Source organism: Crinia signifera, chromosome 7, assembly GCF_055691185.1.
Source record: "Crinia signifera chromosome 7, ASM5569118v1, whole genome shotgun sequence".
NCBI lineage: Eukaryota > Metazoa > Chordata > Amphibia > Anura > Myobatrachidae > Crinia > Crinia signifera.
In genome coordinates, this window is record NC_139223.1 from 3,539,269 (window position 1) to 3,589,928 (window position 50,660).

The 50,660-nt window shown below is 47.5% G+C and overlaps 1 protein-coding gene across 1 annotated transcript; it reads right to left on the reverse strand.

Annotated features, from left to right (window-relative positions):
* Window positions 1–3,476: 3,476 nt before the first annotated feature.
* LOC146020611 (serine protease 33-like) lies at window positions 3,477–41,145 on the reverse strand. Its single transcript, XM_083153863.1, has 7 exons — window positions 41,136–41,145; window positions 40,709–40,825; window positions 33,822–33,848; window positions 33,532–33,694; window positions 24,606–24,871; window positions 24,115–24,287; window positions 3,477–3,773 (listed from the first exon to the last, which is right to left on the reverse strand). Exons 1-7 carry the CDS (start codon window positions 41,143–41,145, stop codon window positions 3,501–3,503), a joined length of 1,029 nt encoding a protein of 342 aa, XP_083009989.1. The 3' UTR covers window positions 3,477–3,500.
* Between the last annotated feature and the right edge of the window lie 9,515 nt (window positions 41,146–50,660).

The window sequence follows — 50,660 nt, forward strand, 5'->3', positions numbered from 1 at the left end:
CCTCATGTCTCCAGCTGACTCTATACTATACTCTATACTATCTCCTCTTAAGAACTAGAGACTCCGAGCCCTCTCTCCTCCCTCATGTCTCCAGCTGATGCTCTACCATCTCCTCCCCTGACCTCTCTCTCTCCTCCCTCATGTTTCCATCTGACTCTCTACTATTTTCTCCCCGACCGCTCCTCTCTCTCCTCCCTCATGTCTTCAGTTGTATCTTTACTATCTCCTCCCCGATCTCTCCTTGTCTCCTCCCTGATGTCTCCAGCTGACTTTCTACTATCTCTGTCCCCTGACCTGTCCTCTCTTCCCTCATGTCTCCAGCTGATGCTCTACCATCTCCTCCCCTGACCTCTACCTCTCTCCTCATTCATGTCTCCAGCTGACTCTCTACTATCTTCTCCCCTAACCACTTCTCCCTCTCTCCTCCCTCATGTCTCTACTATATCCTCCTGGATGTCCCAGTGCTTTCTTAATCATATGTCTAATACTGAGCTGCTCATCTTCTACCTATCTGTTCCCTCTTCATCACACCTCACACTCAGCACTTCTCACAGTCCTGCCGCTTTCATCTCTGGGATATCTCCAGGATCTGACCCATTCTCACCCAGGATGATACATACTGTAGACCCTCATCCACTCTCTGGTCATCTCCATACTGGACATCATACAGTAGGTGGCCTCACTGACACTTGCCTCTCTCCACTCCAATCTATCCTCAATGCTGCTACCTGGTTCATCTCCATATGTACTACGTCCACCTCCCTTCTCCTACATTCCCTGCACTGGCTGTCCTTCCCCCTTCTGGATATAATTCATGCTTCTCACACTCACTACAAAGCTCTCACCTGTTCCTTTTCCTCCTACATATTTCACCTTATCTTTACTTACACTCCCGCCCATCCTTTGTGCTCCAGTAATACACACCAACCTGTCCTGCCAATGGGTTCCTCCCACTCCTGCTTCCAAGTCTCTGCAAGTGCTGCTCCCTACCTCTGGAATTCTCTCCCTCAGACTCTCTACCTCTCTGCAACAACTTCACACGGCCTCTTCTTTATCCTCACCCTCTGTACCATGAGTTCTATTGATGTCGCCCATAGCAACCAAACAGACTCTACTACTTATTTATTTAGCACCTTCCAGAAGATAATAGGATCTGATTGATTGCTATCCCATCTATAATAGAACTCATATTTTAGTAAATTGACTCCACTGTCTTTCACTTTGCTGTCCATTTGAGTGTAAGTTTCCAGAAGCAGGGCCCTCTACCCTCATTGTGCTTTGTTTACTTCCACCTTTATCTCCCTACCTCGGGGTGCTGCCGCCCTGCTGCTTATTGGTAGTATGACAGCTGATGCAGCAATGTACATACACCATGGGCCTTATTCTGATTCACTCTTTCTGGCAAATTCCTTCTCAGATGGACAAAACCATGTGCACTGCAGGTGGGGCAGATGTAACATGTGCAGAGAGAATTACATTTGGGTGAGTTATTTTGTTTCTGTGCAGGGTAAATACTGGCTGCTTTATTTTTACACTGCAATATAGATCTCACTTTGAAGTAAAACCCCACCCAAATCTAATTCTCTCTGCACAAGTAACATCTGCCCCACCTGCAGTGCACATGGTTTTGTCCATCTAAGAAGGATTTTGCCAGAAGGAGTGAACCAGAATAAGGCCCCATGTCTGTATCCGGAAATGTTCTGCTTTTTGTTTTCTTCCTAATGTATTTGTGGATTAGCTGCAAATATTAAGTATCACCCCAATGTTTGTAGGTGGGACCGCAGCAGGAATCTCCCATCCATGCTGCTGCCCTGCTCGCAGCCGCTCCCCCCATAGGTTTCTATGGGGGATGTGATGCCGCCCGATGTATCAACATCGGGCAGCATGGGGCCTTGGGACTAGCACAATTCTGAGATGGCGGCAGCCCATTGTAGCCTATGGGCAGTGCGATCGCCCGGCAGTCAGCAAGGGAAGGGAAGGGCTCCTTGTCCCCTGTCCCTGTGTCTGCAGGATTATACATTCTGCATTTTGCAATGTGATCCTGGCAGTAAATGGAGCCCTGATTGAGGTCACCTCAGATATGGTCACCAAGCATATAATGCATGTGGTCATGGGTCCTACCTGCTGTTACATCACGTGAGCCCCTTGGTGTGTCCTGCTGAGAGCGGTCTGGGCAATGGGCGGTGAATGCTCCGGGGACCTGGGAGGACTCTGGCTAGACATAGCTCCAGTATCTGGCAATGGTTCTATCACAGGTGCCTAGTGCTAGTGGCCTGTCAGTTACAAGGAACTCTGTGTCTCATGCCTCAGCGGTGTCTAACTATGCAGTGGCTTCTCCACCATGTGTCGGCACTTGGGCCATCTTAACAGCAGTGTGGGCCCCTGGGCAAAGCAATGCACTGCGGCCCTTACCCATGCTCCCCTCCTAGGGGTGGGGGGTGGTATCAGCAGCAGCTTTGATGTCCCACGGGTGGCAGGGGGTGCTCTATCTTCCATTCAACATGTAGGACCTGGAGCAGTAACTTCTGCTTATTACTCCTTTACTGCACAGGTGGTGGGAGGGAGAACACTAACGTGTGTAGGGGGCACTGAGCTGAATGAAGGGTTCCTTGTAAATGACTTCCAGGGAGGTAGGGGGTGTTTTATACACAGGGGATGGTTGGATAATGGAGTGGGCGTAATATTTGTCATTTTCCGGTGGAAGGGCAGCTTGTTTGACTGCAGATATCGCCATTATCTGGAAATAGATTTCTTAGCCTTCAATAGTATAAAAACCTAGAGTCCCAACTTTCAGGAGGTGCTGGGAACTTGGGTATCAGAGATCAGGAGCCAGAGCAATCCATTGACAAAAATATAAAACTGTACACCAGACGTTTGGAGCTGGAGCAGGGACTGGCTGCTGGAAGGCTGATACTGTATCTCTGGTTCTGGGCATGATAGAGACAAGCCGCTAGTGTTGTCAGAAAGGGGAGAGTCCCAGCTTTTGTTATATATTCTCAGAAAAACTCTAAGTCAGAGAGAACCTGAGAAATATGACTGGGAATTGCAATTAACAGGTCGGATGTGGACTGCTGCTTTGAAGTTGGATATCTCCAGTTCCCCAGGGCCAATTTTCTAAATTCTGGTATCCCTGGAAAAAGGGGATCCTCAGCTATCAACATAGAGCCCTTATACACATGGGGCCTCTGGGCAAGTGCCCATTAAGCCCATATGAAAAGATGTCCCTGGAGTATTGTGATGGGTGCTTAGAAACACAACAATTACCATTAGACGTTTATTTAATAAAAGTTCAATAACACAAAGTCTATTATGAGGACACGCAGTGCGGGCGGACATGTCTCTGAATAGCACGCAGTGCGGACTTGATCCTCCATTAAAGGCCGGTCACTGCCCTTCTCTGAGTCACCAGTTCTAAGGAATACAATACACACTATTGTTTAGCATAAAGGTGCGACTCCAATGGAGACTCCTCTGCAGCCTCTAATAGGGTCTTCAGGAGGCTAGAACTTGCTTATAAGAAGAGCCAGGAAGAAGAGGGGGAGGCTGAGTACCAGGGATGGACCTCCAGAGCTATTGGTGGTGTCTGGGGGAATGATGATGGCAGGCGTCTGCTGGAACTGTGGGATATATTGCTGGATCCAGTCTGAGTAGGCCGTGACTCTGGTGTACACCCCGGGGCGGTTTGGGATCGCACAGCCGAATCCCCAGCTGACCACTCCGGCTAAGAGCCAAGCTCCATCCCATTGGCAAGCGAGAGGACCTCCGGAGTCACCCTGTGGGAGATCAGACAACAGCAATATGATATAGGTGGCAGGATTGTGTCCTTATCAAGGGCAGGTGGCTTGGCTATAGAGCTTACGATTCATTATATACTGCGCAGCGTGACCATCAGCTATAAGAAGGGGGCCCAGACAGAGGATGCTGCATATGGGCCCCCTCCTCTCAGTACCCTCCTGGTATCAGCTGGACAGCGACCTTACCAATGCACTGCGCTACTGGGCCCTCTAGTGCTCAGACTCTGTAGTGCTGCGCAGCATGACCATCAGCAGTATGTAGGGGCCCAGACAGGGGGCTCTGCAAATGGGCCCCCTCCTCTCCGTACACCCCTGGTGTCAGCTGAACAGCGACCTTACCAACGCACTGCGCAGTCCGGGACCTCTAGTGCTCAGAGTCTGTAGTGCTGTTCATCGTAACCATCAGTGATGAGAAGGGGACCCAGACAGAGGACTCTGCACATGGGCCCCCTCCTCTCAGTACCCTCCTGGTGTCAGCTCGACAGCGACCTTACCAACGCACTGTACGTTCTGGGCCCTCTAGTGCTCAGACTCTGTAGTGCTGCGCAGCGTGAACATCAGCAGGAATTAGGGGCCCAGGCAGAGGATGCTGCATATGGGCCTCCTCCTCTCAGTACCCTCCTGGTGTCATTTGGACAGCGACCTTACCAACGCACTGCGCTACCGGGCCCTCTAGTGCTCAGACTCTGTAGTGCTGCGCAGCATGACCATCAGCGATAAGAAGGGGGCCCAGACAAAGGACGCTACATATGAGCCCCCTCCTCTCAGTACCCTCCTGGTGTTAGCTGGACAGTGATCTTACTAACGCATTGCGCTACCAGGCCCTCTAGTGCTCAGACTCTGTAGTGCTGTGCAGAATGACCATCACCGATAAGAAGGGGGCCCAGACAGAGGATGCTGCATATGGGCCTCCTCCTCTCAGTACACCCCTGGTGTCAGCTGGACAGCGACCTTACCAACGCACTGTACATACCGGGCCCTCTAGTGCTCAGACTCTGTAGTGCTGTGCAGCATGACCATCAGCGATAAGAAGGGGGCCCAGACAGAGGATGCTGCATATGGGCCTCCTCCTCTCAGTACACTCTTGGTGTCATTTGGACAGCTACCTTACCAACGCACTGCGCTACCGGGCCCTCTAGTGCTCAGACTCTGTAGTGCTGTGCAGCATGACCATCAGCGATAAGAAGGGGGCCCAGACAAAGTACGCTACATATGAGCCCCCTCCTCTCAGTACCCTCTTGGTGTTAGCTGGACAGTGACCTTACCAACGCACTGCGCTACTGGTCCCTCTCTAGTGATCAGACTCTTTAGTGCTGTGCAATGTGACCATCAGCAGTAAGTAGGGGCCCAGACAGAGGATGCTGCACATGGGGCCCTTCCTCTCAGTACCCTCCTGGTGTCAGCTGGACAGCGACCTTACCAACGCACTGTACGTACCGGGCCCTCTAGTACTCGGACTCTGTAGTGCTGCGCAGCATGACCATCAGTGATGAAAGGGGGCCCAGACAGAGGACGCTACACATGGGCCCCCTCCTCTCAGTACATCCCTGGTGTCAGCTGGACAGCGACCTTACCAACGCACTGCGCTACTGGGCCCTCTAGTGCTCAGACTCTGTAGTGCTGTGCAGCTTGAACATCAGCGATGAGAAGGGGCCTAGATAGAGGATGCTACACATGGGCCTCTCAGTACATCCCTGGTATCAGCTGGACAGTGACCTTACCAATGCACTGTACGTTCCCTGCCCTTTAGTGCTCTGACTCTGTAGTGCTGCGCAGCATGACCATCAGTGATGAGAAGGGGGCCCAGACAGAGGACTCTGCACATGGGCCCCCTCCTCTCAGTACATCCCTGGTGTCAGCTGGACAGCGACCTTACCAACGCACTGCATTACCGGGCCCTCTAGTGCTCTGACTCTGTAGTGCTGTGCAGCATGACCATCAGTGATGAGAAGGGGTCCAGACAGAGGATTCTGCACATGGGCCCCCTCCTCTCAGTACATCCCTGGTATCAGCTGGACAGCGACCTTACCAGCGCACTGCACTACAGGGCCCTCTAGTGCTCAGACTCTGTAGTGCTGTGCAGCGTGACCATCATTGATGAGAAGGGGGCCCAGACAGAGGACTCTGCACATGGGCCCCCTCCTCTCAGTACATCCCTGGTATCAGCTGGACAGCGACCTTACCAACACACTGCGCTACCGGGCCCTCTAGTGCTCAGACTCTGTAGTGCTGTGCAGCGTGACCATCAGTGATGAGAAGGGGCCCAGACAGAGGATTCTACACATGGGCCCCCTCCACTCAGTACACCTCTGGGGTCAGCTGGACAGCGACCTTACCAACGCACTGTGCTACTGGGCCCTCTAGTGCTCAGACTCTGTAGTGCTGTGCAGCGTGACCATCAGTGATGAGAAGGGGTCCAGACAGAGGACGCCGCACATGGCCCCCTCCTCTCAGTACATCCCTGGTATCAGCTGGACAGCGACCTTACCAACACACTGCGCTACCGGGCCCTCTAGTGCTCAGACTCTGTAGTGCTGTGCAGCGTGACCATCAGTGATGAGAAGGGGCCCAGACAGAGGACTCTGCACATGGGCCCTTCCTCTCAGTACATCCCTGGTATCAGCTGGACAGCGACCTTACCAACACACTGCGCTACCGGGCCCTCTAGTGCTCAGACTCTGTAGTGCTGTGCAGCGTGACCATCAGTGATGAGAAGGGGTCCAGACAGAGGACGCCGCACATGGGCCCCCTCCTCTCAGTACCCTCCTGGTGTCAGCTGGACAGCGACCTTACCAACGCACTGCGCCCTCCCGGGCCCTCTAGTGCTCCGACTCTGTAGTGCTGTGCAGCGTGACCATCAGTGATGAGAAGGGGTCCAGACAGAGGACGCCGCACATGGGCCTCCTCCTCTCAGTACCCTCCTGGTGTCAGCTGGACAGCGACCTTACCAACGCACTGCACTACCGGGCCCTCTAGTGCTCAGACTCTGTAGTGCTGTGCAGTGTGACCATCAGTGATGAGTAGGGGCCCAGACAAAGTATGCTGCACATGGGCCCCCTCCACTCAGTACCCTCCTGGTGTCAGCTGGACAGCGACCTTACCCATGCCCTGCGCTCTCCCGGACCCTGTAGTGCTCAGGCATTCCCCTGACTGTACCTGGGGAATGCCTGAGCTGACTGCTGAAATGAATGAACAACATTGGAGTGGTCACGTTCCATGACTTTTAAACCTGTAAATACTTGATAATTAGCATCATAACGCCTGTTCATTTGTAACTACTGTATATTACATTTAGGTATAATTTTTATTAGTATTGTGGGTAGAGTATCTTACACATAGCACTTTTCATATAATTAGATATTCCTGTGTGAATTATTACTTCGTTTTCTGCAATGATTCGTTAGCCAATAGATATTGTATTAATCAGTAATAAGTAACAGGCCGAGGATTACTGAAGGTAAAGTCCCTCACGTGACGCTCTGATTACTGTACATTATGGCGGTTATTCTGGTTCACTCCTTCTGGCAAATTCCTTCTTAGATAGACAAAACCGTGGGCATTATTCTGGTTCACTCTTTCTGACAAAAATCTTCTTAGATGGACAAAACCATGTGCACGGCAGGTGGGGCAGATGTAACATGTGCAGAGAGAATTAGATTTGGGTGGGGTTTTGCTTCAAAGTGAGATCTATATTGCAGTGTAAAAATAAAGGAGTCAGTATTTACCCTGCACAGAAACAAAATAACTCACCCAAATCTAGTTCTCTCTGCACATATTACATCTGCCCCCCTGCAGTGCACATGGTTTTGTCCATCAAAGAAGGCATTTGCCAGAAGGATTGAACCAGAATAACCCCCTATATCTCTCATAGAGGGTGACATTGAGGGGGAAATTGACCAATATGAAAAACCTAGTTTTTCGTATTGGTATTTCCCCTACGGCTGCATGCGACTGTTTTAGTCGTATGCAAAGTCGTGTTCCGGAGGGGAAATTACAAAGCAGTCAGATACGACTGCTTTGTAACCCTCCGATGGTGTAACCATTCGTATTAGCTGGCCATATATACGGCCGCTAATACGAATGTTTCTGGCAGTCTGCACGGATCAGTCAGATCCATCATATCAGTCAGATCCGTGCAGGCTGCAAGGTGTAGAAAAATAAATAAATTTAAAAAAAAAACCGGCGTGGGGTCCCCCCCACAGCTGTAACCAGCACCAGGCTGACGGAGCCGGGGCCGGTAATTAAAATTCAGGGAACCCGACAAATAGGGGTTCCCCGATTTTTAACAACCAGCCCCAGGCTCCAAGTCCGGGGCTGGTTCCCAAAATACGGGGGACAAAATGACTAGGGGTCCCCCGTATTTTAAGAACCAGCCCCAGGCACAACCAGCCAGCAGGGTAATGTCACAGCCGGGGGACACTTATAATATAAGGTCCCGCGGCCAAAACATTAACCCTACCGACCAGTCAGCCTGGCCAGGGGCCCTGGGGGAGTGGGGACCCCCCCAATGAAGGGGTCCCCCCCCTCCAGGACTTACCTGACCAGGCTGAAGCCTGGTGCTGTCCCCGATGCCCCTGGGCGGTGGGCATCGGGCTGATTATGGTGTAAAAAAAAAAGATTAAACTATTGTTTTTTACTGTGGCACTACAAGTGCCAGCAAGCCTCCCCAGCAAGCTGGAACTTGGAGAACCACAAGTCCCAGCCTGCTGGGCATTAAAGGGCCCGCTGGCACTTGTAGTTCCACAGTTAAAAAAATAGTACACTAAACACACTGACACACATTTAAAATAAAACTTTAATACATACAAAGCCCACACATACTAATACTTACCTATCTTCTTCCCGTAGGTAGCCCTGGTCCTGATGTCCTGTGTCGTCTTCGGGATCCATGTCGACGTCCTTCTTCATGTCGACGTCGCTGTCGGCGATGGCGTCCCCGTCCGGATCCGACGAAATCCATGTGGAAGCTGTGGAAGGAAACCATACTCACCTGTCCCAGCGCGACGTAGTCCAGGTAAGGGTCTTGGCAAAAAAACAAACCGACACCCCGAAACCAGCCCGGACAGCAGGGAGCCGCACGGTGTTTGTGTACATCGTGCAGCTCCGCCTCCCGAATGCCGCTATTGGCCGCCTTGCGGCCTAGCGGCTCCTGACTGGCCGCTAGGCCGCAAGGCGGCCAATAGCGGCATTCGGGAGGCGGAGCCGCACAATGTACACAGAGTACCGTGCGGCTCTCTGTCCGGTCTGGTTTCGGGGTGTCGGTTTGTTTTTTTGCCAACACCCTTACCTGGACTACGTCGCGCTGGGACAGGTGAGTATGGTTTCCTTCCACAGCTTCCACATGGATTTCGTCGGATCCGGACGGGGACGCCATCGCCGACAGCGACGTCGACATGAAGAAGGACGTCAACATGGATCCCGAAGACGACACAGGACATCAGGACCAGGGCTACCTACGGGAAGAAGATAGGTAAGTATTAGTATGTGTGGGCTTTGTATGTATTAAAGTTTTATTTTAAATGTGTGTCAGTGTGTTTAGTGTACTATTTTTTTAACTGTGGAACTACAAGTGCCAGCGGGCCCTTTAATGCCCAGCAGGCTGGGACTTGTGGTTCTCCAAGTCCCAGCTTGCTGGGAAGGCTTGCTGGCACTTGTAGTGCCACAGTAAAAAACAATAGTTTAATCTTTTATTTTACACCATAATCATCCCGATGCCCACCGCCCAGGGGCATCGGGGACAGCACCAGGCTTCAGCCTGGTCAGGTAAGTCCTGGAGGGGGGGGACCCCTTCATTGGGGGGGTCTCCACTCCCCCAGGGCCCCTGGCCAGGCTGACTGGTCGGTAGGGTTAATGTTTTGGCCGCGGAACCTTATATTATAAGTGTCCCCCGGCTGTGACATTACCCTGCTGGCTGGTTGTGCCTGGGGCTGGTTCTTAAAATACGGGGGACCCCTAGTCATTTTGTCCCCCGTATTTTGGGAACCAGCCCCGGACCTGGAGCCTGGGGCTGGTTGTTAAAAATCGGGGAACCCCTATTTGTCGGGTTCCCTGATTTTTAATTACCGGCCCCGGCTCCGTCAGCCTGGTGCTGGTTTCGGCTGTGGGGGGGACCCCACGCTGGTTTTTTTTTTATTTATTTAATTTTTCTATTTTTTTACACTGAAGCCTGCACGGATCTGACTGATCCGTGCAGGCTTAAAGCAAATACAATTAGAAAAAACAAGAAATGGAGTATCTGCGCTGTTTTTTATTTTTTATTTAATAACTTGCACCATGGATGAAGTCACTTCACATACACAATTTTTGTCTGTTTATGAATATTTATTTTCATTTATTTGTATAAAAAAAGATCATATAAAATACATTACAATTTTTATAGGCGGCCACCTACAGATATATATGAAGGTATTTATAGCGATTGCATAAATATTTGTTTATCATGCAATCGGTATATACACGTATATGTTTATATAAAAAAACTTGATTTTACATATAAAATTAATCACATTTAAATGAAGAGGAAAAAATAATAAAATAAAAATAAATTTTCAAAAAATTATATATAAAAAGTATATAACACTAAACTTTGTGACTTATAGCCCCAGGATGGCGAAAGCTGTGTAGCCAGTCCAGGTATCTAGAATTCTGGACACATAGTATAAATTTTGAAGAAAGACTGAACTGAGCGGATCACTTTCTGTATAGACCTTTTTTGTCCTTGGTTAAAGAAACAGTCTTTTTCCAATTACAGATGAATTTAAACGTAGAATAACTTGTATGCATACATTTGTAACTTTAGGTGATTTGGCAATATATGCCTTTTTGGAAAGAAAGTAGTAAAGTGCACAGTGGTGCGTCTCTCACCTGCACCGTTTGTGCGTGGATACTTGTCCCAGCAGCGGGATACCTCGCTGCATGTACCGCGTTCAGGTGTCTACACGGGCTGTGTAGATAGTTGTCCCAGCAGCGGGACGTCTCGCTGCATACACTGCGCTTCGATGTCAGCGCTAGTAGTGGAGTGTCCCTCCGGTGAACAGGGGTCGGGGAGGACGCCGCGTAGATGTTGTTAGCTGGCGTCTCACTCACCCGTAGTTGGAATCCAACAGCCGGCGCTGCTCTCACCTGCGCCGCTGTGTCACCTGTTTCTCACCGGAGTTCTCCTAGCAGCTTGATGGACGTGATGACGTAGGGCTTGGTCTGTATTTTTTCCCAATAAATTTAAGCTGGTAGTGTTCGATGCGGGAGATTTTTTCAGAATCCAAGCAAGGTGATATTCTTCTCAGTTGAAAGCTGTATGCTGGGTGAACCTCTAACGCGTTTCGCCCTATCAGAGGGCTTTTTCAAAGAGTGATATTAGTTTGCTCAGTGTGGCTTTTTATACCCAGCTACAAATTGATTTTCCAATTTCATTGGACAAGAGGATGACACAGGTGTGCCTGATCATTTTAACCTCTTATATGCTTTTTCTTCCGCAGTCCACAGGGCTTTTTTTGAGTCACATAAATCAAATATATAAATATATATAAATAATATACCAGACATATTACTACATATAATTAATTATAAAAAGCAAATGCTAATATAAACAATATTAATAATATTAATAATAATAATAATAACTCTCAATTTCTATTTCTTTTTCCTTTCTAAAAAAATCATCAATTAAATTGTCCCATGTTGGACTCGAACTTGGCACTCTATGATCTCTAAACTGACTCCCTATCTGTTGTGCCACTGGAGTAGGAACATTTTTTCTTTATTTTTATAGTCCTAAATGATTTATTTACTTTTCATTCTAACAGTATTTTCTCTCGTAATTTTATCCTCCATTTGCTTGTATATAGTTATCAATTTATATACCTATCTTTTTTATTTATTATCATCAAATTATTCATTAAATCAATATCAAGTCATATTCTCAAAAGCATCCTTGTTCCATCAAAATTATAAAAAATTTACAAAAATTACACATTTGCGCTAGATGGCATTTGCCTCTAATTCATTTAGTACTTGCTTTACCAAAGTATATCCTAACTTTATTATATCTGGCCAGAGATTTAAACAGGCTGTTTCTGGTCCGTACTTCACCCCGCTGAAGTGCCACTCTACAGCGGGGGTGAAGACGGATACTGGAGTCACAGTGCTCCCCCATCTTACAGACTGCAACCCCTAGTCGATGAACATGATCATGTAAATTAATTATCTCATTTCTATACTCTAATCAAATTGTTTTAGTCTTCAAAAGTAATCTAGATAAAGGATTCTAGATCTATATTAGCATTTAACCCCAAAGGGGTTAATGTTTGTAGTTGAAATATCCAAAATGCTTCTTTATTTGCCAGCTCTCTAAATCTGTCTCCTCCTCTTTCTGTGGTTTTAACATGGTGTACACCATATATTTGTAAACCTTCTATATTTCCTTTGTGGGCTTCTGTCATATGCCTAGAAACACTGTGGTGGGGAAAATTTTTCAAAATATTTAGTCGGTGTTCTCTGAATCTGTCCTTCAGTTTTCTTGTAGTGCGGCCCACATATTGTAAGCCGCACATACATTGCAACACATATATACAATATATTGTGTTGCAATTTAAAAATTCTTTGATCTCAAATTTTCTTTTATTACTGTATGATTCTACCACCACAGTCTTTCTTGGCATATGGCTACAAGTATTACATCTAGTTTGATTGCACCTATAACATCCTTTAATTCTTTCTTGTTGATCAAGCCATGTTCTATTTTGAAAATAGAACATGGCTTGATCAACAAGAAAGAATTAAAGGATGTTATAGGTGCAATCAAACTAGATGTAATACTTGTAGCCATATGCCAAGAAAGACTGTGGTGGTAGAATCATACAGTAATAAAAGAAAATTTGAGATCAAAGAATTTTTAAATTGCAACACAATATATTGTATATATGTGTTGCAATGTATGTGCGGCTTACAATATGTGGGCCGCACTACAAGAAAACTGAAGGACAGATTCAGAGAACACCGACTAAATATTTTGAAAAATTTTCCCCACCACAGTGTTTCTAGGCATATGACAGAAGCCCACAAAGGAAATATAGAAGGTTTACAAATATATGGTGTACACCATGTTAAAACCACAGAAAGAGGAGGAGACAGATTTAGAGAGCTGGCAAATAAAGAAGCATTTTGGATATTTCAACTACAAACATTAACCCCTTTGGGGTTAAATGCTAATATAGATCTAGAATCCTTTATCTAGATTACTTTTGAAGACTAAAACAATTTGATTAGAGTATAGAAATGAGATAATTAATTTACATGATCATGTTCATCGACTAGGGGTTGCAGTCTGTAAGATGGGGGAGCACTGTGACTCCAGTATCCGTCTTCACCCCGCTGTAGAGTGGCACTTCAGCGGGGTGAAGTACGGACCAGAAACAGCCTGTTTAAATCTCTGGCCAGATATAATAAAGTTAGGATATACTTTGGTAAAGCAAGTACTAAATGAATTAGAGGCAAATGCCATCTAGCGCAAATGTGTAATTTTTGTAAATTTTTTATAATTTTGATGGAACAAGGATGCTTTTGAGAATATGACTTGATATTGATTTAATGAATAATTTGATGATAATAAATAAAAAAGATAGGTATATAAATTGATAACTATATACAAGCAAATGGAGGATAAAATTACGAGAGAAAATACTGTTAGAATGAAAAGTAAATAAATCATTTAGGACTATAAAAATAAAGAAAAAATGTTCCTACTCCAGTGGCACAACAGATAGGGAGTCAGTTTAGAGATCATAGAGTGCCAAGTTCGAGTCCAACATGGGACAATTTAATTGATGATTTTTTTAGAAAGGAAAAAGAAATAGAAATTGAGAGTTATTATTATTATTATTAATATTATTAATATTGTTTATATTAGCATTTGCTTTTTATAATTAATTATATGTAGTAATATGTCTGGTATATTATTTATATATATTTATATATTTGATTTATGTGACTCAAAAAAAGCCCTGTGGACTGCGGAAGAAAAAGCATATAAGAGGTTAAAATGATCAGGCACACCTGTGTCATCCTCTTGTCCAATGAAATTGGAAAATCAATTTGTAGCTGGGTATAAAAAGCCACACTGAGCAAACTAATATCACTCTTTGAAAAAGCCCTCTGATAGGGCGAAACGCGTTAGAGGTTCACCCAGCATACAGCTTTCAACTGAGAAGAATATCACCTTGCTTGGATTCTGAAAAAATCTCCCGCATCGAACACTACCAGCTTAAATTTATTGGGAAAAAATACAGACCAAGCCCTACGTCATCACGTCCATCAAGCTGCTAGGAGAACTCCGGTGAGAAACAGGTGACACAGCGGCGCAGGTGAGAGCAGCGCCGGCTGTTGGATTCCAACTACGGGTGAGTGAGACGCCAGCTAACAATATCTACGCGGCGTCCTCCCCGACCCCTGTTCACCGGAGGGACACTCCACTACTAGCGCTGACATCGAAGCGCAGTGTATGCAGCGAGACGTCCCGCTGCTGGGACAACTATCTACACAGCCCGTGTAGACACCTGAACGCGGTACATGCAGCGAGGTATCCCGCTGCTGGGACAAGTATCCACGCACAAACGGTGCAGGTGAGAGACGCACCACTGTGCACTTTACTACTTTCTTTCCAAAAAGGCATATATTGCCAAATCACCTAAAGTTACAAATGTATGCATACAAGTTATTCTACGTTTAAATTCATCTGTAATTGGAAAAAGACTGTTTCTTTAACCAAGGACAAAAAAGGTCTATACAGAAAGTGATCCGCTCAGTTCAGTCTTTCTTCAAAATTTATACTATGTGTCCAGAATTCTAGATACCTGGACTGGCTACACAGCTTTCGCCATCCTGGGGCTATAAGTCACAAAGTTTAGTGTTATATACTTTTTATATATAATTTTTTGAAAATTTATTTTTATTTTATTATTTTTTCCTCTTCATTTAAATGTGATTAATTTTATATGTAAAATCAAGTTTTTTTATATAAACATATACGTGTATATACCGATTGCATGATAAACAAATATTTATGCAATCGCTATAAATACCTTCATATATATCTGTAGGTGGCCGCCTATAAAAATTGTAATGTATTTTATATGATCTTTTTTTATACAAATAAATGAAAATAAATATTCATAAACAGACAAAAATTGTGTATGTGAAGTGACTTCATCCATGGTGCAAGTTATTAAATAAAAAATAAAAAACAGCGCAGATACTCCATTTCTTGTTTTTTCTAATTGTCTTTATATATCTGTCTAGAACCTGTACCTTAAAAAGTCGGGTGATAAACAGATTGGGTGTATCCACACTGGTACACATGGGAGAACTGCAAGCTAAAATACAGAACTACTAGATTCCAAATTATTATAGGTCATATATTTATTATCTGTACAACTGTTACCAACTAGCGCCCAATATTCCACTAATTTAGTGGTTTCTCCTCTCTTAAAGCAAATACGACAGGAAAATGGTGTTCTATTTTTCTGTCGTATTTGCGTGCCTGTTTCACACCACTTAGCAGCCTTATTATCAGTACGGCTACTTAGTACATCAGGAACCACCATTCTTTTGAATGGTGATTTCTTTCGTATCCTATCGACGGTGTAGACATTCGTATTTGTAAATACAAATACGAATGTTCCATCTTTAGGACTACGAATTGTTGTATTTTTGGGATTGTAAATCCCGAAAATACAAATTCGTAAAAAAAAGGTGTATTTCTCCCTACGAATACACCTTTTTTCTACGAATCCATTTTGGTAAATGTCCCCCTTAATGGGATGATAGTTTTAGTCACTTTTTGAAATCATCCATTATCGCAATTTTTTTAAAATCGCATTTATTGCCATGAATTCGCATATTTAATGAGCAGCGTGTTCCGGGCAAAAAAGTGCGATAATGGGCGATTTTTAGTCGTGAAAATGTGCAAATTTGAGGAGATGTGTGAATTTGTGTTTAATAAATGAAAAAAAAATGTTGTGAGGTCTTCCCTCCTGAGCATAACCAGCCCCGGGCTCATTGAGCTGGACCTGGTTCCAAAAATATGGGGGACAAAAAGCATACGGGTCCCCCCTATTTCTGAAACCAGTCCAGGACTCTTGGATCGGTCCTGGTTCCAAAATTCTGGGGGACAAAAAGCATAACGGTCCCCCGTATTTCTGAGACCAGCCCTGGACTCTTGGACCGGTCCTGGTTCCAAAAATCTGGGGACAAAAATTCTGGGGGTCCCCTGTATTTTGAAACCAGCACCGGGCTCCAACAGCCACATGCCACAGCCGGGGGACACTTTTTATGTAAGGTCTCCCGGCCGAAACATGAGCACCGTGGCTGGTCAGCCTTGGACGGGGTACCTGAAGGAGTGGGGATGCCCCAATAACTGGGTCCCCCCCAGGCTTCACCCGTCCAGGGCTGAAGCCCGGGGCTGTCACCGGCGTCGATGGCCAGTGGATGCCAGCCTGATAGGGTTAAATCTGACATACGTAACATACTCCGGCTTGGAGGCTGGCCCTGCGGCGCTTCCATATGCTGTAGACCGCAATCTCCCTCTGGTCCTCCAGCTACCTCCCGACCATGCTGGTATCAGCTATATGGGACACTGGAGTAGCGGTTCTTAATTATTGCACAAAACTTTCTATTTGTGTGCACATTTGAAAGCAACGGAATAGCCTATATATTCTACATATGTGTTATAACCATAAGCGGACAAGGTTGGAACTTGTATCCAATTATCCTGCTTCCTAAGGGAGAAGAGCTTAATAACAGCGCAACCTATCATACACATAACCACAAAAGGTATTAAAAAAGATCAAAGCATCATATACAAAACTATTGAAGTGAAATATTCGATCTTAATAAAAAATATTGGGTACTGGGTCCCCACGATGTGAGGATAGGAATATCCTTTTTAACACATGTCCATGTCTGTTTATGTATGTATTTTGTCTTTTATTTCGCTACCAATTTTATCAAGTGAATTATTAAAAGTTTAATTTTATATGTGAATTTTTTCGGTGCACCACATAGAGACATTCTTTTTTCCTCTTGAAAATTCTTTACTGATTCCATCCAGTCCAGTCTACTCGGTTCCATCCAGTGCAGTATACTCGGTTCCATCCAGTCCAGTCTACTCGGTTCCATCCAGTGCAGTATACTCGGTTCCATCAAGTCCAGTCTACCTGGTTCCAGACAGTCCAGTCTACCTGGTTCCAGACAGTTCAGTATGCTCGGTTCCATCCAGTCCAGTCTACCTGGTTCTATCCAGTCCAGTCTACCTGGTTCCATCCAGTCCAGTCTACCTGGTTCTATCCAGTCCAGTCTACCTGGTTCCAGATAGTTCAGTATACTCGGTTCCATCCAGTCCAGTCTACCTGGTTCCATCCAGTCCAGTCTACCTGGTTCCAGACAGTTCAGTATACTCGGTTCCATCCAGTCCAGTCTACCTGGTTCCATCCAGTCCAGTCTACCTAGTTCCAGACAGTTCAGTATACTCGGTTCCATCCAGTCCAGTCTACCTGGTTCCATCCAGTCCAGTCTACCTGGTTCCATCCAGTCCAGTCTACCTGATTCCAGACAGTCCAGTATACTCGTGTGACTGGACGCCTGCCCTTATGCTCTGGCTACACCCTTCCGGTCCACAGATGGCGGTTCCTGGTCTCATGGGACCTGGCCAGTAGGGGATTCCCTGTTACCATCAGTAGCCTGCGAAAAGGTTTTACCAAGAATGGAAAAATTAAACCAGGCGCTGGTGTGAGTGGCTTCTATTGAGTGTATAATTACAACCACAATTTGAGATAGGGTAGGGAGGGGGGGGGAGAGAGCAGCTGCTTGGGGTAGAGATGTAGTGGTCTCTAGAGTTGGAACGACAAAAATATACAAAAAGCAGCGCCGAGTGGAAGGAGAATACACGTGCAAAGTGATGAATAAAAAAAGATACAATTTTATTAAAACATACAACAATGGTTATGTATAATTTAAAATCATACCATCAGTAGCCACCTGTTACTGGCTCCACCCACTACGCAGTGGGCGTGGATATCGTTGCCACCACCAGACTCCTACTACTTGGTGCCTGGAACCACGGTTACCTGGAACCACAGGCCCAAAGCTGGCACCTGAGTACTACCTGCTGGGGTGTATGTGTCAAAACGCTGCTGACACACCCCTGACTGGCGTCATTTGGTTCCCCGCTGGTCACAGACCAGGCCTCTGCTTCGGTAGCTGGCAGAGCAGAACTTGGAGATGTTGGATCCTTGTACCCAGAATAGCCGGAGAACGGGATTATTGCAGTAATTCTGTTGGTCGCAAGATGAAAACGGTCGTATTGAGGCAAGAATATGTTTTATCTGCTCAAATATAAGCCCTTAAAAGGACCCTGTCCTATCGCTAGGAAGTAGAGCATACAGATGTTACAGCAGTCAGATACAGGCAGAAGTACAACTTTACACAGGGCAGCAGCCCTCATTTTATGTTACTCCAATACACATCACCACAGGGGGTACGCCCACCCTGTGGTCTCCAACCAATCAGCTTAAGCGCCAGAGCCATGCAGGTGCTGGGCACATCAGCATTGTCCCTATGGACAGAGGGGGGTGATTACTCCTCTGAGCCACAGCCCACTTGGGGGGCCAGAAACCACCCAGGTCTGGCTAGGGCAGTGGTCAGGGAACTCGGTCCTCATTACCCCACACAGTGCATGGTTTGCTGGTAACCCCACAGGTGTACTAATTACTCACAGACACATTTTATAAGGTCCACAGGTGGAGTTAATTATTTCACTTGTGATTCTGTGTGGAGACCGGCAAAACATGCACTGCGTGGGGTAATGAGGACCGAGTTCCCTGACAACTGGGCTAGGGGGAAGGTTTCTCTCCAAAACATACTTCCAGGAGCCTGTCAGGGGACCAGCTGAACACCTCTAGCCCAGACGTGAGCTCCAGAGATGGGCGGCCCTGATCCCCTGCCTGGGTCTCCAGCCCACTGATGGAGAGCCCCATGGAGCTACTCAGCTTGTTAGAAAGCTGAGGTTCCCTGCTACCTTCCCTACAGATCACAGCTTGGAGGAGGCTATCTGGGAAAGTATTCCATTTTGGGAATAAAGACTGGGGGGGAACCCCGCAGTTACAGTAAGTGCCCTTTTTCTTTAAAATACATTTAAAGCACACATGTGTTACACTGTGCACTACACAGGCTCCAAAAGCCACACAACACATTTTAAATAAATTGTACACTTTATACATTGTCTTAAGCCTGTGCCCAGCACAGGCTTCATCCCCCTGCAGCACTGCAGTATGGCACATGTAGTCCCAGCTGAGTGACTGCACATATAATTTGCAATATGTGTTTTTATTTTGTTATTGTGTCCCAGTGCTGGTCTCCTTGAGCCCTGCAGCTCAGGATAGCCACCCTTGCTGCAGGGGCTCCTTACTAACACCTTTACATAGGAACTACAGACACAAAGCCTGCTACATTCTGTGCAGTGTCCTTCTGTTAGCAAAAGGAGTATTTAGCATCCCATTTCCTCGTCAAAATGACTGCTAAATTCCTTCCTCCAGAAATGTACAAAGTGCATTTTAAGTTTAGAATGCATTCCTCAATACACTATACAAAATATATGGTACAGTCCCAGCTCAGTGCTGAACATACATTTCATCAATACATATACGTTATGCTTTGTGCCCTTGTCCAAAATGGCTTAACCCCTTCAGTGCCGTGGCAGCCATTACACACGGGGTCTCCGGCCACAACTCATTTCCATACAGTCCAGTCTACCTGGTTCCAGACAGTCCATTATACTCGGCTCCAGCCAGTCCAGTCTACTCGGTTCCATTCAGTCCATTATACTCGGCTCCATCCAGTCCATTATACTCGGTTCCATTCAGTCCAGTATACTCGGTTCCATCCAGTCCATTATACTCGGTTCCAGCCAGTCCATTATACTCGGTTCCATCCAGTCCATTATACTCAGCTCCAGCCAGTCCAGTATACTCAGTTCCAGCCAGTCCAGTATACTCGGTTCCATCCAGTCCATTATACTCGGTTCCATTCAGTCCAGTATACTCGGTTCCATCCAGTCCATTATACTCGGTTCCATCCAGTCCAGTCTACTCGGTTCCGTCCAGTCTAGTATACTCGGTTCCATCCAGTCCAGTATACCTGGTTTCAGACAGTCCATTATACTCGGCTCCAGCCAGTCTAGTATACTCGGTTCCATCCAGTCCAGTATACCTGGTTCCATCCAGTCCATTATACTCGGTTCCGTCCAGTCTAGTATACTCGGTTCCAGCCAGTCCAGTATACTCAGTTCCAGCCAGTCCAGTATATTCGGTTCCATCCAGTCTAGTATAGTCGGTTCCATCCAGTCCATTATACTCGGTTCCGTCCAGTCTAGTATACTCGGTTCCATCCAGTCCAGTATACCTGGTTTCAGACAGTCCATTATACTCGGCTCCAGCCAGTCCATTATACTCGGTTTCGTCCAGTCTAGTATACTCGGTTCCAGCCAGTCCAGTATATTCGGTTCCATCCAGTCCATTATACTCGGTTCCATCCAGTCTAGTATACTCCGTTCCGTCCAGTCTAGTATAGTCGGTTCCATCCAGTCCATTATACTCGGTTTCGTCCAGTCTAGTATACTCAGTTCCAGCCAGTCCAGTATATTCGGTTCCATCCAGTCCATTATACTTGGTTCCGTCCAGTCCATTATACTTGGTTCCATCCAGTCCATTATACTCGGTTCCGTCCAGTCCATTATACTCGGTTCCGTCCAGTCTAGTATACTCAGTTCCAGCCAGTCCAGTATACTTGGTTCCAGCCAGTCCAGTATACTCGGTTCCATCCAGTCCATTATACTCGGCTCAAGCCAGTCCAGTCTACTCGGTTGCATCCAGTCCATTATACTCGGTTCCATTCAGTCCAGTATACTCGGTTCCATCCAGTACAGTATACTCGGTTCCATCCAGTCCAGTATACTCAGTTCCAGCCAGTCCATTATACTCAGTTCCAGCCAGTCCATTATACTCGGTTCCAGCCAGTCTAGTATACTCAGTTCCAGCCAGTCCAGTATACTTGGTTCCAGCCAGTCCAGTATACTCGGTTCCATCCAGTCCATTATACTCGGCTCAAGCCAGTCCAGTCTACTCGGTTGCATCCAGTCCATTATACTCGGTTCCATTCAGTCCAGTATACTCGGTTCCATCCAGTACAGTATACTCGGTTCCATCCAGTCCAGTATACTCAGTTCCAGCCAGTCCATTATACTCAGTTCCAGCCAGTCCATTATACTCGGTTCCAGCCAGTCTAGTATACTCCGTTCCAGCCAGTACAGTATACTTGGCTCCAGTCAGTGCAGTATTCTCGGTTCCATCCAATCTATTCTACAGGAAACATATTACTTTAAGCACCTCCTTGGCATCACTGCAGCCCAGCTCACAGCAGCCCAGCTCACAGCAGCCCAGCTCACAGCAGTACAGCTCACAGCAGCTTGTGCTGTGTTGAGAAGAAATACAACAACTGCTGCTGTCAGGTAACGGGGGCCCTGCTGGGCCCCTCCATGGTGTCCCTTGTGAAGGCCGCTGGTGGGTATAGACTCCGCGCCCCTTTTTGGGGCATTTTCCAATACTAAGCCGACTGTTTTCATATCTCCCTGACCTCTATACGTGACCTTCTATATTCCAGTCCATACGCAGAAGCTATGTCAGACCACTACGGGCACGTGTGGGAACAGGACACGCACACACCTGACACTCTGATATTACTGTACATCCATCTGTTTACACATTAACTTTCTTGTGTTGTTTTAACAAAAAATTGTTCATGACATCCGAATGGCCAAAGTACAATACAGCCAAACAGACTGTGTAACCAACAGGTGATTTACGGGGGGGGGTTCAGGGGGGATTCAGGTTGGTTGGCAAAAGCAAACTCCTTCTTTAATGGACAAAACCCTGCTGCGCCGCAGGTGGGACAGATGTAACACGTGCAGAGAGAGATACATTTGGGGGAGTTATATTGTTTCTGTGCAGATAAATACTGGCTGCTTTATTCTTACACTGTCATTTAGATCTCAGTTTGATCACAGCCCACCCAAATCTAACGCTCTCTGCACAGATTACATTACAGATTACCCCCCCCCCCCCCCCCATTGTCCACATAGTCAGGGCGGGATGTAATAAAGAAAAAATGTGAGAAAAACTATTGTTGTGGTGTCGTCATACACCATCCCCTAACATTCATGGACATGCCGGCTTTTTCCTGGACACACCCACTAAGCGGCCGTTAACCACCCCAGACATCGGCTTCCTGTCAATCACTTTGCCAATGGCTATTGAAGGAAAGAAGTTACAGGATTTCATCAATGGAAGGTGCCGCCCATAGGCCTGTTCCTCACATGCCTAGTGAGATATCCGGCAGTGCCCAGCAGGAGAGGGCCCACCCCTCACTGGCAGGATCTGTGGCATTATGCTGGAGACTACTGTGCATACATAGGTCTCCAGGAACATGGCACCCACTCCATGTGCATATGCAAATCCCAGTATTCTCTGATGGGGCTCCAGAGGGGTAAGTATAATATATGGGTGCATGGTTTGCATTGTGGACCCCCGAACATAGGGGCTTCTGTGAATAACACACCTTACACCCATTATAGAAACGCCTATGCTTCTCAGACCTCAGGCCTCAGACCTCAAACCTCAGACCTCAGACCTCAGACCTCAGACCTCAAACCTCAGACCTCAGGCCTAAGACCTCAGACCTCAGACCTCAGACCTCAAACCTCAGACCTCAGGCCTCAGGCCTCAGACCTCAGACCTCAGACCTCAAACCTCAGACCTCAGACATCAGGCCTCAGACATCAGGCCTCAGACCTCAGACCTCAAACCTCAGACCTCAGGCCTCAGGCCTCAGACCTCAGACCTCAGACCTCAGGCCTCAGACCTCAGAACTCAGACCTCAGAACTCAGACCTCAGGCCTCAGACCTCAGACCTCAAACCTCAGGCCTCAGACCTCAGACCTCAGAACTCAGACCTCAGGCCTCAGACCTCAGACCTCAGGCCTCAGACCTCAGGCCTCAAACCTCAGGCCTCAGACCTCAGACCTCAGGCCTCAGACCTCAGACCTCAAACCTCAGAACTCAGACCTCAGACCTCAGGCCTCAGACCTCAGGCCTCAGACCTCAGACCTCAAACCTCAGACCTCAGAACTCAGGCCTCAGACCTCAGACCTCAGGCCTCAGACCTCAGGCCTCAGACCTCAGAACTCAGACCTCAGGCCTCAGACCTCAGACCTCAGACCTCAAACCTCAGAACTCAGACCTCAGACCTCAGACCTCAGGCCTCAGACCTCAGTCCTCAGACCTCAGACCTCAGACCTCAGACCTCAGACCTCAGACCTCAGGCCTCAGACCTCAGAACTCAGGCCTCAGACCTCAGACCTCAGGCCTCAGACCTCAAACCTCAGACCTCAGGTCTCAGGCCTCAGTCTTCAGGCATCAGACCTCAGGCTTCAGACCTCAGACCTCAGACCTCAGTCGTGGAGGAAGAGCCTAAGCACATACGTGAGTTTACGAAGGGCCAAAAAAAAAGGTGTTGCCTGAAAGGCGGGTTGGGGGTTAGGAGGAGGGGGGTGGGCACCTTTCTGGGTACTGGATTTATGGAGGATGGTGAGAAGTCGGAGACAAAAAGAGGTAACCAGTGGTGTGCTGGGCTCAGGCATTGAGGGGCAGATAAACTTTTTAAAAGTACTTTCTGCCTCTTTGCCCCCGCTCTGCCTCAGAGAGACCCGTCACCACGCAGATGGTCGAGTATCAGGACCCGCTACCACATTTAATTGTTAATGTCAGAGCATGCTTGCTTCTATGAAATGGTTGGAGTTTAGCAAGACCTTTACCAAGTATATTGGACTGTACAACCCCCTATTGTGTCCCGTCATAGATGTGTATACGGTGGGTGCCCAGGTAAGCTGAGATATCTGTGGGTACCCGTAACAGTCATTCTAACACCACCTACCCATAAAGGACAAATACACCCAAAGCATCAATTGGCACTTAACAAATAGTCCACCCGGCATCCCACAGATAAAGTTGGGAGAGATAATGTGCCAACAAAACAGCTCCTAACTGACCCACCAGTGGTCGTGCCAAGAGCTGGTTGGCTGGTACATTGTCTTTGTCCACAAAAAACTGTCTCCAAGCCTTAGTACATAGATCCCAATGTTTAGTCATCCAGTCACTGTGAAAGACATTGCACCCACCTCCACCATTCTGTGTTGTTTGGGTAAGGACCTCTTGGTTACCTGGCATGCATCCTGTCTTCCATTTGGGTATCCAGCGCAGATCATGTCCCACTGTATGATGGTGTTGTTGGCGGGCAGCGTAGGGTTATTGGTGTGGTACATGGTGTCACAGCTTGCCCGGTCTATGATAGGAAGCTGGACCATCTGTAGGGTCTGTGGAGATGGCAGACTTACTGCAAGGACACAGAATCGAGGTTAGATCCCATCTTACCCATACTTGTCAGCATCCATGAGTCTGCTCCTTACAGGGGTATCGGACAGACGTATTGTATGAGAATATGTACTAAGCAGCAGCTTCTCTAAACCAACCATTATCTACTGTATGGGTGACCCCGCCGGATTTACAACCAGATGTTATTAACTTTTTAATTTCTACAGGAAAACCTGTTGCCAATTGATGGGTTTGAGAAGCTGCCGTTGAGTAACCATACCCCATAGCATATGACTAATAGTGAGATACACTCATACTAATGAAGAGATTTACATCTTACCTCCTTGCTGGATTGACCCCCAACCAGTCACATAGCAGCTGAGGCCTGACGGGAACTGGAGGTCCTGGGTGGGGATACAGATTGGCATCACATAATCCGTGTACTGCACAGGGTTTGTGAGCTTAACCAGCGCAATATCTCCACTGGAGCCTGGCTGGGTATATATAGGGTGGATATAGATGGCACTGACAGTGGACAGGATCCCTGTGGGCACAGAAAGCTGGAAAGCTCCTAGATTGACCAAGAAATCTGAGGTTGAGATGGGCCTGAGAAAAGGAGGAAGAAGATTGAAGCAGGTAGACAATTATGACACTATCTTGTCTTGGAATAATATCCAAAAATCTAATTATACAAGTACTGGGGACATTTACATAACCATATGCAGGGCAGTAAGGACCGGCCTAGGCACTCGCCTCTCCATCCCCAGTAACCTCTGTAATGGTGCTACACCCCCATTGTTCTACCATGGGCTACAATCCTCAATTATTTTGGCACTTCCTTAATTGCAAATTGCTTTACAAAATGTCCCAAGAGTCATTGTACAATTAGGCTCACTCGTTTTATTCTATATGTACATATTATGTTTCCATATGGGTGGTGACTTGGTAAGATGCAAAATGACAGAAAAGAGGATATTAGTATCTGCTAATCCTAAACTCGGTGACATTAAAAGAGACACAGAAATGTTTCTACAAGGAGTAGATGTGATTTACGAGGGTGGTTCAATAAGTGACCTACAAGACCTCTCACGTGTGTAATGTTCTCTACGTTGTGTAATCAGAATTCTGTCTCTAAATAGAATCAGAAGCTGAAATTCATCGGCAATAAATGAAGGTGTACGGTGATAATGTCATATCATGGAAACAATTTGGGATTGGTGCACATCCTTTGAAAGCGGCAGGACAGACGTTCAGGATGAGCAGCAATATGGCCAACAAAGCAAGTCCACCACAAATTATATTGAAGATCTGATTTAAAAAAAATATCGGAGCCACTGAAGAAGCATTTGGGTAGAAGGCGATTTTTAACTGATGCTGAAGATCAATAAACCACCATGTCCTGGTGTCAGGTGCTTTGCACTGGTTGCCTTGGTCCAAGTATGGACATATATGGACAGTATATGGACAAATAATCTATACCAAGGCTGTATTACTCATTAAAAGGATTTATATATGGTCTTCTTACCTTATTTATTGAACCATCCTCATATAAACCCATGGCAACAAGAAACAAGCTATGAGAATGACATCATAATTATATAGAAGCAAATTGTCTTGTATGCATGTTTACTCCCAGTTCCCAGGCATGCCCCTACACTCTAATGTCAAACTGGTATATTGATAAAGTTATGTGTAGGTTAAAGGTTAGAATTAGGTGTTGGTTAGGAGTTGTGTTTATTGTTAGAGCAAGGTGTGGGGTTACAGCTCGGTGTTGGGTTAGAGCTAGGTGTAGAGTTAGAGCTAGGGTTTGGGTTAGAGCTAGGTGTTGGGTTAGAGCTCGGGGTTGGGTTAGAGCTAGGTGTTGGATTAAAGCTAGGTGTTGGGTTAGAGCTAGGTGTAGAGTAAGAGCTAGGGGTTGGGTTACAGCTAGGTGTTGGGTTAGAGCTAGGTGTTGGGTTAGAGCTAGGTGTAGAGTTAGAGCTAGGGGTCGGGTTACAGCTAGGTGCTGGGTTAGAGCTAGGTGTTGAGTTACAGCTCGGTGTTGGGTTACAGCTCAGTGTTGGGTTAGAGCAAGGTGTGGGGTTACAGCTCGGTGTTGGGTTAGAACTAGGTGTTGAGTTAGAGCAGGATGTGGGGTTACATCTTGGTGTTGGGTTAGAGCAAGGTGTAGAGTTAGAGCTAGGTGTTGGGTTAGAGCAAGGTGTTGGGTTACAGCTAGGGGTTGGGTTAGAGCTAGGTGTTGGGTTAGAGCTAGGTGTTGGGTTACAGCTAGACGTGAAGTTACAGCTCAGTGTTGGGTTAGAGCTAGGTGTAGAGTAAGAGCTAGGTGTTGGGTTACAGCTAGGTGTTGGGTTTGAGCTCGGGGTTGGGTTAGAGCTAGGTGTTGGATTAGAGCTAGGTGTAAAGTAAGAGCTAGTGGTTGGGTTACAGCTAGGTGTTGGGTTAGAGCTAGGTGTTGGGTTAGAGCTAGGTGTAGAGTTAGAGCTAGGTGTTGGGTTAGAGCTAGGTGTTGGGTTAGAGCTCGGGGTTGGGTTAGAGCTAGGTGTTGGATTAGAGCTAGGTGTTGGATTAGAGCTAGGTGTAGAGTAAGAGCTAGGGGTTGGGTTACAGATAGGTGTTGGGATAGAGCTAGGTGTTGGGTTAGAGCTAGATGTAGAGTTAGAGCAAGGGGATGGGTTACAGCTAGGTGTTGGGTTAGAGCTAGGTGTTCGGTTACAGCTAAGTGTTGGGTTAGAGCTAGCGGTTGGGTTAGAGCTCGGGGTTGGGTTACAGCTAGGTGTTGGGTTAGAGCTAGGTGTTGGGTTAGAGCTAGGTGTAGAGTTAGAGCTAGGTGTTGGGTTACAGCTTGGTGTTGGGTTAGAGCTAGCGGTTGGGTTAGAGCTAGGTGTAGAGTTAGAGCTAGGGGTTGGGTTACAGCTAGGTGTTGGGTTACAGCTAGGTGTTGGGTTAGAGCTAGGTGTTGGTTTAGAGCTAGGTGTTGGGTTAGAGCAGGGTGTAGGGTTAGAGCAAGGTATGGGGTTACAGCTCGGTGTTGGGTTAGAGCTAGGTGTTGGGTTAGAGCTAGGTGTAGAGTAAGAGCTAGGGGTTGGGTTACAGCTAGGTGTTGGGTTACAGCTAGGTGTTGGGTTAGAGCTAGGTGTAGAGTTAGAGCTAGGGGTTGGGTTACAGCTAGGTGTTGGGTTAGAGCTAGGTGTTGGGTTACAGCTCAGTGTTGGGTTAGAGCTAGCGGTTGGGTTAGAGCTCGGGGTTGGGTTACAGCTAGGTGTTGGGTTAGAGCTAGGTGGTGGGTTAGAGCTAGGTGTTGGGTTAGATCTAGGTGTAGAGTTAGAGCTAGGTGTTGGGTTACAGCTTGGTGTTGGGTTAGAGCTAGCGGTTGGGTTAGAGCTAGGTGTAGAGTTAGAGCTAGGGGTTGGGTTACAGCTAGGTGTTTGGTTAGAGCTAGGTGTTGGGTTAAAGCTAGGTGTTGGGTTAGAGCAGGGTGTAGGGTTTGAGCAAAGTATGGGGTTACAGCTCGGTGTTGGGTTAGAGCTAGGGGTTGGGTTAGAGCAAGGTTTTGGGTTAGAGCTAGGTGTTGAGTAAAAGCTAGGTGTTGGGTTACAGCTCGGTGTTGGGTTACAGCTCGGTGTTGGGTTAGAGCAAGGTGTGGGGTTACAGCTCGGTGTTGGGTTAGAGCTAGGTGTTGAGTTAAAGCAAGATGTGGGGTTACATCTTGGTGTTGGGTTAGAGCAAGGTGGGGGGTTAGAGCTAGGTGTTGGGTTAGAGCTAGGGGTTAGCTTACAGCTCCATGTTGGGTTACAGTTTGGTGTTGGGTTAGAGCTAGGGGTTGGGTTAGAGCTAAGTGTAGAGTTAGAGCTAGGTGTTGGGTTAGAGCTAGGTGTTGGGTTACAGCTAGGGGTTGGGTTAGAGCTAGGTGTTGGGTTAGAGCTAGGTGTTGGGTTACAGCTAGGCGTGAAGTTACAGCTCAGTGTTGGGTTAGAGCTAGGTGTAGAGTAAGAGCTAGGTGTTGGGTTTGAGCTCGGGGGTGGGTTACAGCTAGGTGTTGGGTTAGAGCTAGGTGTTGGGTTACAGCTAGGTGTTGGGTTAGAGCTAGGTGTTGGGTTAGAGCTAGGTGTAGAGTTAGAGCTAGGTGTTGGGTTAGAGCTAGGTGTTGGGTTAGAGCTCGGGGTTGGGTTAGAGCTAGGTGTTGGATTAAAGCTAGGTGTTGGGTTAGAGCTAGGTGTAGAGTAAGAGCTAGGGGTTGGGTTACAGCTAGGTGTTGGGTTAGAGCTAGGTGTTAGGTTAGAGCTAGGTGTAGAGTTAAAGCCAGGGGTCGGGTTACAGCTAGGTGTTGGGTTAGAGCTAGGTGTTGGGTTACAGCTCAGTGTTGGGTTAGAGCTAGCGGTTGGGTTAGAGCTAAGTGTAGAGTTAGAGCTAGGTGTTGGGTTAGAGCTAGGTGTTGGGTTACAGCTAGGCGTGAAGTTACAGCTCAGTGTTGGGTTAGAGCTAGGTGTAGAGTAAGAGCTAGGTGTTGGGTTACAGCTAGGTGTTGGATTTGAGCTCAGGGGTGGGTAAGAGCTAGGTGTTGGGTTAGAGCTAGGTGTTGGGTTACAGCTGGGTGTTGGGTTACAGCTAGGTGTTGGGTTAGAGCTAGGTGTTGGGTTACAGCTAGGTGTTGGATTACAGCTAGGTGTTGGGTTAGAGCTAGGTGTAGAGTTAGAGCTAGGTGTTGGGTTACAGCTTGGTGTTGGGTTAGAGCTAGCGGTTGGGTTAGAGCTAGGTGTAGAGTTTGAGCTAGGGGTTGGGTTACAGCTAGGTGTTGGGTTAGAGCTAGGTGTTGGGTTAGAGCTAGGTGTTGGGTTAGAGCAGGGTGTAGGGTTAGAGCAAGGTATGGGGTTACAGCTCGGTGTTGGGTTAGAGCTAGGGGTTGGGTTAGAGCAAGGTTTTGGGTTAGAGCTAGGTGTTGGGTAACGGTTAGAGCTAGGTGTAGAGTAAGAGCTATGGGTTGGGTTACAGCTAGGTGTTGGGTTACAGCTAGGTGTTGGGTTAGAGCTAGGTGTAGAGTTAGAGCTAGGGGTTGGGTTACAGCTAGGTGTTGGGTTACAGCTAGGTGTTGGGTTACAGCTCAGTGTTGGGTTAGAGCTAGCGGTTGGGTTAGAGCTCAGGTTTGGGTTACAGCTAGGTGTTGGGTTAGAGCTAGGTGTTGGGTTAGAGCTAGGTGTAGAGTTAGAGCTAGGTGTTGGGTTACAGCTTGGTGTTGGGTTAGAGCTAGCGGTTGGGTTAGAGCTAGGTGTAGAGTTAGAGCTAGGGGTTGGGTTAGAGCTAGGTGTTGGGTTAGAGCTAGGTGTTGGGTTAGAGCTAGGGGTTGGGTTAGAGCAAGGTTTTGGGTTAGAGCTAGGTGTTGAGTTAGAGCTAGGTGTTGGGTTAAAGCAAGGTTTTGGGTTAGAGCTAGGTGTTGAGTAAAAGCTAGGTGTTGGGTTACAGCTCGGTGTTGGGTTACAGCTCGGTGTGGGGTTAGAGCAAGGTGTGGGGTTACAGCTCGGTGTTGGGTTAGAGCTAGGTGTTGAGTTACATCTTGGGGTTACATCTTGGTGTTGGGTTAGAGCAAGGTTTTGGGTTAGAGCTAGGGGTTAGCTTACAGCTCCATGTTGGGTTACAGTTTGGTGTTGGGTTAGAGCTAGGGGTTGGGTTAGAGCTAAGTGTAGAGTTAGAGCTAGGTGTTGGGTTAGAGCTAGGTGTTGGGTTACAGCTAGGGGTTGGGTTAGAGCTAGGTGTTGGGTTAGAGCTAGGTGTTGGGTTACAGCTAGGCGTGAAGTTACAGCTCAGTGTTGGGTTAGAGCTAGGTGTAGAGTAAGAGCTAGGTGTAGAGTAAGAGCTAGGTGTTGGGTTACAGCTAGGTGTTGGGTTAGAGCTAGGTGTTGGGTTAGAGCTAGGTGTAGAGTTAGAGCTAGGTGTTGGGTTAGAGCTAGGTGTTGGGTTAAAGCTAGGTGTTGGGTTAGAGCTAGGTGTAGAGTAAGAGCTAGGGGTTGGGTTACAGCTAGGTGTTGGGTTACAGCTAGGAGTTGGGTTAGAGCTAGGTGTAGAGTTAGAGCTAGGGGTCGGGTTACAGCTAGGTGTTGAGTTAGAGCTAGGTGTTGGGTTACAGCTCGGTGTTGGGTTAGAGCTAGCGGTTGGGTTAGAGCTCAGGGTTGGGTTACAGCTCGGTGTTGGGTTAGAGCTAGGTATTGGGTTACAGCTAGGTGTTGGGTTAGAGCTAGGTGTAGAGTTAGAGCTAGGTGTTGGGTTACAGCTTGGTGTTGGGTTAGAGCTAGCAGTTGGGTTAGAGCTAGGTGTAGAGTTAGTGCGAGGGGTTGGGTTACAGCTGGGTGTTGGGTTAGAGCTAGGTGTTGGGTTAGAGCTAGGTGTTGGGTTAGAACTAAGTGTTGGGTTAGAGCTAGGTGTAGGGTTAGAGCAAGGTATGGGGTTACAGCTCGGTGTTGGGTTAGAGCTAGGGGTTGGGTTAGAGCAAGGTTTTGGGTTAGAGCTAGGTGTTGAGTTAGAGCTAGGTGATGAGTTAGAGCTAGGCGTGGCATTAGAGCTACTGTAGGTGTTGGGTTAGTGCTACTGTAGGTGTTGGGTTAGAGCTAGGTGTAGAGTAAGAGCTAGGTGTTGAATTAGAGCTAGTTGTTGGGTTAGAGCTAGGTGTTGAGTTAGAGCTAGGCATTGCATTAGAGCTACTGTAGGTGTTGGGTTAGAGCTACTGTAGGTGTTGGGTTAGAGCTAGGTGTAGAGTAAGAGCTAGGCATGGGGTAAGAGCTAGGTGTTGGGTTAGAGCTCAGTGTTGGGTTACAGCTTGTTGTTGATTTAAAGATACAGTAGGTGTTGGGTTACAGCTTGTTGTTGAGATAGAGCTAGGTGTTGAGTTAGAGCTGGGTGCTGAGTTAGAGGTAGGTACTGAGTTTGAGCTAGTTGTTGAATTAGAGTTAGGTGTTGAGTTAGAGTTAGGTGTTGGGATACAGCTCATTGTTGTGTTAAATATACAGTAGCTGTTGGGTTAGAGTTAGGTGCTGAGTTAGAGCAAGGTGCTGAGTTAGAGGTAGGTGTTGAGTTAGAGTTAAGTGTTCAGTTAAAGTTAGGTGTTGAGTTAGAGTTAGAATGTGCTGAGTCTTAGGAACCATTAATAATGGTTCAGTTCTGTTTTGTGTTCTGTTCAGTTTGTGTTTGGCATTTGACTCTCTGGTGGCCTCTGCTGGTCAGTCTGTGCCGTTGCAGCTCAAATCTTCTGGAAACTTGATTTATTCACAAGGCTGATAGATAATGAGTTTGTTATTCCTGCTGGCAGGTTGGCTGGATATGTCAGAGGTGGGTTAATCTGAGCCCTTCTTAAGGCATTCTCCCCAGCATTGCAGAGCCTGTGATAGCTTCTAGTTTCCTGTTTGCAATTTCTTGTTCCTTTTGCTGAGAGCTGCAGTCTTTGGGCTTCCTGTTGGTCACCTGTCAGGTCATTGCTCCCTGCTGGTTGTCCTGGCTGCACTCCTGTCCTGGTCTGGATTTGTCTTGTCCTGTCTGGGTCTGTCCCTGTCCTGTTAGTCCTGGTCCTGTCAAGTGTCTTGTCCTGCTGCAATCTGGGTCCAGTCATCGTCCAGTCACTGTCCTGGTCCAGTCACAGTCCAGCCTTGGACAAGTCTTATCCGGTCCTGTCCTGGTCCCATCCTGACCCGGTCCTGTCCGGGTCTGGTTGTGGTCCAGTCATTGTCCAGCCATCATCTGGCTGCTGTCTGCATCCAGTCCTGTCTTGGTCTGGTCTTAGAACCATCTTGGTGCAGTCACTATCCACTCCTGGTCCTGTCTGGATCCGGTTCCGTCAGCAAATTTCCATCCAGACCTGCCAAGCCACCCCTGGCGTGCACGTTATCAGCCTGTGCTGCCGGAGGGTTCTGTCTAGTCGCGTAACTGCTCCTGTGGAGTCTGGTTCCTTATCTTTCTTTTCTGCGGGAAAGCTGCCCTTTATCCTAAGTTATTATTATTATTATTATTGTCCTGGTCCAGCTCACCATGATTCGGAGAGGCCCACGTTTGTGGGTTCACACCTGTTTTGGGGTTTCGCTTTAAGTGTACTATTTTATGTTGGTGTGTATTTTGTTTTGTGGCACCCCGTCATTAGTTGGCCTGGTGTCTGTGACTTGGTCACACTCCCCGTCCTTGGCCTGGTGCCGTTAGCCAGGGTGTCCTGTCCCGTTACGCCTGTATTTAGATCTCCTCTTGGTCCTGTCTCGGGCGGTCACTGTAGACTTGTCTTACCTTAAAACCTGGTTGCATCGGGGTTGGAGCGGGCTTAACTCGCTCCTTTCGAACGCGGAGATTACAGGAGAAGCCTAGCAATCCGCAGTCTACGGTCACCTGCCCGAGAAGGCCAATAGAGTCAGTGTAGGGTGCGCCGTGGCAGTCCTAAACAGTGGTCACGGCTGAGAGCACAGCCCACCACCATCGTCCACACGTGCCTGTCACGGAACTCCAACGGTGGGTTCACACCCAGATCCATAACACTGAGTTAGAGCAAGGTGCTGAGTTAGAGTTTGGTCTTGGGTTACAGCTCGTTGTTGAGTTAGAGATTGGTCTTGGGTTACAGCTCGTTGTTGAGTTAGAGCAAGGTGTTGGGTTAGATACAGGTGTTGGATTAAAACACTGTGTTGGGTTACAGTTTGGTTTATGATTAGAGCAAGTTTTAGGGATAGAGTTAGATGTAGTGTTAGAGATCTGTGTCGAGAGATATGATTAGAGGTAAGGTGGCCATACACCTGCAGATTTATCTTCAGATCTGGCTGGTTGGAACAAAAATCTGCTAATTTCTGAATGACAGTTTGGCAGTTTTCCAACATTTCCAAGCAAGATCTGAAGATAAATCTGTAGGTGTATGCCCACCTTAAGAGGTAGGGTTAGAGTTAGTTTAAGCAATATACTTAGTTTTAGGATTTGAGTTAGGGTAAGGTTTAGGTTTAGATTTGGGTTTAGGAATAGATAGGAAGAGAGATAAAGAAAGGGATACAGTTAGATGCAGAGTTAAATATAGGTTTAGGGATAGAGCTAGTTGTAGGGTTTAGGAGTAGAGTTAACCCTACTTCTGTGTCAAAGTTCTGCCCAGCATTCACCAACAGGAGGTCCAACCAGAACCCGAGCGCCCTTAACACCTGGCCAAAATCTAATTAGACCACCTTGCATTGGTTTCATCTTAACCGGTGCAGTGGTGTCAAAATGCATTATCGGACAGACAAACAACCAATGAATTCTATATATAAGACAAAGCTACTTACTGTACAAAGCAGTGCGCTGCGCTCACAATCCACTGGCTGTCCACCATGACTCCCCCACAGATATGGTATCCATTCTTCCTCAAGCTGATCTGCCAGGGCCACTCACCATAAACAGCATTCTGCCCACCAACAATGCGGTCTGATATCACTGGCTTTCCACAACCTGTACAGAACCAGTTCCTGGTCATCGTCTACACTGGACAGAGGGCAATATGCATGGGCCAGGAGAGAAGAGGGATGATGTATTTCATGTTGGGGTTGGAGATATGGATGGAGGGGAGAGGACTTACCTATAGAAGACACTATGTGCGGAAAACCTGCAAGAAACATAATATGATTAGAGAAGAGGAAAAGAAAGAGAGATAGATTATGTCCAGGGCCGTTTCTAGAAGCGGACAAGCCGTGCAGCAGCCCGGGGCGCAGCACAACTTGTCCGTTGCCCCCCCACGCCGCTGCCCCCCCCTTCCTCCGCCTCTCCCCGGCGTACGTACGCCGCGGCCACACCAGCAACAGATGATTTGAAAGGGGAGGAGAGGAGCGCATAGCGCGTCTCTGCCTTCCCCTGTCTGTGTCACTGGGCTGTTAGCGAATCATCTCGCGGGCCGGCAGCCAATCAGGAGCCAGCCCGCGAGTTATGATTGGCATAGTGAAGGGGAAGGAGAGATGCGCTAGAATGCGCTCCCCTGATCCCCTCCCCTCCCCTGGGAACTGATGAAGCAGCAACAGCAGCAGCAGGAGACCCGGACTCTGCTTTCCCCAGCAGCAGCAATGGTGAGTTGTGCTGCTGCTGGGATATAATATTCTAGCACTGTGGGGGCATATAGGTCTTGCACTGAGGGGGGCATATGTGTGGCACTGTGGTGGCATATATGGCACTGTGTGGGCATATGTGTAGCACTGTGGGGGCATATGTGTGGCACTGTGGGGGCATATATGTGGCACTGTTCGGGCATATTTGGCACTGTGGGGGCATATATGTGTGGCATTGTGGGGGCATAGCTGTCACTGTGGGGGCATAGCTGTCACTGTGGGGGCATGTTTGGCACTGTGGGGGCATATTTGGCATTGTGGGGGCATATATGTGTGGCACTGTGCGGGCATAGCTGTCACTGTGGGGGCATATATGTATGGCACTGTAGGGGCATATATGTGTGGCACTGAGGGGGCATATCTGCCACTGTGGGGGCATATATATGTGGCACTGTGGGGGCATATATGTGGCACTGTGGGGACATATTTGGCACTGTGGGGGCATATATGTATGGCATTGTGGGGGCATATATATGTGGCACTGTGGGGGCATATATATGTGGCACTGTGGGGGCATATATGTATGGCACTGTGGGGGCATATCTGCCACTGTGGGGGCATATTAGTAAACAGCATCAGTTGTATGGCAGCGGCGTGTGGGGCATAATGTGTAATAGGCATTACGTTGTGGGGAGTATTGTGTAATTGCCATCATGGTGTGCGGCATAATATGTAATTGTCATCACAGTGTGCGTAATGTGTAATTGTCATTCTATACCATGTTATGTGTTGGGGGGGGGGGGGGGCGCATTTTTATTTCTTTGCCCTGGGAGCTAAATTGTCTAGAAACGGCCCTGATTATGTCGAGTAAAAAAAAAAAACATAAGGGTACCTGTGGAAGGAATCTGACCAAGTAGCATCCATGGTCTTGCCAAAACAAAAAACAAGTGACCCAACACCAGTACAAACTCTGGAGAAGACTCAGGATGTGTGGTTACATCCTGTGGGTCCTCCCTAATAGCGCTTTTCGGGAGGACCCAGAGGATGTAATCACACATCCTGAGGCTTCTCCGGAGTTTGTACTGGTTGGGTCACTCGTTTTTTTGTTATGCCAAGACCATGTATGCTACCTGGACAGAAGAGGATGCGATCTACACCGGAGGACCCTGGTAAGTATGGATTTATTCATCAGGTACCCATATGTTGTTTTTCTGGACCAGCGGAAACCTACTTACGAGTCAAGCCAAGTTTTTCAGTAGATTTTTTTGCTGAAAATTTCCCCTTGACTTATACTCGAGTGAGGGTCACATTGCGGGAGAAGGGAGGACGGAGCTCACACTGCTGAAAGTGCAGGGCAGGGGTGTGGGACAGGGACGCATAACAGAGCACTCCCACCATGGAGCTCAGACCAGCAGCAACCGGCCATGGGAGCCGGCCTTTAGCAGCATGCCAGTCGGGGTGACAAAGATGACAGAGCATCTTTTCACTGGCCTCCTCTTCCTGGGGCCCCAACTGTCTGCGCTTCCCCTGTCCCGGCATGGCTGCCGGCAGGTGTTTCCTGTGCCAGGTGGGTGCCGCCGGAGTCTGTTCCCCTAGTGCTGCTGAACCCTATGTCAGGGAGATGGAGGGGACCCACCTACTGTCCCCAGCCGGGCTCTGCTCACTGTGTACTCCCCTTTACTTCTAGGTGTTGTTTATCTTCCTCTAGTCCCTCAAGGTGTAAGGTGTCCTCTCCTCTGTCCCTGATACTGGACCCTCAGTAGATGCTGGTCCTCCGACCCTGGTGGTGGGCAGTGGGTGCTGGTCCTCTGTCCCTGGTGCTGCACCCAGGGGCACCAACAGGGGGTGCTGTGGGTACAGCTGTCCCAGCCCCCAGCCTCTGGAAGGGCCCGGGCAGCTCATTTTGCCCACCCAACCCCTGACTGCTTCCGCTGTGCTGCATGCTTCTTCAATTCAGGACACCAGCAGCCAATAAAAATGCAATATGTAGCACTTATCCTCATGTATCACACTCCTATTTCCCTATATAGTGTAAGGCTGCGAGCAGGACCCTCCTACCTCTATGTCTGTTATTCCCCAGTCACATCTTATTACTGTAATATGTAGCACTTATCCTCATGTATCACACTCCTATTTCCCTATATAGTGTAAGCCTGCGAGCAGGACCCTCCTACCTCTATGTCTGTTATTCCCCAGTCACATCTTATTACTGCAATATGTAGCACTTATCCTCATGTATCACACTCCTATTTCCCTATATAGTGTAAGCCTGCGAGCAGGACCCTCCTACCTCTATGTCTGTTATTCCCCAGTCACATCTTATTACTGCAATATGTAGCACTTATCCTCATGTATCACACTCCTATTTCCATATACAGTGTAATCCTGCGAGCAGGGCCCTCCTACCTCTATGTCTGTTATTCCCCAGTCACATCTTATTACTGCAATATGTAGCACTTATCCTCATGTATCACACTCCTATTTCCCTGTATAGTGTAAGCCTGCGAGCAGGGCCCTCCTACCTCTATGTCTGTTATTCCCCAGTCACATCTTATTACTGCAATATGTAGCACTTATCATCATGTATCACACTCCTATTTCCCTATATAGTGTAAGCCTGCGAGCAGGGCCCTCCTACCTCTATGACTGTTATTCCCCAGTCACATCTTATTACTGCAATATGTAGCACTTATCCTCATGTATCACACTCCTATTTCCCTATATAGTGTAAGCCTGCGAGCAGGGCCCTCCTACCTCTATGTCTGTTATTACCCAGTCACATCTTATTACTCCAATATGTAGCACTTATCCTCATGTATCACACTCCTATTTCCCTATATAGTGTAAGCCTGTGAGCAGGGCCCTCCTACCTCTATGTCTGTTATTCCCCAGTCACGTCTTATTACTGTAATATATAGCACTTATCCTCATGTATCACACTCCTATTTCCCTATATAGTGTAAGTCTGCGAGCAGGTCCCTCCTACCTCTAGGTCTGTTATTCGCCAGTCACATCTTATTACTGCAATATGTAGCACTTATCCTCATGTATCACACTCCTATTTCCCTATATAGTGTAATCCTGCGAGCAGGGCCCTCCTACCTCTATGTCTGTTATTCCCCAGTCACATCTTATTACTGCAATATGTAGCACTTATCCTCATGTATCACACTCCTATTTCCCTATATAGTGTAATCCTGCGAGCAGGGCCCTCCTACCTCTATGTCTGTTATTCCCCAGTCACATCTTATTACTGCAATATGTAGCACTTATCCTCATGTATCACACTCCTATTTCCCTATACAGTGTAAGCCTGCGAGCAGGACCCTCCTACCTCTATGTCTGTTATTCCCCAGTCACATCTTATTACTGCAATATGTAGCACTTATCCTCATGTATCACACTCCTATTTCCCTATAGTGTAAGCCTGAGAGCAGGGCCCTCCTACCTCTATGTCTGTTATTCCCCAGTCACATCTTATTACTGCAATATGTAGCACTTATCCTCATGTATCACACTCCTATTTCCCTATACAGTGTAAGCCTGCGAGCAGGACCCACCTACCTCTATGTCTGTTGTTCCCCAGTCACATCTTATTACTGCGATATGTAGCACTTATCCTCATGTATCACACTCCTATTTCCCTATACAGTGTAAGCCTGCGAGCAGGGCCCTCCTACCTCTATGTCTGTTATTCCCCAGTCACATCTTATTACTGCGATATGTAGCACTTATCCTCATGTATCACACTCCTATTTCCCTATATAGTGTAAGCCTGCGAGCAGGACCCTCCTACCTCTATGTCTGTTATTCCCCAGTCACATCTTATTACTGCAATATGTAGCACTTATCCTCATGTATCACACTCCTATTTCCCTATATAGTGTAAGCCTGCGAGCAGGGCCCTCCTACCTCTATATCTGTTATTCCCCAGTCACATCTTATTACTGCAATATGTAGCACTTATCCTCATGTATCACACTCCTATTTCCCTGTATAGTGTAAGCCTGCGAGCAGGACCCTCCTACCTCTATGTCTGTTATTCCCCAGTCACATCTTATTACTGTAATATGTAGCACTTATCCTCATGTATCACACTCCTATTTCCCTATATAGTGTAAGCCTGCGAGCAGGGCCCTCCTACCTCTATGTCTGTTATTTCCCAGTCACATCTTATTACTGCAATATGTAGCACTTATCCTCATGTATCACACTCCTATTTCCCTATACAGTGTAAGCCTGCGAGCAGGGCCCTCCTACCTCTATGTCTGTTATTCCCCAGTCACATCTTATTACTGCAATATGTAGCACTTATCCTCATGTATCACACTCCTATTTCCCTATATAGTGTAATCCTGCGAGCAGGGCCCTCCTACCTCTATGTCTGTTATTCCCCAGTCACATCTTATTACTGCAATATGTAGCACTTATCCTCATGTATCACACTCCTATTTCCCTATATAGTGTAAGCCTGCGAGCAGGGCCCTCCTACCTCTATGTCTGTTATTCCCCAGTCACATCTTATTACTGCAATATGTAGCACTTATCCTCATGTATCACACTCCTATTTCCCTATATAGTGTAAGTCTGCGAGCAGGACCCTCCTACCTCTATGTCTGTTATTCCCCAGTCACATCTTATTACTGCAATATGTAGCACTTATCCTCATGTATCACACTCCTATTTCCCTATATAGTGTAAGCCTGCGAGCAGGGCCCTCCTACCTCTATGTCTGTTATTCCCCAGTCACCTCTTATTACTGCAATATGTAGCACTTATCCTCATGTATCACACTCCTATTTCCCTATATAGTGTAAGCCTGCGAGCAGGGCCCTCCTACCTCTATGTCTGTTATTCCCCAGTCACATCTTATTACTGCAATATGTAGCACTCATCCTCATGTATCACACTCCTATTTCCCTATATAGTGTAAGCCTGCGAGCAGGGCCCTCCTACCTCTATGTCTGTTATTCCCCAGTCACATCTTATTACTGCAATATGTAGCACTTATCCTCATGTATCACACTCCTATTTCCCTATACAGTGTAATCCTGCGCGCAGGGCCCTCCTACCTCTATGTCTGTTATTCCCCAGTCACATCTTATTACTGCAATATGTAGCACTTATCCTCATGTATCACACTCCTATTTCCCTATATGGTGTAAGCCTGCGAGCAGGGCCCTCCTACCTCTATGTCTGTTATTCCCCAGTCACATCTTATTACTGCAATATGTAGCACTTATCCTCATGTATCACACTCCTATTTCCCTATATAGTGTAAGCCTGCGAGCAGGACCCTCCTACCTCTATGTCTGTTATTCCCCAGTCACATCTTATTACTGCAATATGTAGCACTTATCCTCATGTATCACACTCCTATTTCCCTATATAGTGTAAGCCTGCGAGCAGGACCCTCCTACCTCTATGGCTGTTATTCCCCAGTCACATCGTATTACTGCAATATGTAGCACTTATCCTCATGTATCACACTCCTATTTCCCTATATAGTGTAAGCCTGCGAGCAGGACCCTCCTACCTCTATGTCTGTTATTCCCCAGTCACATCTTATTACTGCAATATGTAGCACTTATCCTCATGTATCACACTCCTATTTCCCTATATAGTGTAAGCCTGCGAGCAGGACCCTCCTACCTCTATGTCTGTTATTCCCCAGTCACATCTTATTACTGCAATATGTAGCACTTATCCTCATGTATCACACTCCTATTTCCCTATATAGTGTAAGCCTGCAAGCAGGACCCTCCTACCTCTATGTCTGTTATTCCCCAGTCACATCTTATTACTGCAATATGTAGCACTTATCCTCATGTATCACACTCCTATTTCCCTATACAGTGTAAGCCTGCGAGCAGGACCCTCCTACCTCTATGTCTGTTATTCCCCAGTCACATCTTATTACTGCAATATGTAGCACTTATCCTCATGTATCACGCATCCTATTTCCCTATATAGTGTAATCCTGCGAGCAGGGCCCTCCTACCTCTATGTCTGTTATTCCCCAGTCACATCTTATTACTGCACTATGTAGCACTTATCCTCATGTATCACCCTCCTATTTCCCTATACAGTGTAAGGCTGCGAGCAGGGCCCTCCTACCTCTATGTCTGTTATTCCCCCGTCACATCTTATTACTGCAATATGTAGCACTTATCCTCATGTATCACACTCCTATTTCCCTATATTGTGTAAGCCTGCGAGCAGGGCCCTCCTACCTCTATGTCTGTTATTCCCCAGTCACATCTTATTACTGCACTATGTAGCACTTATCCTCATGTATCACACTCCTATTTCCCTATATAGTGTAAGCCTGCGAGCAGGGCCCTCCTACCTCTATGTCTGTTATTCCCCAGTCACATCTTAGTGAAGTGCTTCCCTTGGAGTATTAGGTGCCCTGCATTGTACTCACTTGTGGTGAGGAGAAGTAACAGCGTCCACAGTCGGTGGTGTCTCATTGTCTCTATAATCACGAAGGTCCCAGACCCCAGCAGGTAGATCAGGTCCAGGTGAATGACCTCTCCACAGCCTGGAGAGAGCAATGCGGAGGAGACACCAGGGATGGTGGTGAGCAGCTGTCAGGCACCCAGGGACGGAGTATGCTGGAGATACATCACAATGGGTTTATAATCCACAGGTGTGCGAGTGACAGATTGTCAGACCGGTGAGGAAAGGCTACATCTTCCATATATCCTCCTCCCCTCATAAACTCCGTGTGTTCTCCTCCCGCAGTGATTCACCCCCTTCTATAGAGCAGAGGTAACCACTCCCTGACATACAGAGGTCTTCTCAGCCCACTTCAGACAGCTCCGGAACACACATCATGTACTAACAATTACATCCAGTCATCCAGTCGTGTGTTACTGTGACACTGGTGTATCTGTACCACAGCAGCGCTATGTATATAGAGCAGTGGCGGAACTAGAAACTTTGCACTTGCCCCGTCCATTCATTAATTATATTATGTCTATCTACATGCTCATTGCCAGATGTTTTATGCTTGTTGCCAATGGTTACATGCTCATTGCCAGATGATACATGTTTGTTGTCAGGGAGTTACATGCTCATTGCCAGGGGTTTTATGATTGGTGTCAGAGGTTATATGCTTGTTGCCTGGCTTTTCATGCTCATTGCTAGGGGTTTCATGCTTGTAGCTAGGGGTTACATGTTCCAGGGGCATGCTCATGACCGGCCAAGTGACAGTGGAGGATATCACGATGTAAGGCAGACTTTCTCCATTGCACGTGTATCCTTCCATGCTTCAGTGCTGCGCTTTCCCTGCTACACGGTCCGTCAGACTAAATACCTCACAACTTTAATGTATTGAAACTGTCAATCTTAAGATTTGATTTAGATTAATTTTGTGCTACTGATCATGGATCGTGAATATGCCATGTTGTCTTACCATAGACTCTAGTTTCTGAGGAATGCATACCTGTATGTCTGTCCCCAGCATTAGTAAGGAGATATGAATGTGTTATGTATTTCAAATGTGACTATCAGCTACGTTATCACAAAAAAAAAACATATTCTTGTTATCGTTGAAAGAAGCTAGTTCGTAAAAAAGCAAAACTAAGTTGAATCTGTTCAGTAAATTATCCGACACTACTAGGGACCCAACAAAAAAATAAGTGAATCTCTTTTTGTTGTCAAGGATTTAAGATCAGTTTACGAGTACTCCCAGGTTTGATTAGATCTTTGCTATAGCCAAATTGGTGCCAGTTTTCAAATCAATAAAAAATTATATATTTGTCAGAAAGAGTGAACTAGAATAAGGGCCTCAGTTCCTGCTGGAGCCTGCTGAAAAATAGCCCTGTAATATATATATATATCTCACACACCAATAGTGTTAAATAGTCTTTCCTTATACAATTATCAGTCAATTGTTCATTTATTTAAAAAAAAACATATTGTGCCCATTATGAGAATAGGTATATATCCTTTAAAAATACAAATCATTTTTTTCTCCTTGAAAAGATGAATTGGAGCTAAAAAGGCAGACGTTGGTCACTCCTGGCTGCAAGCAGTAGTGCTCAGAGTCCAAGCACCAAGTCCAAGTACATACATGCACAGTACCACTTCCCCTGTCCTGTATGCCGGGTGTTATTCCCAGCATATATGTACATGCACAGTACCACTTCCCCTGTCCTGTATGCCGGGTGTTATTCCCAGCATATATGTACATGCACAATACCACTTCCCCTGTCCTGTATGCCGGGTGTTATTCCCAGCATATATGTACATGCACAGTACCACTTCCCCTGTCCTGTATGCCGGGTGTTATTCCCAGCATATACGTACATGCACAGTACCACTTCCCCTGTCCTGTATGCCGGGTGTTATTCCCAGCATATATGTACATGCACAGTACCACTTCCCCTGTCCTGTATGCCGGGTGTTATTCCCAGCATATATGCACATGCACAATATCACTTCCCCTGTCCTGTATGCCGGGTGTTATTCCCAGCATATATGTACATGCACAGTACCACTTCCCCTGTCCTGTATGCCGGGTGTTATTCCCAGCATATACATACATGCACAATATCACTTCCCCTGTCCTGTATGCCGGGTGTTATTCCCAGCATATACATACATGCACAATATCACTTCCCCTGTCCTGTATGCCGGGTGTTATTCCCAGCATATATGTACATGCACAGTACCACTTCCCCTGACCTGTATGCCGGGTGTTATTCCCAGCATATATATACATGCACAGTACCACTTCCCCTGTCCTGTATGCCGGGTGTTATTCCCAGCATATATGTACATGCACAGTACCACTTCCCCTGACCTGTATGCCGGGTGTTATTCCCAGCATATACGTACATGCACAGTACCACTTCCCCTGTCCTGTATGCCGGGTGTTATTCCCAGCATATACGTACATGCACAGTACCACTTCCCCTGTCCTGTATGCCGGGTGTTATTCCCAGCATATACGTACATGCACAGTACCACTTCCCCTGTCCTGTATGCCGGGTGTTATTCCCAGCATATACATACATGCACAATATCACTTCCCCTGTCCTGTATGCCGGGTGTTATTCCCAGCATATATGTACATGCACAGTACCACTTCCCCTGTCCTGTATGCCGGGTGTTATTCCCAGCATATATGTACATGCACAGTACCACTTCCCCTGTCCTGTATGCCGGGTGTTATTCCCAGCATATATGTACATGCACAGTACCACTTCCCCTGTCCTGTATGCCGGGTGTTATTCCCAGCATATACGTACATGCACAGTACCACTTCCCCTGTCCTGTATGCCGGGTGTTATTCCCAGCATATACGTACATGCACAGTACCACTTCCCCTGTCCTGTATGCCGGGTGTTATTCCCAGCATATATGTACAGGCACAGTACCACTTCCCCTGTCCTGTATGCTGGGTGTTATTCCCAGCATATATGTACATGCACAGTACCACTTCCTCTGTCCTGTGTGCCGGGTGTTATTCCCAGCATATACATACATGCACAGTACCACTTCCCCTGTCCTGTATGCCGGGTGTTATTCCCAGCATATATGTACATGCACAGTACCACTTCCCCTGTCCTGTATGCTGGGTGTTATTCCCAGCATATACATACATGCACAGTACCACTTCCCCTGTCCTGTATGCCAGGTGTTATTCCCAGCATATACGTACATGCACAGTACCACTTCCCCTGTCCTGTATGCCGGTTGTTATTCCCAGCATATATGTACATGCACAGTACCACTTCCTCTGTCCTGTATGCCGGGTGTTATTCCCAGCATATACATACATGCACAGTACCACTTCCCCTGTCCTGTATGCCGGGTGTTATTCCCAGCATATATATACATGCACAGTACCACTTTCCCTGTCCTGTATGCCGGGTGTTATTCCCAGCATATATGTACATGCACAGTACCACTTCCCCTGTCCTGTATGCCGGGTGTTATTCCAGCACATATATACATGCACAGTACCACTTCCCCTGTCCTGTATGCTGGGTGTTATTCCCAGCATATACATACATGCACAGTACCACTTCCCCTGTCCTGTATGCCGGGTGTTATTCCAGCACATATATACATGCACAGTACCACTTCCCCTGTCCTGTATGCCGGGTGTTATTCCCAGCATATACATACATGCACAGTACCACTTCCCCTGTCCTGTATGCCGGGTCTTATTCCCAGCATATACGTACATGCACAGTACCACTTCCCCTGTCCTGTATGCCGGGTCTTATTCCCAGCATATACATACATGCACAGTACCACTTCCCCTGTCCTGTATGCCGGGTGTTATTCCCAGCATATACATACATGCACAGTACCACTTCCCCTGTCCTGTATGCCGGGTGTTATTCCCAGCATATACGTACATGCACAGTACCACTTCCCCTGTCCTGTATGCCGGGTGTTATTCCCAGCATATACATACATGCACAGTACCACTTCCCCTGTCCTGTATGCCGGGTCTTATTCCCAGCATATACGTACATGCACAGTACCACTTCCCCTGTCCTGTATGCCGGGTGTTATTCCCAGCATATACGTACATGCACAGTACCACTTCCCCTGTCCTGTATGCCGGGTGTTATTCCCAGCATATACATACATGCACAGTACCACTTCCCCTGTCCTGTATGCCGGGTCTTATTCCCAGCATATACGTACATGCACAGTACCACTTCCCCTGTCCTGTATGCCGGGTGTTATTCCCAGCATATACGTACATGCACAGTACCACTTCCCCTGTCCTGTATGCCGGGTGTTATTCCCAGCATATATATACATGCACAGTACCACTTCCCCTGTCCTGTATGCCGGGTGTTATTCCCAGCATATATGTACATGCACAGTACCACTTCCCCTGTCCTGTATGCCGGGTGTTATTCCCAGCATATATGTACATGCACAGTACCACTTCCCCTGTCCTGTATGCCGGGTGTTATTCCCAGCATATATATACATGCACAGTACCACTTCCCCTGTCCTGTATGCCGGGTGTTATTCCCAGCATATATGTACATGCACAGTACCACTTCCCCTGTCCTGTATGCCGGGTCTTTTTTCCAGCCTGTGCACATTGCTGTGTGATCAGGCTCCCACACTAAGTAATTCCAATCCTCCTAATCCACCAGGACAGTGAGCACTTACCTGCACTTACCCTGCTATTGTCCTATAGAGTGTAAGCTATTAACCCATTGTCTGACACTAATACCCCATTGTCTGACACTAATACCCCATTGTCTGACACTAATACCCCATTGTCTGACACTAATACACAGCCATGTTTTATTGCTGCGTGTGATGACTTGGGAGTGTCAGCACCTAAAAGTCGGGATTTAGCCGGCTGAAAACCCTTCTCATTGATGCTGTGTAGTGTGTGTGTGTGTGTGTGTGACTGTGACTATGTGTGTGTATGTGTGACTGTCTGTGTGACTCTGTGTGTGTGTGTGTGTGACTGTCTGTGTGACTGTAGTGTTTGTGTGTGTGTGTGTGAGACTATGTGTGTGTATATGTGACTGTGTGTGTGAAAGTGTGTGTGTGTGTGTGTGTGTGTGTGTGTGTGACTGTGTGTGTGTGTGTGTGTGTGACTGTGTGTGTGTGTGTGTGACTATGTGTGTGTATATGTGACTGTGTGTGACTGTGTGTGTGTCACAGTGTGTGTTTGACAATGTGTGTGTGACTGTGTGTGTGTGTGTGTGACTATGTGTGTGTATATGTGACTTTCTGTGTGTGTGTGTCACACAGTGTGTGTTTGACAGTGTGTGTGTGACTGTGTGTGTGTGTATGTGTGACTATGTGTGTGTATATGTGACTGTCTGTGTGTGTGTGTGTGTGTGTGAGACAGTGTGTGTGTGTGACAGTGTGTGTGCCATATTTCAACATCTGCATTTGTCATGTTCAAACATCCATATGGCTTAGTTTGTATGCAGCACCACATAATTACCAGATGCTCGTAGTTGAAATCCCAGTACTGGATGCCCAACCAGCAGCCATAACATCTGCGCAGGCTGTACCCCACTGTGACCCTGCAGGCTGTACTACACTGTGACCCTGCAGGTTGTACTCCACTGTGACTGTGATTGCTATACCCCACTGTGACTCTGTACCCCAATGTTCATAAAAGTACTGTGATTGCTTGCCATACCCCACTGTGCATACATGTACTGTGACTCTGCAGGCCCTTCTACACCAGGGTTGCCGACCCTCCCGGAATTTCCGGGAGTCTCCCGAAAATCGGGGCTCCCTCCCGGCCCCCCGGAAGGGTGGGCAACCCTCCCGGATTCAGGGGGGACCCCCGCTGTACCCAGGATCGCGGCATTAAAATGCCGCAATCCTCGGGTCTCAGAGGAGGGGGCGGAGCTAAAATGACACAATCGCGTATTTTAGCCCCGCCCCCTCCACGGAGATCACTACATTAGCTGGTTTAACAGCATGGGGGCGGGGCTTAGTGATGTCACGTGTAAGCCCCGCCCCCTGACCGGCTACTGAATCTCTCCTCTCCGGGCTTCTCCCGGAGAGGAGAAGAAGAAAGTCGGCAACCCTGTTCTACACTGTGTATACAAGTACTGTGACTTCAGGCTATACTCCACTGTGCATACATGTACTGTGATTCTACAGGCTGTACCCCACTGTGCATACAAGTACTGTGACTCCACATTGAGTGGTGATTAAAATACATAATACAAGTAAGTAGTTATTTGTGTGTTCATTAATATAGTTCACGACAACTAACCAAGAGAAGAGCAGAAGCAGCAAGCAAATGTTAGCGCTGTAGCTGCTGCATCCGTTTTGATGACGATAGTAGTCATTCACTATCATCTAAAGATGGTACTCAGGGGTGTAGAGGCTTTAAATAATCAGGGCATCTTAAATCATAAAATCTATATTTTACAGGGGTAAAGACAAAAAAAACGCCTCTAAAGGTAGTGAAGTAAAGGAGAGAATTGGCGACATACTGTACCAATCACCACACGACGTGGCAAGGAACGGCTCAGGAAATGGCTTTTATTTCTGAGTGGCGATTCTGCAACCATCAGTGAGGCATCTTCTGCCTCTCATGACAATCAAAGACCTTTGGAATCAGGAAGGGTAAGAAAACGGAAAAACCACTAAGGTAGTAGAGCAAACACAAGTGATCCCTGAGGAGAGTTTAATTGTGTCCCCAAGTCTGACCATTGTTTCTGCCACCTCTGTATACAGTTTGTGGGATGAGCAGCATTGCAGTCATTGCTGATGACATAGAACTTGACGATGCTAATGTGGAATTGCAAGTGGATGATGGGAATATTTGTGTAGCTGATGCTGTCACTAATGAGGATGATGAGGATGTTGTTTGTGTTAGTCAGGCACCAGCAGAAGCATATCTTGGCCACAATAATAAGAAGGTCCTTGTCACACCTTGTCACACCACAAGGCATAGGACCAACAAATCTACCTCTTATATGTGGGATTATTCTTACACATTTGTCAAAGCATCTGTAGCCTTTTTGGAACCACAGTAAATAAAGGTAGGGACCTAAAGCATATAGGGCCGCATTTATCAAATAATATTTGCGGCTAAATCGGTTAACCGCAAATATTAAGTATCCCCCAAATGTATTAAAGGGGGACTGCAGCAGGAATCTCCGATCCCTGCTGCGATCAGGGCCGTTTCTAGAGGCGGACAAGCCGTGCAGCCGCCCGGGGCGCCGCACGGCTTGTCCGCCTCTGTTTAGCAGCCAGGGCGCCCGCCAGTTCTCCCACGCCGCTGTCCCCCCCGCACGCCCCGTCCGCCCCGTCCGTCCGCCGCCCCAAAAAGATGATCTCTCTTGTACTTGGAGGGGAGAGAGGAGCGCATAAGTCTCTCCTAGTGTGTCACTGGGCTGTTAGCCAATCAGCTCGCGGGCCGGCAGCCAATAAGGAGCCAGCCCGCGAGATATGATTGTCTGACAGCCCACAGTGAAGGGGAATGAGAGATGCGCTATGCGCTCCCCTCTCCTCCCCTGGGAAACAGAAGCAGCGGCGGCAACGGGACTCGGAGACCCGGACTCTGCTATCCCCAGCAGCAGCAACGGTGAGTTGTGCTGCTGCTGGGATATTATCCTCTGGCACTGTGGGGGCATATAGGTCTGGCACTGAGGAGGGCAGATGTGTGGCACTGTGGGGGCATATATGTGGCACTGTGGGGGCATATATGTGGCACTGCGGGGGCATATTTGGCATTGTGGGGGCATATGTGTGGCACTGTGGGCGCATATGTGTGGCGCTGTGGAGCACATTTGGCACTGTGGGGGCATATGTGTGGCACTATGGGGGCATATATGTGGCACCATGGGGGCATATTTGGCACTGTAGGGGCATATGTGTGGCACCGTGGGGGCATATTTGGCACTGTAGGGGCATATGTGTGGCACTGTGGGGGCATATCTGGCACTGTGGGGGCATATCTGGCACTGTGGGGGCATATCTGTGGCACTGTGGGGGCAAAGCTGTCACTGTGGGGGCATATATGTGGCACTGTGGGGGCATATATGTGGCACTGTGGGGGCATATATGTGGCACTGTGGGGGCATATTTGGCATTGTGGGGGCATATGTGTGGCACTGTGGGCGCATATGTGTGGCGCTGTGGAGCATATTTGGCACTGGGGGCATATTTGGCATTGTGGGGGCATATGTGTGGCACTGTGGGCGCATATGTGTGGCGCTGTGGAGCATATTTGGCACTGTGGGGGCATATCTGGCACTGTGGGGGCATATCTGTGGCACTGTGGGGGCAAAGCTGGCACTGTGGGGGCATATATGGGTGGCACTGTGGGGCATAGCTCTCACTGTGGGGGCATATATGTGTGGCACTGTGGGGGCATAGCTGTCACTGTGGGGGCATATATGTGTGGCACTGTGGGGGCATAGCTGGCACTGTGGGGCATATATGTGTGGCACTGTGGGGACATATGTGTGGCACTGTGGGGGCATATTAGTAAACGGCATCAGTTGTGCGGCAGCGGCGCGTTGGGCATAATGTGTAATAGGCATTACGTTATGGGGAGTATTGTGTACTTGCCATCATGGTGTGCGGCGTAATATGTAATTGGCATCACGGATAAAAAAGTGTATGATTTAAGTAGCCTGTCATTGTTTGGCCTTGATCTGTGAGGCATACTAGGTAACTGTGTGGGGCTTTATATTTTTATGTCACCGTGTGGTCTTCAGCCCGCCAACTTAAGTGCGGGAGGACAATGACAATTCCTGCGGTAACCAATGTCTGGACATGCAGGTTGCAAAAGTGAGATGTAAGGTAATTGTTTTGCTGCTAGACCACGCCCTTATTTTAAGCCACACCCCCTTTTAAAATAAACCACGCCCCCTATTTCGGCGTATTTCATGTTGTGTATTTGGGGGGGGGGGGCGCATTTTTATTTATTTGCCCTGGGAGCTAAATTGTCTAGAAACGGCCCTGGCTGCGATCCCCCCTGCAGCGCCGCCGGCCGCGTCCCCCATAGGTTTCTTTGGGGGATGCAAAGCTGCCAGATGTATCAACATTGGGCAGCCCGGCATCGCACCCCTGGGCTATCGCCATTCTGATATGGCAATAGCTCATTGTAGCCGATGGTTACACATTGCACTGCCCGAGCGGTCAGCGGGGTCGCGCAGGGGGGTCAAAGCATAACCGTGCATATGCAGACCCCCCGGCTTCCGCAGGGACGTGCTCCTTTCGGAGCTTTGTGCCCTTACATTGATAATCCCGACGATACCGCAATGCGATGTCGGCAATGTCACCGCGCTGGCATCGCTCTGTAATGATAAATGCGCCCCCTTAGTGACCTCCAACCTATTACGCCATCTGCCGCAAACTCATGGCAGGTATAGCATAACATCAGAAACTGGTGCTATAAAACAAGCAGTACAGCATCAGATACTGTAGGTCCCTACTCCAGCATCTGTAATCTCCACCAGCAACACCTTCATCCTCATCATCCTCAGGAATGATAAGAGGTAGTCCTGCAACCAAATTATTAATGCTAAGTGACTCCTCCCCTTTCCAGGATTCCCCAGAGGAATCCTTGAGCGCTAGGCCTGCTGCTGCTGCTGTAGGTGGAACTTCATCCCAGAAGGCTACTAGAACTAGAAGTAGTTTGACAAAACAGTTGACTGTTAAACAATCTTTTGCAAGAGGAAGCAAGAGGTGGTAACATCAGGGCCGGTGCAAGGCTTCTCAGCACCCTAGGCAAAACTTCAAGCTACTCCCCCCCCCCCGGAAGGTGGCCAAGTCCCCTGCTGTTCCTCTGCACCCTCCCCTTTGCCACCCACAACAGAGTACAAGGAGGAGGGGGCAGCAATGTAAGAAGTGTGACTCAAGGGAAAGTGTGGAGGTAAGGTCTTAGAAGTTCC

Excerpts from the sequence above, each read along its gene's own strand:
- LOC146020611 (XM_083153863.1), bottom strand. Across the intron at positions 33,695-33,821 it reads GCACATAGTGTCTTCTATAG|GTTGTGGAAAGCCAGTGATA; the intron begins GTAAGTCCTCTC and ends GGTTCTGTACAG. Across the intron at positions 24,288-24,605 it reads GGGGTCAATCCAGCAAGGAG|TAAGTCTGCCATCTCCACAG; the intron begins GTAAGATGTAAA and ends GTGTCCTTGCAG.